The 72,089-nt window shown below is 40.2% G+C and overlaps 2 protein-coding genes across 2 annotated transcripts; both read left to right on the forward strand.

Annotated features, from left to right (window-relative positions):
* The first annotated feature begins 25,694 nt into the window (after nt 1-25,694).
* On the forward strand, nt 25,695-33,316 carry LOC131997209 (uncharacterized). The gene is made up of 2 exons (XM_059367783.1): nt 25,695-25,842; nt 32,131-33,316. Exon 2 carries the CDS (start codon nt 32,135-32,137, stop codon nt 33,179-33,181), a length of 1,047 nt encoding a protein of 348 aa, XP_059223766.1. The 5' UTR covers nt 25,695-25,842; nt 32,131-32,134; the 3' UTR covers nt 33,182-33,316.
* LOC131996981 (uncharacterized) lies at nt 26,893-32,109 on the forward strand. Its single transcript, XM_059367193.1, has one exon. The coding sequence runs from the start codon at nt 26,893-26,895 to the stop codon at nt 32,107-32,109; it is 5,217 nt and encodes a 1,738-aa protein (XP_059223176.1).
* Nucleotides 33,317-72,089: the final 38,773 nt, after the last annotated feature.

The raw sequence follows: 72,089 nt of genomic DNA on the forward strand, positions 1-72,089 counted from the left end.
GCGAACGTGATTTTTTTTTTTGCCAACAAATGGACAGGGCAAAGAGAAAACGTAGGGAAAATGAAATTGCACACTCTATAGGCTCTATGAAGTCTATGGCTTTTTTTGGTTGCACACACCTGCAAAAATTCACCTACCGTCACAAGTTTGAATTGCAGATGAAAAGAAATTCTAAGTGCATTTGTTGCCACCATGTGCCATACGAAATTATTCACTCAGCAACACAGTGAACAACTTCAATTCCCTCTCTCTCTCACATTGGTAGTTCATACATCGCCCTTTAAACTGATGTATGATGTATAAAGAAAATTCAAACAAAAATCTTCAGTGAAAATTTTCTTTTAGTTGTTGTCCTTTTGGATACAAACCGGGTACAGTGAATGCAATTAAAGAAATTTTAACAAGTAAAAACTTGCTAAATTCGGCCTGGTCGAATTTGAGGAAACTACCACCATAAAATCTGCTAAAATCGTGCGCAAGCTAAACTTACACAGAAAAAATTGCGAAAAATGTGAATTGAAAATAAAATCATTGTCAATTAAATAATTAATTGTTTCAATCAAAATCATTGAATATGATTTTTTTTACAATTACAGTCGCTATTGAATAAAGGGAAAGAGATTTCAAACACCCATACGTCCAACATTTCGACAAATCTGTAGCAATATTATGGCAGCCGGATCTACGTATCTGATTAACCTGATGGAGTCCTTCATTGGCCAAGGGCTGCCGCCTTTGTGTACAATACACTGCTACGACAACAACAACAAATCTGTGGAACACCCCTACCCTACACCGAAAATTTTTTGGAGAACCCTCGCTGAGGAGTTTTTTTTTTGTATATAGGTGTCCATGGATCTTTGCCCAAGGAACGCACCTCAGTTTCATGTTCCAGGTACACATCTGTGAACCAAACAAAAAAAAAAAAAAATTAATTGGAATTTTCAAAAAATTGCAATTATTGTTTATTTAAACCAATTAAAAAATTAATTGAAAAATTTCAATAATTCTTTTTAATTAAAAATTAAAAATTAATTGAAAGTTTCAATAACATTTTTTAATTGGATATGAAATTTTTTTAATTGAAAATTTCTTCAATTAATTTTTCAGAGGTTAGCATGTCCGCCTATGACGCTGAACGCCTGGGTTGGAATCCTAGCGAGACCATCAGAAAAGTTTTCAGCGGTGGTTTTCCCCTTCTAATGCTGGTAACATTTGTGAGGTACTATGCCATGTAAAACTTCTCTCCAAAGAGGTGTCGCACTGTGGCACGCCGTTCGGTCTCGGCTATAAAAAGGAGGCCCCTTACCATTGAGTTTAAACTTGAATCGGACTGCACTCAATGATATGTGAAAAGTTTGCCCTGTTCCTTAGTGGAATGTTCATGGGCAAAATTTGTATTTGTAATTTTTCAAAAATGTTGATTCATATTATCACTTTCGTGACTGAAGCAGTTTCAATTAATTGTATCAATTATTTTCGTGATTGATACCGATTTTTATTTTTTCCTGTTTCAATCACAATTAATCTGCACATTTTTTATACCCACCACCATAGCATGGGGGTATACTAACCTAGCCATTCCGTTTGTAACAAAATATTAGTCTAAGACCCAATAAAGTTGATATATATTGTTGATCGTCTCTATGCTCTTAGTCGATCTAGCCAAGTCCGTCCGTCCGTCTGTCGAAATCACGATAGCGCTCGAACGAGTAGAGCTTGAAATTTAAATTTTCCACAGATACTTTATTTTGATGTAGGTCGTTGGGGATTGCAAATGGGCTACATCGGTTCAGATTTGTATATAGCTTCCATGTAAACCGATCTCCCGATTTGAATCCTTGAGACTATGCGAGCCTCAATTTTTATCCGATTTGGCTGTAATTTTGCACATAGTGTTCTGTTATGACTTCAAATAGCTGTGCTAAGTACGGTCCGAATCGGTCTATAACCTGATATAGCTCCCATGTAAACCGATCTCCCGATTTGAATTCCTGAGCTCCTAGAAGCCCCAATTTTTATCGTTAAGTACGTCCAATTCGGTTTACATCAAGATATAGCTTCCAATTTTTAGCAGAGTCCATGGTGGTGAGCTCCCAAGATTTGGCCCGGCCGAACTTAGCACGCTTTTACTTGTTATCTTTGTACCCAATTTCTGCCAAACCAGGCAAAAATTAAAGATTCTAGGCGTGATTGTATGAGAACTTTTTTTGGTTTCAAGACATCATATCGGGATATCGGTACTCATGGACCTATATCGCCTGATTCGGATAAAACTTAGCACTAATGTTGTATTGTAGGTTAGGTTAGATTGAAAAGAGGGTGCTGATATTAATCCGCCCCATGCCTCTATGGCCATACACCTAAGCCAGTAATCGGCTTGTTTTGCGCTCTAAAAACTATAAAGTAAACTCTAAAAGGAAAATTTTAAGTTAGGAATTCCGTGCTACTTACAAAATCCTTAATTGTTTTCAATGCCACTCGCCTAAGTTGGTTTATATCTGATATTGTGTCTCCACCTAAGTACCGGTATCTGTTGGAAGCGAAAGCCGCGCAATGACAAAGGAAATGCTCCAACGACTCATCATCTTCTCCGGATGCCCTACATATACTATTACTTGCCGCACCGATTTTACATAAGTGAGCTCGTAGTCCTATGTGTCCCGTTATGATACCAATAGCTATACTGACCTCCTTCTTACTTCCTTTCAGTAATAGTCCCGTCTTCTTACGATCTGGATCCCCCATAGGATTTTCGCCGTCCTACCGACCGTTTCGCTGCTCCACAATGTATAATGCGCATTCGTCACACACTCTCTTAATTCGGACTGCGTCGACCCGAAAGGCTTCGGTTAACCAAGTTTATTGACGGCAGTCCTCTGGCCTTCACCGCCAAATCGTCTGCCCTTTCATTTCCCCTTATTCCGTTATGGCCCGGCACCCAAACGATGCAGATTTTCCCATCCTTAAGAATGCGTTAATCTCCTTCATACACTGCAAGACTGTTCGTGACCTTACCGTCCTGGTTGTTAGCACCACACCACTTCACGTATTCCGTGATCGCCCGGATCTCCGCCTGCAGGACCGTATTATGGCCAGGGAGTCTAAAACAGATGTCAGTCCCTGGGTTCTCAATGTAAACCCCCAGCCCACTCTGTCCTCTAGCTTTGATCCATCCGTGTAACATGATCTTCCAGATGTCAATACTAGGGTTCCGTCAACCCAAGACTGTGCCGATGGCAGCAGTGCCTCGCACCCGACTTCAAGGTTCACCTCAGGTATCCGATCGGAAACCTCTTCCCTTCCTTCCAGGTTTCCTATCGTCGCCTCGATTATACCGCGATGGTAAGAGCTGCTCCCATCCTCAATCCATTCTCCCAACGCCTTAAGTCTCATAGCCGTATTGGCTGCATCACACTTAATCTGTATGTCAATGGGTTGGTCGTATTCCGTGATCGCCCGGATCTCCGCCTGCAGGACCGTATTATGGCCAGGGAGTCTAAAACAGATCTCAGTCCCTGGGTTCTCAATGTAAACCCCCAGCCCACTCTGTCCTCTAGCTTTGATCCATCCGTGTAACATGATCTTCCAGATGTCAATACTAGGGTTCCGTCAACCCAAGACTGTGCCGATGGCAGCAGTGCCTCGCAGCCGACTTCAAGGTTCACCTCAGGTATCCGATCGGAAACCTCTTCCCTTCCTTCCAGGTTTCCTATCGTCGCCTCGATTATACCGCGATGGTAAGAGCTGCTCCCATCCTCAATCCATTCTCCCATCGCCTTAAGTCTCATAGCCGTATTGGCTGCCTCACACTTAATCTGTATGTCAATGGGTCGGATATCTAGAATAGTCTCCAGTGCCCTGTGGGCGTGGTCTCATTGCTCCGCCTATGCCAAGACAACATGTTCTCTGAACCTGTTGTATGGTCCTTATGTTGCACTTTTATACTATAGCAGTCCACCAAGCTACTGAGGCGTAAGTTAGTATTGGTCTATTCAGGCTCCTGTAGAGCCAGTGGACTATACTAAAGGGTGATTTTTTTGAGGTTAGGATTTTCATGCATTAGTATTTGACAGATCACGTGGGATTTCAGACATGGTGTCAAAGAGAAAGATGCTCATTATGCTTTGACATTTCATCATGAATAGACTTACTAACGAGCAACGCTTGCAAATCATTGAATTTTATTACCAAAATCAGTGTTCGGTTCGAAATGTGTTCAAATTTTGACAAATTTTGTTCAGCGATGAGGCTCATTTCTGGTTGAATGGCTACGTAAATAAGCAAAATTGCCGCATTTGGAGTGAAGAGCAACCAGAAGCCGTTCAAGAACTGCCCATGCATCCCGAAAAATGCACTGTTTGGTGTGGTTTGTACGCTGGTGGAATCATTGGACCGTATTTTTTCAAAGATGCTGTTGGACGCAACGTTACGGTGAATGAACACATTTCGAACCGAACACTGATTTTGGTAATAAAATTCAATGATTTGCAAGCGTTGCTCGTTAGTAAGTCTATTCATGATGAAATGTCAATGCATATTGAGCATCTTTCTCTTTGACACCATGTCTGAAATCCCACGTGATCTGTCAAATACTAATGCATGAAAATCCTAACCTCAAAAAAATCACCCTTTAGTATTCAGGCCCCATTTCGAAACTACGGCCCGTCTACATAGTGCCCAACATCTGTGAGCCTTCTCAGTACGCTCCTAAATGTGACACTTCCAATTCAGTTTCCTATCCAAGATCACACCTAAGTATGTGTTCTTGTCAGATATCGGAATCGTCTTATTGAGGAAACGTCGTGCGTTAAATTCGCCCACGCTCATCTTCCTCGCGAACAGGCATATTTCAGTCTTCTCTGGGTAAACATTGAGACCTCTGGGTCTAGCCCAGTCATATGCCATATGCAAGACCCTTTCGGCCCTTCTGCATAGCTCGTTCGGATCCTTACCTCTTAGAAGTATTATAACATCGTCAGCGTAGCAGACGGGTTCAAATCCCTCCTCAGTCAGTATCCGTAATAGGTCATTTATGATGGTCACCCATAGGAGTGGCGATAAAATGTCCCCCTGTGGCGTGCGGTGTGCTAGTAAAATTGGGGGATATATTCAAATTTGAACCAATATTGCCCATTTGCAATCGCCAAAGACCTACATCAATAAGAAATATTTGTGCAAAATTTCAAGCGGCTAGATTTTCGCGTTCGACCTCTATTATGATTTTGACAGACGGACGGATATATATAGCCATATCTCTCGACTCAGAATGTCTAGACGATCCAGAATATATATACTTAATGGGGTCACAGATCAATATTTCAACGTGCTACAAACGGAATGACTATATTTCTATACCCTCATCCGATAGATAAATATGTTATGGCAGCCATGTAAAAACTTCTCCACCTGAGGTGCCTCAATGCGGCCACCGATCGGACTTGGCTATAAAATGAAAATCCCTAATCATTGATCTTAAACTTCAATTGAACAGCATTCTTTAATATGTGAGAAGTTTGCCCCTGTTGCTTATCGAAATGTTCATGGACAAAATTAGCATTTAAGTTGTCGACGACAAAATCAATAATTTTATTAATATGAGATGAAACCCCGAATTTTTAAGTTAAATACCGAAGATAGATTTTAATTTTAGATCCATGGTTACTGGAGCAAAACTTCTCTGAATTTATCGTCAATCACAATTTTGACAACCGCATGGTGAATATTTCTTGGCCCTTACAGATTGACCCTCTCGAAAAGGTTTGGCTCTTAAGACGACCCAACTATTATGCTTAAACTTGGTATGTTTACTACACGTCAGCCCTTCATCGAAGTAACAAAAGGCGGATGGACGGCTCTAATTGCAAGAAATAATCCAAATACTCAACTTTAGTCAGCAGTTAATTTTGGAGCTTAGCATAGTGATTCTTATTTAAAAATTTTTCCGTTATTAAACCCAATTGAAATAATTCCCATATGGAAGGCAGACAGTGAATACTCCAAAATCTCATCTAAAAAATTGTTCAACTAGTCATAATAATATCCCAAAGTAGCAACTGAAGCATTTACTTAGCCAAACATAGAGCTGATAGTACACTGGCGGAAATATTTGTTTGTCAGCTGGAGTAGTGCTGCTACATTCGCTATCACCATGAGATTTCAATAGCTAAGGTAGCCCCCATGCATGGTGCAAACATGAATTCCAATCCCAGGGTATGCGTGCTTCAGTAGTCGTAGTAGAACCCTGACAACACGTTGCACGTTGTGGTAGTAGCAACATAGTAAATAGTAGTATTTATTAGCACACAGTTGCAGTTGCAGTTGCAGAAGGTAAGTGGCAGGATTCGCAGCGGCATAGTAAGAGTCGTAATAGTAGTACATGAGCATTAAGCACTCGCTCAGTTGCGCATTGCACGTAAGCAAGGATAAGGTAGAGTGGCATACTGCAACTTTATCAGCTTTGAGTAGCAACAGCAAAAATATTTGTTTGTGTTTTGTTGGAACAACAAGAGTGGTAGCAGCGCCAGCAACGATTTGAATGAAATTGCAATCATTTAAAGATTTTTACTGGATTTTAACTGAAACATTTTAAAGCTACCAAACGACATGGATGATGTTGCTGATGCTGATGTTCATCTCTTGCTGATGTTGCTGCTTCTGCAGATGACGATGATGATGGCAACGATGCCATCAACGTCGGATCTCTGGTAACAGCAAAGTTGTGGGGGCATGATTTTCTGATGGTGACGGCTAAAAACAGCCACTATGGAGGATTTACTTTGTCTGTCTGTCTGAGCGCAACTGCCTTCTTTTTTTGTTGGTCGTGTCGTCAGTGTTGGAGGGGGCCCAGTTAATTTCGCTGTATTTGGATATCGCATCACGTTTTTTCTCCATCTTCCACTATTTGCTGTTGGTACAGTGAACTTTCGACTTTTCAATGTTTCCCTCTGAGTGCACAACGTGGATGGATGACGTTGACTTTTTATTTTCATCCTTTGTACTTCTTCACCTTCCACCCACCGCTACAGGCTATTGGTTGTTTTTATTGTGACTTGTTGTTAGCGCGGTTTATTTTTTGCTGCTTCAGAAAATGCTAGGGAGGTAGGTAGCAGCATAGCAAAAAAAAATCCGCTCAGTGAAATTGTAACATTTGTTTTGGGAAACAATTTTAATTGAGTGTTAGAAGTGTCCTCTTTGGCCCCCCCCCACGGGTAGTTCAACAGCCGCTAGCCGGAAGTGATAGTCTTTATTTAGACATTAAATTAGATTCCCCATTCCCCAAAAAAAAAAAAATAATATTGCTTCGTGTTATCCTTTGGCACACAAGCAAGAGTAAAAAACTTAAACAACGGCTAGACAGACGTTGCTGGGAAAACTGGGTACTCGTATAATGACAAAAGTTCAGAGAAGATTATGACCATAGTTGCCTTACAAGCAGGATAAGTGCTAGTTATGACATTGGTGTCATTAAAGCTGTAATGGTCTTTATTTAGTTTAGCTGAAAGGCGACTACGCTTTGGCGTAATGGTAAATCACTAAGGTGTTATGATTTGCCATAAAACGTTAGGATAGGTAAGGTGAGAAGAGGGTGGCACCATGATTTATGTCTTAGTATCCGCGTAGGCCATCATGTGATCCATTGTCATTCCCCGTGAACTCTTCCTCTTCTCTGATCAGTAGCACCCGCCTGAATAAGACCTGTTCCAAAGAACTTCCTCGTACCGTTTTGCTGTTTTGATGAAGTCTGGGCTCACGCCTCTGAGTTCGTCTAGTACCTGAAAGAAAAAAGAACCAATTTCTACTTTGGGATGGGGCAGGGCATAGGCATAGGAAATGAAAACTGTCCTCTATACCGTCTACATCGTGACACCAGTGGCAAATACTATAATTTCTAACGCCTAAGCGAAACATACTTAACTTGTTGTATCCAGTTATTATCCCAATGACAGCATTTAAATGCATCTTAGCCATTGACAATTGGACATTTATGATCTGCCTCAAACATTTGCCTATATCAGCTGATCATAGTATTTGTTTGCATTACATCAATTAACCAAATTCCTTTGTAACGCTCTTTGAGACCATAAAAAATTGTGAGAGGCGAGGATACCCATCCGTTACCGACACAAGGGGAGGTTCACTCCAACTCCGGTACATCAGCCCTTTGATTTCCCTCTATGCCCTTGTGCCCCGGAACCAGCTTAAGGTCTGAATATGGTATACCTGTAGACGCGTCAGTAAGTCCCGAAAAAGGCCCAAGATCTTGGATCTGACACATATGAATTTCCTATCGTTGGATATCCATAAACAACATAAGCTCTGCTGCTACGTCTATCGCATACACCTCTGCTTTAAAAACGCTTCAAACATCCGCCATACGTAAGCAGACATTGCTACCAAGTTGACTGCAGTAGATACCACAACCTGCCCCATTCTCCATCTTCGGTGCATCTGCAAAAATGTTAATATCTGAAAATATAACCCGTGTATTCTGCCTCTTCGCCAGTATAGGTAACCTAACTTGTAGTCATTTATTCACTACGTCCATTCCTATCTGGAAGTCCGTCTGAGCGACCGCCATGGTACCTTTTAATATACGTGTGCCCCGCCGGTGACCCATGAATCAATCTAAGCTGCGGCATTCTAAGAATAGTCCTCCCCGCTGTCTAATTTAGAAGTAAGCGCATAGGCTGAATACTCAACATTATGACCCAGTCGCAGTAGTCCCCATAGCCCAAGTCACTATTCTTAAAGATACCACATTAAGGTCACGATCATGTGATGCGTCAACGGCCACCAAACGTTGCTGTCGTCGGCTAGGACTAGGCGTCAAGCCCCACTTGCTTCGCATGAGCTTCTGACACGAATACAATGCCGCGAAGGCCTTACTTATCCTTGACTCCATGTTCAGTCTCCAATCCAGTCCGCATTGACACGAACACAATGCAGCGAAGGACTTTTTAATCCTTGATTCCATGTTCAGTCTCCAATCCAGTCTGCTATCCAAAATCAGCCCCAAAAACTTTGCCGACTGCGATAACTGTAAAGTCACTCCCTGCAGAGTGGTTAACCTTAAGACCGGTATCTTCCGCCTACCCGTAAAGATAACCAATTCTGTCTCCCCAGCATTCACCAGTCGCTCATGTAGCAGCACTTGCAAGTGCACTATTCAAGACCCCCCGAAACCGTGGGCAAAAATTCCCCTGTGGCAAGAATAACTGGATCATCCGCTTACGCACAGACTCCTCCTCTCCAGTTTATGAAGAAGATCGTCCATCTCGAGGATCCAGAGCAGAGGCGATATTACCCCTCCTTGAGGTGTTCCCCTGGTGACATTTACCCTCACCGTCTCGGCACCAATACTGACCGCTATCTCTCTGCTCCATAGCATGTTCATTATCCAAGCAATCATACTATTCCCCAGACCCGCACCCCTCAGTGTCGCATCTATGGCAAAAGAGCTCACGTTGTTAAAAGCCCATTCAATATCCAAAAACGCCGCCGGTGTGTAGTCCTTAAAATCGATATGTCTGCCGACATGATGGAATGAAGAGTCCATGCATCTGCCCTTAATATAGGCATGCATAGTAGCGGAGAGCATAGCATGTCCGCCCATGACGCCCAACGCCTGGGATCGAATCCTGACGAGAAGATCAGAAAAAATTTTCAGCGGTGGTTATATGCAGCCAATGCTGGCGTCATGTGTGAGGAACTAAGTCATTTGAAACAAGTAAAAGCATGCTAAGTTCGGCCGGGTCGAATCTTATATACCCTCCACCAGGGATCGCATTTGTCAAGTTCTTTGAATTACTTTTTCAAATAGAAAAACCCCAGTCATAGAAAAACACCACCTGTAAAATTTCAGGCAAATGGAGTAATAATTGCGCCCTCCAGAGGCTCAAAAAGTTTAACTAGGAGAAAGAATTATATGTCAGCTAGGAACAGTTGTTGGAAGTCATGGCAACTGCGCCCTTTAGAAGCCCAAGAAGTCTAATAGGGAGATCTGTTTATTTGGCGGCTATATCATGGTATGGATTGATTTATACTATACTTGACACAGTTGATGGATTAGGCGACTACTTCTTCTTCCCTCCTATCTCGGAGATGTGTGGTGCGATTTAGTAAATAGGATCATTCTGAGCACGAATCTTCTAGATAAAAATCAATTTGTGTTTCTTTGTCGGTTTGTTTGTGTATGACTCAAAAACGGCAGAACCGATTTTCTTGAAATGGTCGCGTGGTGAAAATAAAAAATATTGGGTTGCCCAAAAAGTAATTGCGGATTTTTAAAAAAAAATTAAATGCATTTTTAATAAAACTTAGAATGAACTTTAATCAAATATATAATTGCCATTTTGTTCGATAACGTTTTGCCATCTTCCTGGCAAATTTAGTATTCCACGCTCATAGAACTTCTGGCCTTTATTTGCAAAAAACTGAACCAAGTGCGATTTTATAGCCTCATCATTGCCGAAAGTTTTACCATTTAAGGAGTTCTGCAAAGATCGAAATAAATGGTAGTCTGATGGTGCAAGGTCAGGGCTATATGGTGGATGCATCAAAAGTTCCCAGCCAAGCTCACTCAGTTTTTGGCGAGTGACCAAAGATGTGTGCGGTCTAGCGTTGTCCTAGTGGAATATGACACCTTTACGATTGACCAATTCTGGTCGCTTCTCCTTGATGGCTGTATTCAATTTGTCCAATTGTTGACAGTAAACATCCGAATTAATCGTTTGGTTCCTTGGAAGCAGCTCAAAATATACCACACCCTTCCAATCCCACCAAACAGACAGCATAACCTTCTTTTGGTGGATATCAGCCTTTGAAGTGGTTTGAGCTGGTTCACCATGCTTGGACCATGATCGTTTTCGACTAACGTTGTTATAAACAATCCATTTTTCACCTCCAGTTATGATTCGTTTTAAAAACGGATCGAATTCATTGCGTTTAAGGTGCATATCACAAGCGTTGATTCGGTTTGTTAAATGAATTTCTTTCAATACATGTGGTACCCATTTTAAAATTGACGCCAAACAAACAAATGTAAACAAAATTTCGCGTACTTTTTTTCTAAAGCAAGCTAAAAGTAACAGCTGATAACTGACAGAAGAAAGAATGCAATTGCAGAGTCACAAGCCGTTGAAAAAATTTGTCAACGCCGACTATATTACTACTATATTACCGACAATTACTTTTTGGGCAACCCAATAGTTGTTTTTTGATATCTTAAAGGGGGACGGACTCTCCCCCTTACCAAATTTTCAGAAACGTCAGATCTCGGAGTTGGGTGGTGCGATTTTAGCAAAATTTTGTATGTTCTCTAATATTAATCTAAAAACAACAATTAGGGGGCATCCCAAACACCCCGACCCCCAAACACCCCTAAATCTGGCATATTTGCCCACTTTTGCAATATGCCTACTATATCAATTGAAAGATATTTGGGAGTGGACTACGAAATTTTATGAGCTTAAAATGAAAGTTATTTTAGAGTAGACCACGAATCTGATATATATCTTCAGGGCCAAGTCACTGAGTGGCACCCCCCTTCCCAAAACACCCCCCAAACCGGAAATTTTAGCCAACTAAGAGAATTTGGGGCTCACATGAAAGCAATTAAGGAGTCGAGCTTGATTCTGATATAAACATTTGGAACCAAGTGTCGAGGCGCCGTCCCACCCCCATAACAACCCCCAAATAGGACGTTTTTGCAGACCATGACAATTTGGACTCAAAAAGAGTGGAGCACGGTGTTGGTAGTTTTTAAGGGCCCTCCCCCAATCCGGACATATTTTCCGTCTATGGGTATAGGAGTTCAAATAAAAGGTATTTGAGAGTAAAAAACGGATTTTGGGGGGACGCTTTATCCCATAAACTCCACCTAAACCAATGGAAATTGGAGCACAAATAGAAGGAATTTGAGAGTAGAGCACGATGCTGATATTTTTCAGGGCTAAGTGGGTGGGGTGGCCACTCCATTCTCTACATACCCCTCAAAATGCACATATTTGTTAACAAAAAGGGGCTCAAATCTGATATCTGTTGTATGTGTTTCAGGGACGTCTCACCTTGTATAATTCTCCTTAACCAGACATATGTGTATACCGACCATGGCAATATGTGGCTCAAATGTGGTTTGTGGGAGTAGGGTACGAATCTGATTTCCACTTTCGGGACGAAGGGTTTGGCAACTCCATGCCACTACCAAAACCAAGATAATGAAGTAGATCTTACATACAAACTTTAGTGGGAGGACGCTCCCTTTACCCTATTTTCAAAAACGCCAGATCTAGGAGATGGGTGGTGCGATTTAAGATAAACTTTATTTGTACTCTTATAGTAACTTAAAAACAGAAATTTGGTATCAAAGCCCACCAAATGAATAAATAGACCAATAATGACAATAACGGGATCAAATCAAAGGCATTTGATTTGTCTGATATCTGGGGGTCCGCATCACCCCCAAGATACCACCATACCGGATATATTTACCTAGCAAAATAAAGCTCACATTAGAGGTATTTGGGAGAAATCACTTATTTGATATCCACATTAGGAGCGAAATATGGTAAAGGCCGTACCACCTCAATGTAAGACTTCCTGACTGTACAAGTATAGGGCTTGAATAAAATAAGATAGGAAAAGATGGCGCAGCGGAGCGGGCCCTGTGCAGCTAGTAACATATACAATAAAATTAAAACTTTATCCAGTGGTTTATTCTTCGCCCTTAAAGGGTTAACCGATCACTGGAGAATTTCATAGAAATCGGTTAAGATTTGTTTCTGGCTCCCATATATGTATCGCTCGATTTTCTTTTCTAGAGCCTTTGCCACACGGCTACAACAACAACATACTAACTTTTCATAACTTTTCAAAACGTATTCGCCGGTGACTACTACAATATGTACGGATTTTCGTCGGAATCGACTCAGGTTTGGATATAGCTTTCATATACATTTTCGCCCAATTTCAACTAATACCGTAATAAAAAAAAAGGTGAAAGGTTCGGCAGAGCCCGGCCAGGATTCGAACCTGGGCACACGAAGCAACAGCGAGAGCCATTGCTGTTGTTATGGCGTTCGAAGCCATCAATACAACTTCCAACAGATGCAAAAAATCATGTGTAGTACGGAAGAAGTGTAAATTGTCACTGAAAGAATGCCCGTCATTACACAAAAATACATGCATTAGGAAAAGTACAGCTAATAGACAGGGTTATCGAGTGTGGTTAATATGGTAATTGTATCATAGATGCGTTTTCGCTATTAATACGATTCAAATACAACATACCAACGCACGGCCCTTGAAGTTATCACACATAATATCGTTGAAAAGTCTTCTAACCAAAGACGAAACGCGTCCCATAGTGGTTGGTGTGTGTTGCTATCTTTGGCTTTCCTTTTCCATTTGCATCTCCGATCATTGAGCTCGTCTGGAGAGAGAAACAAACAATAATACCGTAATAATTTGGTGATTTTTTAACTGAAGCTTATGAAATTTGGCACAAAGGTTTTTGTTTTGACCACACGTGAATTTCTGAGAAATCGGTTCCCATTTATAAGCACGTATCTCCCAATTTTCATTTTTAGATCCTTTGTAACCACATTTATCAAACGATTTTCCTTAAATTGTCACTGATTTTGTTCTAAATTCAACATTTAAAATTTCTGAGAAATCGGTTCCCATTTATAAGCACGTATCTCCCAATTTTCATTTTTAGATCCTTTGTAACCACATTTATCAAACGATTTTCCTTAAATTGTCACTGATTTTGTTCTAAATTCAACATTTAAAATTTAAGCACATTTTAGTTTCGACGATTTAGCCTGCATACATCGATATGTAAGTGTAGGGTATCAAAAGATTGACATAGCCCAACTTCAGCTCGTCCTTACTTATTTTTATACCCATCACCATAGGTATACGTATCTAGTCATTCCGTTTATGACACCTTGAAATATTCATCTAAGACCCCATAATGTATACATATTATTCATCGTCTCGATGTTCTGAGTCGATGCAGCCACGTCTATCTGTCTGTCAAAATCACGATAGCGGTCGAACGCGTAAAGATAGCCGATTTGGCTGTAATTTTGCGTGTAGTGTTTTGTTATGACTTTCAACAACTGTGCAAATACGGTCCAAATCGGTCTATGACCTGATATAGCTCTCATATAAACCGATTGCCCGATTTGACTTCTTGAGTCCTTACAAGCCGCAATTTTTGTCCGATTTGGCTGAAATTTTGCATACGATGTTCTGTTGCGACTTCCAACAACTGTACCAAATACGGTCCAAATCGGTCTAGGACCTAATGTAGCTCCCATGTAAACCGGTCTCTCGATCACCCTTGTTCGGTTCTTAGAAGCGTTAATTTTTGCTGGTTGGGCAGAAGTAAAGCCTTTTTCACTGGACTATGTCGAAAGTGGTTCAATATAGCCGAGGTGGTGGATATCCAAAGTTCGTCCCGACCGAGCTTAATGACTTTTTACTTATTTTTATACCCTTCACCATAGGATGGGGGGTATACTAAATTCGTCATTCTGTTTGTAACTATTCGAAATATTCGTCTGATACCCCATAAAGTATATATATTCTTGATCATCGCGACATTTTATGTCGATCTAGCCATGTTCGTTCGTTTGTCTGTCTAGGGATAGCACGCAATCTTTCGAAGGAGTAAAACTAGCGCCTTGAAATTTTGCACAAATACTTCTTATTAGTGTAGGTCGGTTGGTATTGTAAATGGGCCATATCGGTCCATGTTTTGATATAGCTGCCATATAAACCGATCTTGGGTCTTGACTTCTTGAGCCTCTAGAGTGCGCAATTCTTATCCGATTGGAATTAAACTTTGCACGTAGTATTTTGTTATAATATCCAAAAACTGTGCCAAGTATGGTTCAAATCGACTCATAACCTGATATAGCTGTCATATAAACAGATCTGGGGACTTGACTTCTTGAGCTTTTAGAGGGCACAATTCCTATCCGATTTGGCTGAAATTTTGCAAGACGTATTTTATTCTTACTTTCAACAACTGTGTCAAATAAGGTTCAAATCGGTTCATAACCTGATATAGCTGCCATATAAACCGATCTGGGATCTTGACTTCTTGAGCCCCTAGAGGTCGCAATTATTAACCGATTTGCCTGAAATTTTGTACGACGGATTCTCTCATGACCATCAACATACGTGTTTATTCTGGTCTGAATCGGTCTATAACCCGACACAGCTCCCATATAAATCGATGTCTCTATTTTACTTCTGGAGCCCCCAAAGGGCGCAATTCTTATTCGAATTGGCTGACATTTTACACAGGTCTTCAACATATAATTGAATTGTGGTCCAAACCGGACCATATCTTGATATCGTTCTAATAGCAGAGCAAATCTTTTCTTATATCCTGTTTTGCATAAGAAGAGATGCCGGGAAAAAAACTCGATAAATGCGATCCATGGTGGAGGGTATATAAGATTCGGCCCGGCCGAACTAAGCATGCTTTTACTTGTTTGGTTTTAATTTGGCCCCATCTTCAATATATGGATATTGCAAAATAAAGGGAGCTAAAAAGTTTGTCGTGATAACTTAAACCCCTTTGCGGTTTTACACTACCCCAACTAATACCAACAAACTTGGCAGTTCGCACCCCAGACCATTATCCTGAGATCGTTTCGCAGTGTTATTAAGCAATTCTCATAGGGGCATCGAAGTTTTATGGAACATGTTGTGTTTCAGTGTGGATACACTGACTTGGTTGGACACATGCCGCCATGACACACTGATAATAGTCTTGACCTTCATAACACTTGTGCTCAAATGATTGAAATGAGGCTTTGCTGGTGACTACGATTTGTATGATTGACCAGTTAAACAGTTAAAGTTTAAGGCATACCGAAGGACGATAGCTAAACTATCCCATGCTAATTTTTTTAAACTGCAATGGGGAAAGTATTGAAACAATGCTTGATTTTCTAGGCAACTTGGCCGAACTGTGCTAAGAACGCATAAAAAACCACAATGCCTCTAACTATGAACGATAGGCTTGTTACGATAATGTCACTTATTTTTCTAACAAATTAAACTTCCTATCGTCTTCTATTATTGCCGTAACACATTGTGCTACTTTTCAAACTAGATTTGAGCCAGAATTGGATTTCTTAATACTAATCTCTAATATAACAAAAAAACAAATGTACACTCCATAAGAACAATCTGCAAACTCTATCTGTATAGACCTTATTGAAATTACAACTATTTTTTGCTAGCCAAAAAATATTATTTTCATTTTGTAGTTCACATAAAATGGCAATTTTATCTGTATTTGTATATCTTCTTAAATGAAACATTTTTCTTGTGTCCAGCTTTCTTCATCTTCTTGCACTAAAATGTCTACAACTGAGGCAAATGAAAAAAAAGGATAAACAACAAATATTGGAGATTTTCTTGGGCATTTTCTTCGTTGAGGTCCATTGTGATAGTGCAGCCAATGAATTCATTGGGTGCCTCTTCTTACTCCCCTCTACGCCAAGAATAATGCGGCCAGTCAATGCAATACAAAACGCTTCTGTCTGTTATCAATTTCGTTCAATCTATTCTTTAATCCTCATCCCTATGGACCTCGGCACAAACTGCTGAGTCTCATCTTCTCTTTCGAGCGGCATGAAATGTGCAATTTCTGCATAAAATACAATATCCAAGATAGTGAAATATTTCTCCATCCTTTCGCGAAAGACTGCATCCGGAGTGCAATGCGAAAAGGGGGTCATAATGGTTTTATGTCTTTAATGAAAAGAAAAACTTTTCGTTATCAATTAAAAAAAAAAAAACAACCCAACATTGATGTAATGAGAAGGAATTTTCTCTTAATCCTTGTTGCTGCTGTGACCAGATTGGTTACTTTGTGCATCAGTGTGTGAGATGAATTGTGCCCGTGAGTGTGGTAAAGGATTGAAAGTTGAATGCATTCATGAGTTGTGGTTTGGTAATCTTTTAATTTAAATGTTATCCTCGAAATCTTAGCTGTGTTTTCTCAACTCCACTCATTATTTCAACAATCAACCACCTAGTATATATTTAGATGGGCGACTCTACAAGAGCAATATTTTGATTGTGAGATGCTAGTAGTCTCACTTGCATATATGTATTTAAAATTTTTCTGTACAGAAGATGAAGATGTAGTTAATCTGGTATAGGTACAGGTACAGAGAGTTTGCTGAGAATGTGGACCGAAAATTTTTCAAAACTAGATTGAATCGAGCCATATGGGAGTCAAACGTATGGAAGGCTTAGTTTCTCTTTTTTTCTATTTTCTTGATTTTAATCATTATTTAGAAGTTTCAATTGTCATAACATATGATTCTTAATATTTTTTTTAAAGTCGCTTAATTATTTTTAAAAATTGCTTATACGTTAAATATATTTGCTAACTAATCCTATCTCCCTTAAAAATACTTACAAAGAATACTCATCCTTTTCGAACTGTCCCCGGAGCTATCCTACGGTGTTAGAATAGTGGCAATTCGTCACCTCGAGCGATAAATCCTTATAAAAGTCATAGGTATTTTCCATGTAAGTGGACGAAAACAGGGACCGGTCGCTATCACCAGATCACCACTATTTGGGACCTGTCCCATTTCCCGCAGGGATATTATAGAATTTCCAACGACTTAGCAACTGTGTGGTTTTCGCAAATTCCATAGAAGTTTCATTCAGCTCAGACCACACAATAGGATGATCCTCGTTCCTTTCGATCTATTTAAGACTTTGAATGGGGTTAGCAATGTCACGCTTTGTGAAGTCATCGCCAGTTGTATGGGGAATTTAGGCATAAGAAGTCAAATCCTCATAGAGTGCTTAAGGGTGATCCCTAAGGTGGGGTGATATCTCCGGCACTGTTCAATCTCTCATTTAACGCTATCGAATCTCTTCCACAGCATTGTGGCCAATTGTGCGATTATGGCTACCGGCCTATATTTTGTCGCTTATTTGAAGGTAATCGCCGCGAAGAAATTTGAAAATATTAGTCACATAAGCCACGGCAAAAATATTTGGTATCACATTTGGCCGGTTTCCTTAAGACACTTGTCGGCAGAACTTGAGTTGCAAACAATGGAACGTTGTTGACTACATATAAGACAATTGGTCAGTCACCGGATAACCTTACGGCCCCCTGATGTAGCACTTGAAATTTCGAACAGATACTTTCTATTAGTGTAGATCGGTTGAGATTGTAAATGGGACATATCGGTCCATATTGAGTTATAGCTCCCATGTAAATCGATTTCCATATTTTACTTCTTGAGCCTCTAGAGGGCGCAATTCTTATCCGATTTTGCTGAAATTTGACACAGTCACTGTATCTATAATCTCTAAATAACGTGCCTAATATGGTCTGAATCGGGTATTAACCGGATATAGCTCCCATATATATCGATCTCCCGATTTTACTTATTGAGCTTCTAGAGGGCGAAATGCTTAACCGATTTGGCTAATATTTGGACTATGATGTCTTCAATGAAACTTAATGGATGTAACAATCATGGTTCAAATCGCTCTTAAACCTGATTAGCTTCCATACAAACCGATCTCGCGTTTTGACTTATTGAGCCCTTACAAGCCGCATTGAACTGTCTTAGGTTCCATATCCACTTCGAGCCTACGAGCCAACTACATAGTGCCCAAAATCTTTGAGGCATCTTAATGCGCCATGGATATGACACTTCGGGTCGGTTCACTAGCCAAAATCACCCACAACTACTTGACCTTATCCGATACCGAAATCGTTCTGAAATCTTCAAGACCCTTTCGACCTTTCTGCATAGCTGTTTCGGACTCCTACCACATCGTTTGCACATCAAAGGGTATTAGTATTAGTATTAGTATTAGTATTAGTATTAGTATTAGTATTAGTATTAGTATTAGTATTAGTATTAGTATTAGTATTAGTATTAGTATTAGTATTAGTATTAGTATTAGTATTAGTATTAGTATTAGTATTAGTATTAGTATTAGTATTAGTATTAGTATTAGTATTAGTATTAGTATTAGTATTAGTATTAGTATTAGTATTAGTATTAGTATTAGTATTAGTATTAGTATTAGTATTAGTATTAGTATTAGTATTAGTATTAGTATTAGTATTTGTATGAGTATTAGTATTAGTATTAGTATTAGTATTAGTATTAGTATTAGTATTAGTATTAGTATTAGTATTAGTATTAGTATTAGTATTAGTATTAGTATTAGTATTAGTATTAGTATTAGTATTAGTATTAGTATTAGTATTAGTATTAGTATTAGTATTAGTATTAGTATTAGTATTAGTATTAGTATTAGTATTAGTATTAGTATTAGTATTAGTATTAGTATTAGTATTAGTATTAGTATTAGTATTAGTATTAGTATTAGTATTAGTATTAGTATTAGTATTAGTATTAGTATTAGTATTAGTATTAGTATTAGTATTAGTATTAGTATTAGTATTAGTATTAGTATTAGTATTAGTATTAGTATTAGTATTAGTATTAGTATTAGTATTAGTATTAGTATTAGTATTAGTATTAGTATTAGTATTAGTATTAGTATTAGTATTAGTATTAGTATTAGTATTAGTATTAGTATTAGTATTAGTATTAGTATTAGTATTAGTATTAGTATTAGTATTAGTATTAGTATTAGTATTAGTATTAGTATTAGTATTAGTATTAGTATTAGTATTAGTATTAGTATTAGTATTAGTATTAGTATTAGTATTAGTATTAGTATTAGTATTAGTATTTTTTTTTTTTTTTTTTTTTTTTTTTTGCGGGTCAGGATGGGAAAATGCTTTACGCATGTGACGAGTACGTCTCTCGCCTTATGCCGGGCTCCGTAGTCAACGGTACCGGCTAAAAACCCACCCTGTGACACCCCTGGGAGTTAATTCCACCTCGGAACCGCTTTCGCATTACTTCGAGGTGGACCCCATATCTGGTGATTATCCATTTCGTCTTCATTGTGTCTGCGTCCAGACCTCCGCATTTATACTCTACGCCGCTGCGTCCAGGTCAGCTTTCTTCCTGCGCAGTACTTGTGCGGCATATCTCTTCACCGCCTCCCACTTTCTCTCGTCCTCCAGCATTTTTTGGACTATTGTCTCAGGCGTAACGTCGCCAATCGCTGCTTCCAACTCGCTGCGTCTTTCAACCCAGCGCTCGCAGTGGAAAAAAGTGTGCTCCACATCGTCTTCAACTTCAACCTCCTCATAAATACACTTGCTTGAGGAGCATTTGCCCATTTTATGCAGGTATTTCCGGAAGTAACCATGTCCTGTTAACATCTGTGTGACGTAATAGTTGACGTCGCCGTGCTTCCTTTCTTTCCATATCCGTACATCGGGTATTAATCGTCGCGTCCATCTGGCCCGATTTTCGCTAGTCCACCTTTGTTGCCATCTCTCGGTAGTCTCCTCTCGTATGGCCTGTGTATGATCCATTTGGGCCCCGTCCTGTATTCTTTGAGTGTTGGACCTCTCGGTGTAGAGCCTGGCGCGCTGCATGGCCTGCAGGTCTATCGGAACCATTCCGGCTATTACAAGGGCTGCGGGCTCCGACACTGTCCGGTAGGATGATATGACTCTAAGTGCCGCCGTCCTCTGTACCGAGAGCAGGGATTTCGCTCGGTATGCCGTCTGCAGTGTCTGGCCCCATATTTCGCTTCCATGGAGGAGGATGCTATTGCATGTCTCCATTAAGAGTCTGCGCCTGCTTGGGAGAGGCCCACCTATGTTTGCCATCAGTCGACTAAGTTGCGCCGTTATCTTTGAGGCTTTTGTTGTCGCGTGCCGTATTTGCTCTGCGTAGGTCAGCTTTGTATCTAGTCGGATTCCTAGATATTTGATCGATCTCTTGGTCTTCACCAGTATATCGTCTATACGCATATCCACTTCCACTGGGATATTTTTTCTCGTTAGGAGAAGTAGTTCCGTTTTCTGCATCGCAAGTTGTAGGCCATGGGAATCTAGCCAGTCCCTTGCCCTTAGCATCACCTGCCGTAATTTGCGCTCAGCGCCTTCCGTGTCTCTTGCCGTGATGACTGCAGCAATGTCATCAGCATATCCTACTAGAAAGGTTCCGTCTGGCATTTCCATTCGCAGTATTCCATCATAACTGGCATTCCAGAGGTCCGGTCCGAGTATGGAGCCCTGCGCCGCTCCTGATGTGACCTCATATTCACTCGTTCCATCTTGAGAATTATAGATAAGTACCCTGTCACTCAAGTAACTTCTCATTATTCTCATCAGGTACGCCGGGATATTAAAGTCCTCTCTGAGCGATTTGAGGACGTCAGACCATCTAAGGCTGTTGAAAGCGTTCTTCACATCCAGTGTGGCCAAAAGGACAATTGGCCTGGAGTAGTGGTTCCTTTGCCTAGCCACCTCTACTATCTCCACCACATCTCTGAGGGCTCCGATCGTGGACATTCCTGCCCGGAAGCCATGTTGTCTCATTGAGAGTCCACCTCCCTCGATGATGGCGTCCTGGAGCCGTGGCTTCAGTAGTCTCTCCAAAAGCTTGCCGGCCGTATCCAGCATACATAGTGGTCTGTATGTGGATGGGGATATTGGATCACCTTTGCCTTTGCTTATGAGCACCAGCTTTTGTCGCTTCCATACTTCCGGAAAAACACCTGCCATTAGACACCGATTAAACATTTCAAGAAGAAATTCGGGTCTATTCTCGGCTATCAGCCTGATTACCTCGGACGGTATTCCGTCGGGGCCGGGGGCTTTTCTGCTCTGGAGGCTGCGGGCTGCATTCTTTAGCTCCTCTATCGTGAACGGGTTTATGTTTTCCGTTGGCTCTTCATTAACTTCGTCTTCTATACGGTCGTGTCGGGGAAAGAGTGTATGGACTATATTTTCCATTGTTCTCCCGTCCATCACCGCTGTTGGGCTCCGTGTGCCGAGCTTCTCCATCACAATTTTGTATCCGAGGCCCCAAGGATTTCGGTTAATATCTTCTCTTAGTTCCTCCCACTTTTCTTTCTTGCTCCTTTCTATTTCGGCAGCGAGTATCTTTTTTGCCTCCTTGTAAAGAGCGTGTTCTGTCTCAGCCGTGCCCCTGCGACGAGCTCTCGTGTATCTGCGTCTTAGTTTGATGCAGTTGCTTCGTTTCTCAGCTATGGCATCATTCCACCAGTGCACTGCGGTTTTATTTCCCCTGGCCTTTTGAGTTTTGGCATGGATTTCTTACATCCGTACTCTATGATTTCCATCACCCGTTCCACTGTCGACGGAACGTCTAGTTCATCCAGCTCTGACCACACGGCTTGCCGGTCGATTTCCGCCAGGAGTTTTGAGGAGTCGAGCTTGCTCACGTTCCACTTTCGTGTACTGGTGCTCCTTTCCTCGTTAACTGTGTTCCCTCCAGTATTGAAGGAGAACATAATGTACTGGTGATCGCTTGCCGTGTAAGTTTCCAGTACGCTCCACTCTGTTATTTTTCCGATGATTTCCTCGGACGCAAGGGTGATGTCCGGTATAGTGCCTTCGCAGCCGGGTCGCCTAAAGGTTGGCACGTCTCCAGTGTTTACAACGAGTAAACCGGTTCTTGCGGCCATGTCTAGAACTCGTCTCCCTCTTGGGTTGGTTGTTGGCATGCCCCATTCCACCGCTCGAGAGTTGAAATCGCCAGCTACTACGTGATGGCCGTCTAATCCACGCATTGTGTCCTCGATCTCATCGAGTTTTGCCTCGTAGGCGTCGATGCTGTCACTAGGAGTGAGGTAGCAGCTAAACAGCGTAAAGTGGTTTAACTGCACCCAGACGTAACCGTCTCCACTTCCGCTCTTTACTGGTGAGATGCCATTGCGGTATGGGATCCAGATAGCAGCTGTTTTTGTGGGATCCTCCAGCCAGGACCCTTGATCTCTCCTTCCATATTGCTCGCTTATAATCACGATGTCAGCACGTTGTTCTGCGACTATCTGTGATAGGAGATCATGTGCGACTTTACACCTGTGCATGTTGGCCTGCAGTATTCTCAGCATGCCTGCTGTTTGCCTCCTTTACATCTCTCTGACCCAGGAAGATGATCCGTCGGGCCTTTTCCCCTCTGCGAGCAAATACAGCATTTCCGAGGGTTATGGCACTCCTTCATCTTGTGCCCACTCTCGCCGCATCTAATGCATAGTCCCATTCCTTTCCTGTCGGGTCCCTTGCACTCCCACTGTAGGTGGCCGGCTCCAAAACATCTGAAGCAGCGCTTTCTTTCATCCCGATAGTTTAGCCGACAATTCGTCATTCCTATCAGGAGCCTGCTGGTCTTCAACAAAATATTGACGCAGCTAGTTGGCAGAGAAACGAAGGCCCTCCTCTGCTCCTTCGAATTAAGTGCTGTCAGCTGCACAGTCACTTCTCCAGCTGTCGTTCCCGTTGCCTTGATCACTGCTTCAGTGATCTCGTCGGCGGTCGAGAGGGAGTCCAAGTCACGGATCTCAATTGTCGCCTTCGGTTTCATGTCCTGCACGACTGCAGCCTCCTTAAGGACGCCTTTGAGGGACTCGCAGAACACCTCCTTGTTTCCTCCTCTGCCCATCACGAGAAGAACTGCACCCGTTCTCGTTTTCTGGACGGAGCGGATGGCGACCTCGGCTTCCTCCGGTTTCGCGTTTCGCCTGAGGTCCCTGAGCACGTCCGCGTAACTATGCCCCTCCTTCGGCTTGATTAACACGGCCTCTGGTCGCTGCCTGGGTTTCCGTGGTCTCCGAGCGCGCGGTTTTCGCCGCGGGTTCCTCCTTGACGTTCTTGCCTCTTCTTCGGGCTTCTTCTTCTCAGCCTCTTTGTCGGGCTTCCTCTTTCCGGCTGTTTTCGCCGGTGGTCTCACCTCTACAGCTTTATCCTTCTTCTTTTTGCCAGGATTTTCTTCGACTGGACTCGGCGCGCTCCTCTTGTTTTGCGCCGTAGAAGGCGTCGACATGTTGGTTAATGTCGTGGGAGTCTCCGCTATTATTGGCCTGCTTTGCTGTTTCTGCTTCTCCGCGGCCTTCCAGTTTTTGCGGTAGCTCCCAATAATGTCCAAGATTTCCTCTATCTCAGACACACCATTTTGGACATCCCTGCTAATGTTCTTCTGCCTACCTATAGCTAGTCGCATCTGGCGAAGGACTTTCTTGCACTTTCCAAGCGCCTCCTCCTCCGAAAGTCGCATCTTCAAGATGAACTCTTGTCTAGGAGAACTGGTGCTGTTCTCGCATGTCTCCGCGTTGTTCTCCGCTGGGGTACAGTCTAACGCTATACTTCTTACCTCCTTCTCTTTCTCGGCACTGGGCCCGGAGGCTAGTGGAGAATTTACCGGTGATCGATGTACTTTCGATCTTCTTCCAAAGATCGATTCCATCTCCTCTGCTGCTATGTTAATGGGTGTTTCCATTTTAATCGGGTCCCCACTTAGAGCCGTTGTCTGTGTCCGATAATGTAGTCGCCCTTTCGCAGAGCGATGACCCCGAGGGTCCCTTTGCAAGCAGTGAGGTCCTCGCGAGGGTTGACGCAAGACCTTATGAGTACTTGCGTTCAGAGCCAGGTCGGGCATTAATCTGGATATCGTATCAACAGAACCTACATTACCAACTTAATGGTTACGAGGCACAGATCGTTCCCTAAGGCCTGCCAGGGGTTTAACGGGACGGAGGCAGCGGTGGCATTAGCCTGAAAGCCATTTCGAAAGGGATGTCACTCCCTCCTACTCAGGTAACAGAATACCACAGCCGTCAGCTCGTAGCATCAATCCAAATCGGTTATCAAAATCATGTTCCAGTGTACGCGCCAGGGTCAAAGTCCCCTTGATTGGGGAATCCACGGGGGCATCACTCCCCAGACTGCATCTATCTGTAGAGCACCCCTGTGGGTGGATACTTAGTCAACTGGCGGCATCCACTCGCCATGTCGCGAAGACGTCGTTGGCTATAAATGCCTTTTTGTAGCATGTCCTCGGTCTTCACCGCTCGTGGTCGGGGGCTGCTTATTTTTCACAGCTAACCTTTAGGTCGTTCAGCCATCCGCCACCTGCTGACCCCGATAGTAGCCTGAGCTCGGCCCTACCTTAGTATTAGTATTAGTATTAGTATTAGTATTAGTATTAGTATTAGTATTAGTATTAGTATTAGTATTAGTATTAGTATTAGTATTAGTATTAGTATTAGTATTAGTATTAGTATTAGTATTAGTATTAGTATTAGTATTAGTATTAGTATTAGTATTAGTATTAGTATTAGTATTAGTATTAGTATTAGTATTAGTATTAGTATTAGTATTAGTATTAGTATTAGTATTTGTTCACGTTCGTGCTGTGGCGTGGTTTGGTCTGCTCTGTGATTTTGATAGCAACTCCGATTTTGGTTTTGAAGTGGCCACTATGTCTTCAGGCGTGGGATATTTCTTCTAATCGTTGCTTACATGGCGCACTCGCTGGATTAGTTTAAGGAAATTATGAATGTTTTGTAATTAAATAGTTACTAGTTGCTATGATCGTTGAAGTGGACGGACGTATATTCTTCAAATAAACAAATTTGTTAATTTCGCTGAATTTGAAACCGCTGCTTGTTATTTCCGACGCGAAAAAGTGAAACACGTTTAAGTTTCCTGGTTTTGGCACGCGCACTAAATAACCGTGTATTATTAAAAGAACTTTTTTTTTGCCTGGTTTGCCTTTGTTGGTTCCAGTGGTGTTCCACCAGTGTTTGGTTTAATTGTTGTTGGGATTTTGCCCTTTTGTTTTGCCGCGTAACATAGGTCCTTCGAGCCGGATACGTTGGAATACGAGGATCACTTTTAATCTCTCCCACAGATTTTGGCCAAATCAGGTAATATTATCGGTTTATTGGTGCGTACTAACCTTTTTATTAACAAAAGTAAAGTTGTTAATAAAATTTATTTGTTGTTGAGTACCCCATTTTTTAATCCTAAAAGGTGTGGATCTGGCAACGACGTCACAGCTGATCGACGTATTGATACAAAATACCAACAAATAACATTAAATTACTCGTTGGTCTTCTTCTTGTTATTCTGCTTTATTTTGGTTTTTCGCTTTGGAGCAAAATTTCTTTGTTGAATGTTTAATTAAAACAAAGACATACCGCAAAATAAAGGAGAAATGTAAAAAAAAAAAAAATATTAATAATAACAAATCTAATTGGTGCCTGTGCAAGATAAATGGTTGTGTTTTTATTTTTCATTTATCTTTGTTGACAGCTGTTGACATTTTGTACTGTTGGTAAAGGAGACTTCTAATAACAAGTTGCTTCGTCCATTACTTTTGGTTTTGGTTTGCATTGAATTTGTTATAATTAAATTGCTATTTTAGTAAAATTTCGCTGTTTTTGGTTGGAAGTGCTACAATTGCAACCAGTGTTTTTAATTCTTGTATGGAAAAGAGTTATTTTTTATATTTTTATCTAGCCGAAGAATTTTCGTTTGTCCACATTCTTTTTAGCAAGCTGTCTAAGTAAAGTGGAGACGTATAATCAGAAGTTGATTCGTCCTTCTCATATATTTCACTTGTATTTCGTGGACAATTATTTAATTTGCTATTTTCCACAAGTTTCGCTATACTTGGATAATTTAGCAAGGCCTTGGTGAGCGTTTTGGGAAAAGTGCTTCAGTGAAAATAGCATACCCCTATATATTATTGTGGAAATTTTTTTTCTTTTTCTTTGCTAACAATCGGTCTTCGTTTTACATACCTGACATTCTCTGTAGTAAGAGACTTATCATAAGAAGTTGATTCGTCCCGCAATTTTATTTAATTGGTAATTATTTTTATTTGTGGCTTCCTTGCTAGTTTTCACCAAATTTCGTTGCCCTCGGACATTTATCGGGATTCGGTGATCAGGTTGGTCTTGTTTAGGTGAAACATGGCAGAGTCGAAATTTTTCATTAAATTTAGGAAACTTGTGGCAGTATTCCTCGATTTCGAGAATGAATACAATGCTATGAACAACGACGATCATACCATGTTTACTGTGGAACTGCGGAAGGCAGAACTTAACAGGCTTTGGAATAGGATAAACACAGCTTATGAGAGTTTCAGTGTTGAATGCGATGGGTCGGAGAATGAAGAAGAGGCTTCACGTTTATATAGGCAGTGTAGAGAAGCCTACATCAGTTGTGCAGCACAAATGGGTGAGTTGTCCCAGTCATTCGCTAACCATTCCACTTTGTCGTCAACAATGGCTAGTCCTCACCAAGTCCAACGGAGAGAACCTTTGGAAAATAGATTTTTGGACCATCGTTTGCGTTTGCCACCCTGCACCACTGAAGTTTTTCACGGTGACTACTTGTCATGGCCTTCGTTTAGAGATATGTTTACAGCCGTATACATTGATTGTAAATCCATTACACCTGTTGAGAAGCTGTTCTATTTGCGTCAAAGTACTCAGGGGGAGGCTTTGGAAATAGTTAAAAAATCCCCTTTGACGAATGATGGGTTTGAGAACGCATGGTCCAATCTTAAAAGTCGATATGAGAACAAGAGAATATTGGTCAATAGTCAGTTGAAGATTCTTTTTAATCTTGGATCGGTTAAATCCGAGTCAGCAGGGGAGATAAATCGCCTTCAGCGGGACATCAATAATTGTATTACCGCTTTGAAATTGCATGAAATCGATATACACAGTTGGGATCCAATTTTTGTATTTTTGTGCTCAACCAAGTTACCAACTAATACTTTATCGCTTTGGGAGCAGACTGTTAGAAATAAGACGGAGATTTCAAAGTGGTCGGATCTGGACGATTTTCTGACAGCTAGATTCCAGTCTTTGGAAACAGTGTATGACCTGACACATTCCCATGAGGTTAAACCGACGGATACAAAGGATTCTCACGAAGCTTCCCGGTCCAGCAGCAAGGTAAAGTCGTACCAGACTAATATGGATAAAAGATTGTGTTTTGTGTGTTCACAAGATCATGTTGTGAAGTCCTGCCCAAGGTTTTTAGAAATGAATCAAGAGCAAAGGTTTATTACTGTGAAAAGGAATAATCTTTGTTTGAATTGCTTCAGCAGTAATCATAAGCTAAATCAGTGTACAAGCAAATTTAGTTGCTCGAAATGCAAATTGAGGCATCACACTCTCTTGCATAAAGAATCTAGACAGCTGGATACTGAAGACATGGTGAATTTGGAGGCTCAGCCTGGTACGAGTCGGTTTGCGGCCCAGAACGCTGCGAGTGATGAATCCAGGGTACAAAATTGTTTCGTATCTACTCGGAAGCAGGTGCTTTTGGGGACGGCCATTGTTCACATTGAGGTTAATGGAACTGTTTTCTCGGCAAGGGCGTTGATTGATTCTGGCTCTCAGGCTACATTTATTTCCGAGAAACTACAACGACGACTTAATCTCCCTGTAAGAAAGGTCAATGCCAGGGTGTCAGGTTTAAATAATGCATTAGCGGGATCAGCGGAGAAACAATGTGAATTTTCTTTGAAGTCTCCTCATAATGTGGGTTTTGAGGTGCAAGTTTCTAGTTTAGTTCTGCCACGATTAACGGGACGTCTGCCTGGTCACACTCTTGACATTCCAGATTCCTTTTCGTTGGGCGATCTTCCTTTGGCCGACCCGAAATTCGGTAGGAGTGATCAAGTGGACATATTAATTGGCGGTGATATCTATCCTCAGATCTTGCTGGGTGGTGTTCGGCAAAACGTACTCGGGTCTCTTGTGGCCCAGGAAACTATTTTTGGCTGGATACTTACAGGGCCGATTTCTGACTCAAGTCCTGGGACATTTACTACCTGTGTCTCATTTTGCACTGCGGTCGAGCTAGACAGGCTTTTGGAGAGATTTTGGTTATTAGAGGAACCACCCAAGGTTTTCAAATACAGTCCAGATGATGAATATTGTGAAGACGTCTACAAAAGTACTACTACAAGGTTGCCGGATGGTCGATATGTTGTATCGCTACCTTTTAGACCTCAATTTGCAAATGGGAAGGGTCTTGGTCTTTCCAGGACGAAGGCGTATCGCCAGTTTTTGAGAAATGAGGTGTCATTGTGTAATAAACCGGAATTTAAGTCCACATATGACGGTGTCCTTGATGAATATGTGCTATTAGGCCATATGACGGAGATCCCTAAAATTCAAGAGGATTTGAATTCTTTTTATCTTCCCCATCATGCAGTAATTAAACCTGAGAGCACTTCCACAAAGGTAAGGGTAGTCTTTAATGCCTCTTGTAAAACTTCCACCGGCTTGAGTTTAAACGACACTTTGTACCCTGGTCCCATTCTGCAAAATGACCTAATGTTGTTGATAATACGATGGCGTTTTTATCGGTTTGTTTTTAATGGGGACATCGAGAAGATGTACCGTCAAATTTGGCTACATAAGGAACATACAAGATTCCAGAGAATAGTTTTTCGCAAGGATCCCAAGGCTGTTTTAAAAGATTTTGAGTTAAAAACTGTAACATTTGGTGTTAATTGTGCACCATTTTTGGCCATTAGAACCCTGTTACAGTTGGCCTCAGATGTTGAGAAGGAGCTGCCTTTGGCAGCTAAGATATTGCGTCATATGATGTATGTGGATGATGCTCTCGCGGGAGCACACGAAGTGACACTGGCTATAGCGGCTAGGGACCAATTGATTCAAGCCTTGTCCTCTGCTGGGTTTTCTATGAGGAAGTGGACCGCGAATGATGAAAAAATTCTGCAGGGATTACCATCTGGCCACCGTCTTAGTGAGAATTTTTTGGAAATCGAAGACAAGAGTAACGCCAAGACGTTGGGTATAAGGTGGAACGCCAAGGGTGACTTCTTCTATTTTTCAGTCAAGCCAATTCAAATGAAGCTGAATTTTACGAAAAGAGAAGTTTTATCTATAATTGCCAGCTTATTTGATCCTGCTGGTTGGCTTGGTCCCGTTATTGTTGTTGCCAAGATCTTGATGCAGCAGATTTGGGGTGAAGGAATTGGTTGGGATCAGGAATTGACTGAGAGGAGCCACAATATGTGGAATCAGTTTATTTGTGACTATGTGTCATTGAATCACATTAGGATTCCAAGGTGGGTGGGGTTTCACCCTAGCGCTCAAGTAGAACTTCATGGATTTTCGGACGCTTCAGAAAAGGCTTATGGAGCTTGCATTTATGTACGAGTTGTGGATGGTGGATCCGTACAGGCTCATTTATTACTGGCTAAATCGAGGGTAGCCCCTCTGAAGATTGTTTCGCTGCCGAGGTTAGAACTTTGCGGAGCTCTTTTGTTGGCAGATTTAATGGGAGTCGTTAGAACCGATTTGTGTTTAGATGAGAAGAACACTAAATTTTATTGTTGGTCCGACTCTATGATTGTTCTTGCTTGGCTCCAAAAACCACCTAGCTCATGGACGACCTTTGTTGCAAATAGGGTGTCGAAAATTCTTGATAAGGTTGGAAAGGACAACTGGAGACATGTCCGATCAGAGTGTAATCCTGCTGACCTGATTAGCAGGGGTGTTCGCCCTCAAGATCTTATAGATGAGACCCTATGGTGGCAGGGACCGTCTTGGCTACAATCTCCTAATAGCCAGTGGGACAAGAGCAACGTTGACTTTGCTACAGAGGAGGAGGAACGGAAGGTGAAACTCTTCTCAACTTTCATTAAGGATTATGAGGAAATTCTTGACAGGTTCTCATCCTATGCCAGGGCATTGCGTGTAATGGCTTATGTTTTTCGGTTCATTGACTGTTTAAATGGCCGGAGGAATTTTTCGCAGACATCAGTGAGTTCGGAGGAGCTCCAGCTTTCGAAAGAACGTCTGGTTGTTGTTGCCCAAAAGGTTTATTTCACTGACGATTACTATAGATTGTTGAATAATCAATCGATTTCAAATAGAAGTCATTTACTTTGCTTAAACCCATTTATTGATCCGAAGGGCCTGATGCGCGTTGGCGGCCGGCTGGATAATGCCACTTCTCTGTCGTATAGTGAAAAGCATCCTTTGATTTTGCCCTATAACTGTAGAATATCGAGGCTTCTGATAGTCTTCGTACATCAAATGACGCTGCATGGTGGTAATCAATTGATGCTTAGAGTTTTGAGAACGGAATTTTGGATACCCCGGGTTAAGAATTTGATTCGATGGACCATAAATCGTTGTAGAATTTGTTCAATAATGGCAAAAAAGACACGTTGTCAGTTAATGGCGTCTTTGCCAGTCTCTAGAACAATACTTGACAGGGCCTTTACTCGAACTGGTGTGGATTTCGCAGGGCCATATGATATAAAGAACTATACAGGTCGAGCATGTTTGATAACGAAAGGATACGTGTGTCTTTTTATATGTTTTGCCACAAGGGCTGTCCATTTAGAAGCAGTTAGTGACTTATCGTCAACAACCTTCTTGGCAGCTTTCTCCCGTTTTGTTTCCCGCCGGGGTTGCCCCAAGGAAATGTATTCGGACAACGGCACTAATTTCGTTGGAGCTTCGAAGACTTTGAAATCCGAGTTTCGGGAATTTCTTAAGGTGATTGGCCCTCAACTAACGGGATCATATGCGACACAGGGCATCAGTTGGCATTTTAATCCAGCAAGCGCACCACATATGGGCGGTTTGTGGGAGGCTGGAGTGAAATCGTTCAAGCATCACTTTAGAAGAATAGCGGGTAGTCTTAAATACACCTTCGAAGAATTTTCAACACTCTTGGCCCGTATTGAGGCTTGCCTAAATTCGCGGCCACTTTGTCCTATATCTGATGATGTATCTTGTTTGGACGCGCTGACACCAGGACATTTTTTGATAGGTGGGCCCATTTTAGCTCCCCCCGAACCAGACATTCGAGAGACACCTGAATCAATTGTCAACCGTTGGCAAAGGGTTAAGGCTTTAAATCAGCTCTTGTGTCTCCGGTGGAAGAATGAATACTTGAAGGAACTAACGAGAAGAAATAAGTGGAAAAATCCTGACGACAATGTGAAAGTGGAGGATATGGTAGTTATTAAGGAGGACAACATCCCACCGAATGAATGGAGATTAGGTCGTGTCACTAAGGTGTTACCAGGCGTCGATCAGCTGGTGCGTGTTGTAGAGGTCAAGACCGAACGTGGCCCGATAGTGAGGCCAGTAGTAAAACTGGTCGTCCTACCCTCTAATTAGAACTTATTTACTTTATTTTAGAATCATGGTTAAAGCAAAAAAATACAATGTCGACAATCGGGCCGGCAAAAAACGCATAGTTTGCCGTGTTTGCCTTAAGGACCACCCTCTGCGATTCTGTCGTAAGTTTTTGGATATGGATTATGCGGAACGAATGAAAATTATTTCGATATATCAGCATTGCGCTGGATGCCTAGCACATGATCATACATGGCGCACATGTGAAAGTACTGGCAAGTGTCGCAAATGTGGCGATATGCATCACACGCTTCTACACAAACCTGGACCTCGTTCGTCCACTGTGATGGCGTATCATGATGGTGCTAGGCAAGGACCACAACCTTCGTCCAAGACCCCGTCGAAGAAGGGACCTCGTCCGTCCCAATCTTCACATCAGCATGATGGACCTAGTTCGTCCAGACGTGCAACCAATAGGGGACCTAGTTCGTCCCGCGGTAATCGGCACAAGAGACCTAGTTCGTCTCAACATGCCCCCAAGGACAAACCTTCGAAGGAGGTAGTACCTTTCGATGAACGGAGGCGTAAGCCGTACAAAGGTAAAAATGAGATGTCAACAGAGGTAATTCCGGCATACTGCCTACGAGAGACCATACTGCTGAAAGCGACCGCTGTAATAAAGATAGTTTGTGGGGATCGCTACATACATGAACGAGCCGTAATTGACCCAAGCATTGAGAGTTCTATTGTAGCTGAGTCTTTGGTAAGTCGAATGGGTCAAAGGGTGGTCCGAGTCGGAAACAAGACAAGATGTCTTCTTCAAATTCGAGGCAATCACGGGATGTCGGCAACAGTCGAAACATATGCTGAAGTGCGTCGTAATCACACAGTTGTGACTCCAAAGAAGTCCATTGATGTACGAATTGTTGATGAGTTTCCTGGTTTGCAATTGGCAGACGAGCATTTTTATACCTCAGCACCTGTGAGTATCACGTTGGGAGGAGATTTGTACCCAAAAATAATGCGGAATGGGGTCTTTGGTGGTGCACTGGGAAAACCTCTGGCACAATTCACAATTTTTGGATATGTGATATCAGGTTCTTACACTCCCTAGTTTCCTGTAAGACATCATGTATATGCTTTAACCATGGTACGATATAATACAATATTTTAAACCATTGCAGCCTACTTCAATTGGATTTTTTTCTCACTTCGGAACTTGGTGATTTGTTGGATTTTGAATTTTGATTTTTTTTTCACATGAATGAATTTTGAAAATGCTGTTTTTTGTGTAATATAGTTGAATTGCCTCATGAATTAAATATGAAATCAATGTGCTTTTTCTAGTTGGCACTGATGTGAACAACGCATTAATTCTTTTTTTTCTTTTTGCTGTTTTATTTTCCTTGCTTTTCGAGTTATTTTCAGAGCTTTCGGATACCGCAAGACTGAAAGGTGGCCGGGATGTTCACGTTCGTGCTGTGGCGTGGTTTGGTCTGCTCTGTGATTTTGATAGCAACCCCGATTTTGGTTTTGAAGTGGCCACTATGTCTTCAGGCGTGGGATATTTCTTCTAATCGTTGCTTACATGGCGCACTCGCTGGATTAGTTTAAGGAAATTATGAATGTTTTGTAATTAAATAGTTACTAGTTGCTATGATCGTTGAAGTGGACGGACGTATATTCTTCAAATAAACAAATTTGTTAATTTCGCTGAATTTGAAACCGCTGCTTGTTATTTCCGACGCGAAAAAGTGAAACACGTTTAAGTTTCCTGGTTTTGGCACGCGCACTAAATAACCGTGTATTATTAAAAGAACTTTTTTTTTGCCTGGTTTGCCTTTGTTGGTTCCAGTGGTGTTCCACCAGTGTTTGGTTTAATTGTTGTTGGGATTTTGCCCTTTTGTTTTGCCGCGTAACAGTATTAGTATTAGTATTAGTATTAGTATTAGTATTAGTATTAGTATTAGTATTAGTATTAGTATTAGTATTAGTATTAGTATTAGTATTAGTATTAGTATTAGTATTAGTATTAGTATTAGTATTAGTATTAGTATTAGTATTAGTATTAGTATTAGTATTAGTATTAGTATTAGTATTAGTATTAGTATTAGTATTAGTATTAGTATTAGTATTAGTATTAGTATTAGTATTAGTATTAGTATTAGTATTAGTATTAGTATTAGTATTAGTATTAGTATTAGTATTAGTATTAGTATTAGTATTAGTATTAGTATTAGTATTAGTATTAGTATTAGTATTAGTATTAGTATTAGTATTAGTATTAGTATTAGTATTAGTATTAGTATTAGTATTAGTATTAGTATTAGTATTAGTATTAGTATTAGTATTAGTATTAGTATTAGTATTAGTATTAGTATTAGTATTAGTATTAGTATTAGTATTAGTATTAGTATTAGTATTAGTATTAGTATTAGTATTAGTATTAGTATTAGTATTAGTATTAGTATTAGTATTAGTATTAGTATTAGTATTAGTATTAGAATTAGTATTAGTATTAGTATTAGTATTAGTATTAGTATTAGTATTAGTATTAGTATTAGTATTAGTACTAGTATTAGTATTAGTATTAGTATTAGTATTAGTATTAGTATTAGTATTAGTATTAGTATTAGTATTAGTATTAGTATTAGTATTAGTATTAGTATTAGTATTAGTATTAGTATTAGTATTAGTATTAGTATTAGTATTAGTATTAGTATTAGTATTAGTATTAGTATTAGTATTAGTATTAGTATTAGTATTAGTATTAGTATTAGTATTAGTATTAGTATTAGTATTAGTATTAGTATTAGTATTAGTATTAGTATTAGTATTAGTATTAGTATTAGTATTAGTATTAGTATTAGTATTAGTATTAGTATTAGTATTAGTATTAGTATTAGTATTAGTATTAGTATTAGTATTAGTATTAGTATTAGTATTAGTATTAGTATTAGTATTAGTATTAGTATTAGTATTAGTATTAGTATTAGTATTAGTATTAGTATTAGTATTAGTATTAGTATTAGTATTAGTATTAGTATTAGTATTAGTATTAGTATTAGTATTAGTATTAGTATTAGTATTAGTATTAGTATTAGTATTAGTATTAGTATTAGTATTAGTATTAGTATTTATTATTATTTATTACATTCTATTAGTATTTATTACATTCTATTAGTATTTATTACATTCTATGTAAAAAACAACAACTATATAATTTAATTTAATACTTTCTCTCCCAATCTTAAATCCCAGCTGACCACAATGAAACCAAGCCACGAACCTCTACAATCACCCGATAACAACCTACTGCTCTTAATAAATAACATCAGAACAATATGATGTCTTCGATTCGATAACATCAAACCAATTTTTAAATTTCAATTCGTACTGGTATTAAATATCATATGATTTTTACAATTTCGTTTAATGGTTTTTAAATACAAGTTTCTCCTTATTTAAGTTAAAATAACACCATCTTCTTTCGACTATTCCCTTTATAGTTGGCAATAGTGATTTTCGCATTAAAATGATTCTTACTATCTTCACTTTTGGCCCTGACATTCACTTTTCGTTGTTATGTGAACAGCGACTTTGATGGCTGCAAAATGTTGGATGTGGTAGGGGTGATGTTGGTGGTGGCGTTGGTGGCGGTATTGTGGATGGTGACTTTGGAAGAGTAATTTTAAAAAATTGCAGTTTGCTTTTTTAATACATCACTCTGGTTAAATGAAGTTTTCCCTACGATGGCTTCGTTGATTATGCCCATAAAATAGTGGTAGTGTTGTTTCTGCACCATCTCACTCCATGCTTTTGGCCATTTACACAATAGTACACTTTGCTTCTCCCCCTCCTTCTCGTTGATGCGATGCATGCATGTGTGTTGTTGAAGCCAGTATGGCATTTATGCACTGTTGCTTGTGCATTGCCACTCTTACTTCCGCTTCCGGTTTATGTTGAGTTTCTGTTACTGCTGTTGCTGTGGCTGTGGCTGGTGTCCTCGCTGAACTTCAGTCCTTTCGTTTTTTCTTTGTTATTTTTTCACTTTTTTGTTGTCATTGTTTATTTTCAACTTAATATGGACTTTTTACACTCCTCAGTGTTTTTCCGTCCCATAATGAAAACATAACATCATAATTTGCATGATATTCCATGAAACCACCACTGAAAAAGCGCCACATGCAATCCTTGCTGCTTAAACCTTACGAGAACAGTAAATTCTCATTCGGCTAAGTTAGTCTATGATGCACCATGGGTTGGGAATAACTAAGACAATATCAAAAAATTGCGGCTTGTAAAGGCTTAAAAAGTCTAATCGGAGATCGGTTTAAATGGGAGCTATACCAGGTTATAGACCGATTTGGACAGTACTTTGTACAGTTGTTGAGAGTTATAAAAGAACACTATGTTCAAAATTCAGCCAAATCGGCCATTGGGGCTTCCAGGGTCTCAAGAAGTCAACTCGGGAGATCGGTTTATATAGGAGCTATATCAGGTTATTGACCGATTCCGACCGTACTTGACACAATTGTTGTAAGTCATAAAAAAATACCACATGCAAAATTTAATCAAAATCGGAGAAAAATTGCGGTTTGTAAGGGCTCTAGAACTAAAATCGGGAGATCGGTTTATATGGGAGCTATATCAGGTTATAGACCGATTTGGACCGTACTTAGCTGTTAAAAATCATTACAGAACACTACATGCTAAATTTAAGTCAAATTGGACAATAAATGCGGCTTCCAGGGTTTCAAGAAGTAAAATCGGGAGATCGATTTATATGGGAGCTATATCCATATCTGAACCGATATAGCCCATTTGCAATCCCCTACGACCTACATCAATATTAAGTATCTGTGCGAAATTTCTAGCGGCTAACTGTACGCTTATGCCGTGTCCGAACGACGTGCCGCATAGCGACACCACTTGGTACCGATGTTTTAACACGGCAGGAAACCTCACAACTGTAGCCACCAATAGTATGGGGATTACCACCGCTAAAAAATTCCCTGATGATTTGATTCCAGGCATTCGGCGCCACCTCGGCAATAGGGTAGCCTCCTCGCTGTGATAACTGACCTTAATACCCGCCTTAAGGACAAATTTTCTTCCCACAGTGAATTTGGTTGTCCTACACTCCCTGCCAGGCAAATAAAGTACACGAAAGAAAAATATTTGTCCCTCGAATGATATTCGCCTGTTGGAGGCACTTTACCTCTTTAATGTCAACCCCATTCAGTTTGTTGCCGTTATTCAGCAATCATTTCATTACTCATACCACCCAAATCCAACTAAACAACGAATTGTTATTTCCCATCGCCTAAAGCAGAGTAGCACTGAACTTTCCTCTTCGGATTTAGTTTCATTTTTAACTTTTTGTTTTATTGTTTTTTTTTTCATTTTCTCGAGAGATTTGGGGTTGTCTGCCTGGAAATCTATACATGGACTGGTTATTGATCTCATGCTCATTTAGCATTTTCATAATTATTTCTTATTGCTTCACTAACAATAATTTAAGTCCAATTCTGAGTTGTTTTTTAATGGTATTTTTAGTTAAGCAGTGTTAACAAACTTCAAAAGTCATCAGATATTTCTATTGAAATTACAACATTTTGTTAAATTGCATTACCGACAATACCTTGTATCGGATAGTAGGGTATGCATTTGATTAAAAGTTGAAGAGACGAGAATGTTTCTACAAGAGCATGCTCTTATAGAGCATGCCAATTATTTTTCACTTAGACTGGTAACAATCAATGGAATTCGAGCATTAAAAGTCGATAGATTTAAAGGAAAATATATCTGACAGATAAATAACACCATTCAACAAAGTCTTAGCACACAATTACTAGGAGCAGAGCAAGATTAGGTCAGATATTAGTGTCAGTCTGCAAACAGGCTCACTTAGACATTTTCGTCCCTTGTGATATCACAGAGAAGGTAGATGCCGTCTAGTTTCCACCATTGAAGCATCCTTCTTAAAAAGTAATGGATATTCAGACAAGTCATTAAAGAAATGAGAACATAAAGTGGAAATGAGAACAAAAGAAGTGGAAGCGGGACACACAGCTTCTGCAAAAGTTATAACCTATAACCTTCAGCCTATCAAAATGTTTTTCGATCAGGCATTGACCTGTGATAAGGGATGCAATGATTGAAACTTCTGTTCTAGCCAGCGACAGGTATGAGATAAACCTTTTCGAGTCTAGAGTAGGCCACACAATCTTGCAGCGTTCACATCCATCACTTTGTGACCATCTGCCATTTGATGCCCTTCGGGCCTTAACCTGAAGATAAAGGTTACATGTCGCTAGATGCATACCCAAAGATGCCATTTCCCCTAGACTGTGTAAAGTAGTTCCGTGGCCCGGCACTCAGAACAGGTGAATTTTGAACTTTTCAGAGATCTCGTATAGATCTCCGACAGTCGATGTCGGTTTTAGCATGCCTTAATAACTCTAAGAAATATTCAACTACCAAATTTGTATGTAAATGCAAATTTGCCCATGAACATTCCATTAAGGACCAGGGGCAAACTTCTCACAAATCAATGAGTGCTGTCCGATTCATTTTTAAGCTCAATGATAAGAGACTTCCTTTTTTTTATAAGTAAGTCCGAATTTCGCCAGTATTAGGAGGGGATATCCACCGGTGAAAATTTTTCTGTTACTCCTGCCAGGAATCGAACCCAGGCGATCGGCGTAGTAGGCGTACAATCGCATTGAATATAAAACATTGAAAGCCTAATTCACAAACATTTAAAAACCTCTGTAAACCGACAATCGGTAAAATGTCCTTTTTTATACCCACAACCATAGGATGGGGGTGTACTTATCTAATCATTCCATTTGTAACACCTCGAAATAAAGTATATATATATTCTTGATCGTCTCGACATTCTATGTCAATCTAGCCATGTCCGTTCGCCCGTCTGTCGAAATCACGATTGCGGTCGAACGCATAAAGCTAACCGCTTAAAATTTTGTACAGATACTCAATATTGATGTAGGTCATTGGGGATTGCAAATGGGCCATATCGGTTCCTGATTTGACTTATTGAGCCTCTGGAAGCCGCAATGTTTGTCCGATTTGGCTGAATTTTGCACTTAGTGTTCCGTTATGACTTTCAACAACTGCGCCAAGTACGGTACAAATCAGTCAAGAACGTGATATAGCTCCCATATAAACCGATCTCCCGATTTGGCTTTTTTAGCCCTTACAGGCCGCGATTTTTATCCGATTTGGCTGAAATTTTTCATATTGTGTCCTGTTATAACTTTTAACAACTGTACCAAGTACCGTCCAGGTCGGTCTGTAACCAGATAAAGCCCCAATTTTTAACTTTTGCTTGTTTGTATTCATAATCATATAATAGTCAATTACTTCTTTAAGACCCAACAGCTGCGGTGGTTGTATCAGACCATAGCATGTTGTCTGCTACTGAGACCTCGACTTGTGGAGCGGCTGCGCCAGGCTGCACTAGCCGACAGATGTCTGTTCAGCAGGGCCTGTTAAAGAAGACACCCGGTTCGAGTCTTAGGGACAATGATATTTTATCTCCGCATAGCTATAATTTGCCAAGACCATTGACCTTCTTCGGTAAGTCAATACGCTCTTTAAGAGGTTAGAGTTATAAAAGGTGCATACCTCTTAGGTTTATTGAGAGACTGGTACGAATGATCCTAAAACTCTCACCGATAAGGAGAGAGGCTCCCTTAATTGGGCTCGTAGATTCGCTGCACAGGCTAACCCAAAGACTACACGTTTAGATTTGGAAATGGCAACGCAGTCATCCAAAAGGCTGTGGCCACCTAGAGGACTTCCCATGCCTAAAAGAACTAGGGCGAACAATAGTAAGATGGGTCCAAGAACTTTGCTAATGTCGCTAGGGACAGTTTGGTGATGGCAGTTGTCGACAAGGGAAGAAAACAGTGCTGCATACCTACGAATAATTGGGGTGGGATAGTCAATGGACTGTCATCTGTGTATTCTGATGTACTTGCGAAATTGCCTGGACCTCCTCAAATTTGTGGCGATGAAGGCTGGTATCGGGGCCTTTACTAACTAATTGCTTTGGGGGATCAATGCTCAATTGAAATGTATTGTTGGCCTGGAAGGAAGAATTGTTGGTTCAAGAAGGAAGTAATTCCTTCTCGAACAATGGCACAGGCCTGGATACCAATAATTCCCTCAGATCCTGAGTCCATACTTGGGAGACTAAGAGACTTTAATCCCAATCTTTCAACCACTGACTGAAAGATTATTGGATGGGATAAGAAAACGTTCAGTATAGTCTGCCATTTCATCATGGATAAATTTACTATCAAAAGTCGAGCTCTGAGACAACAGCTAATTAAAAAATCACCCTTTTATCGTAGAATTGTGTTCAAAGATGAGACTCTTTTGTGGTTAAATGGAAACGTAAACAACTCATAGGAGTAACCGATACATTCCACAAAAAAAAAACACAGTTTGGTGTGGTTTATGGGCCGTTGGGATCATCGGTCCATTTTTCTTCAAATACGACCGTCAAAGAAACGATACCGTTAACTGCAAGATACAGTGAACTGGAGTGAACTGGAGCCTTCGGCAAAATTTATATAATTTTATTTTTACAAAGTAAATGTGGATTCTATTAAAAATGTTTAAAGTATTATTCAAACTTGAGTGTTCAAGATTTAAACAAAAATTACTGTTAAAAAGTCACTCCCTATGACTCTAAGAGTTCGGGGAAGCTTTCCCCTAACCACGTTAGTCATCAGCGAACGCAATCACATTTACACCGTTTTCTTCCAGAAACTATTGTCTCTGTTAATGGCTATATTTCAAAGAAGTGAAAGTTTAAGAATGCAGGCTCCTATGTCTTCTATTTCACGAATCATCAACAACTTGAAATTCAGGAATTTTAAATCTGCGAACCACGCCTCCGCTCACCCATGGTTTCTGCATAAAAACGACATAAAATCCCTTTCGCAGAAGGATCTTTGGCTATACAATGATGGATCATGGTGAGGGTTCCTGTTGCCAACAGGAACAATTAAAAACGGCCGGGCCGAATCTTTGAAACCCATCACCATGGATTCTTCGTAAAATTGACACAAAATAAAATTAGTTGAAAGGCATAATTTTACTCTACGTACCAAATTTCCTCCAAATCCAAAAAATGAAAGCTTCTAGGAAACTAACACGGATAATCGAGAGATCGTAAGTTACATTAGTTTAAAGACCGTACTTAGCACAGTTGTTGGAAGTCGTAATAGAACACCACGTGAAAAATTTTAGCAAAATCGGACAAAAATAACGAACTGCAGGGGCTCAAGATATCAAATCGGGAGATCGTTTTATATGGGAGCTATGTCAGGTTACAGACAGATTTTAACCGTACTTGGCACGGTGTTTGGACTTCGTACGCAAAATTTCAGGCCTATCGGTTAACAATTGTGACTTTAAGGGGCAAAATAGGTCAAATCGGGAGATCGGTTTAGATCCGAGCTATATTCAAATACATCATTGAGATCGCAGATCAATATTTCAAGGTTTTACAAACGGAAGCGAAACTCTCTCTCAAGGATTCGTTCACACACGCGGTGTGGATTTTATATGCTTCCGCTGCTACCTTATGAGTTATCTTTTATACTGCTAACGCATACCTTAAACATAGTCCAACCAAATGACAAAATACAAATGCAAATTTTGCACTAAGGCACAGGGGCAAACATATCAATGAGTGCAGTCCGATTCAAGTTTAAGCTCAACGATAAGGGGCCTCCTTTTTATAGCCGAGTCCGTACGGCGTGCCGCAGTGCTACACCTTTTTGGAAAGAAGTTTTACATGGAATAGTACCTCTAGTACCAAATCTTACCAGCATTAGGAGGGGAAACCCATTGCTGAAAAATTTTCTGATGGTCTCGCCAGTATTCAAACTCAGGCGTTAAGCGTCATAGGCGGACATGCTAACCTCTGAGCTACTGTGGTCTCAACCAAATGACCGACTCACATGGATATTTTTGGATACCTTCTCAACGCCTTCACCATCCCTTTTGATCGAGGAAGGAGAATTTCCCATTTTCATCGAACCGTCAAACCTAAGCGATGTTGGTAACATTTCATTATACAATCCTTCAGCACCAACTGGATTGGTGCTGTAGGATTACAGACGGATACTGCTAGATCATCTTTGAAAGCCAAGACATTCAAGCGTTTATGGGGTTGCAGATAATTTTGAGGTGTATACATTTTTTGGTGGCGGTGGGTATAATTATCGTCTCAAACATGAACAGTTAGAATTGAATCGTTTTGGGAACGCCTTATGACCAATATCAGAAAATTTTACAAAATTCTGAATATTTGCTTGTGATCTTTAATGAGTGTTAAGCGATAGACTTGTTTGTTAATTGTTTACTGCCATAAAATCAATGTCCTTCCAAAGGGCGGAAGAAGCGGAATAGTAAGCTCTGAAGGTAATGTTGTCTAGTGTCACGAGTATTTGATGCGCCAGCTGGCAATTACCATTAAATGACCAAAGCACACCAATTACACCAAACGGAAGAACATGCAATTTAGGGTGGTACAGTGATCTAAGGGCAAGGGAAATTGCGCAAATGTTACAATACGACATGCCAGATAGTAATTTAAATGTTCATTTCTGCAGCAACATCAACAACAACAAAAAGAGTATTGCGATGTCAATGCATTTGCTATCAAGGAAGAGGAAAAACAAATGCAAACACCTTTAATGAATATTGAAAAAGCAATTTTCCAATAAAAATTGTAGAAAATCTCCACAAATTGGAACACAGTTGTTTACACGATAATTGGCGAATGTCTTTGCAAAGAGCAAAGTGATAGTTAACATTTAATTGCAGTTTTAATTGTTGGGATAGCAGTTAAAGGCGATACTTTACTAACAGATACAGAACAACTGTTTTTTTTTTATTAAACTTAAAGATACATATTGGCTACGGTAAATCTTAAAGGGCCGAAAGGGTCCTGCAGATGGCATACGACTGGGCTAGACCCAGGGGTTTCAAAGTTAAAGCAGAAAAGACCGAAATCTGATTGTTCACTGGGCCAAGTAAACGTATCACGATTCCTCAATAGAACGATTTCGATATCTGACAAGGTCAAATACTTAGGAGTGATCTTAGATAGGAAACTCAATGAGAAGATTCACAGATGTTGGACACTATGTAGACAGGCCGTAGACCCGAAATGGGTCCTGAATTCGAGGATAGTTCACTGGATCTACAGAAGCTTGATTAGACCAATAGCTTAAGCGATGAGGACCACGCCCACTAGGGCTCTGGTGTCTATTCAAAATATCCGCCTCATTGGCATACAGATTACATGTGAGGCATCCACTGCGGCTATGAGACTTAAGGGAATGGGAGAATGGGTTGAGGATGGGAGCTGCTCATAGCATCGCGGTATTATCGAGGCGACGATAGGAAACCTGGATGGAATGGAAATGTTTCCGATCGGATACCTGAGACGACACTTGAGATCGAGTGCGAGGCTCTAATGCCTGCGTCACAGTCTTGAATTGACAGAACCATAATATTGCCATCTGAAATACCGTATTACACGGATGGATCAAACGTAGAGAACAGAGTGGGTCTGGGGGTCTACATTGAGAATTCAGGGTCTGAGATTTGTTTTCAACTGTCTGACCATAATACGATCCTGCAGGCAGAGATCCGGGCGATCACGGAATGCCTGAGGTGGTTGTGGTGTTAACGCGAAGAAAGAGTGTAAACATCTTTACACAGAAAAAATAACTCTAAGAAAAAACCAACTACCAAATTTGTAAGTGAAACTTTAAATTTTCTCGAATTTTTGCATTCAATCGAAGACATTATTTGTTGAAGTACGTAAGTAGGTCTCTACAAGAGGCTTGACAGACTAAATTATTGAAATTTTGTTGACTATCAATAAATTCTTTAGTTGAGGTAGTTAAGTTTGAGACCCCCGGTCGGTCAATAAAAAAAAAATATTTTTTTTTCATTAAACTTATTTTAAAAACTTCGGCATAAAAAATATGCATTTCGTATTCATAAAAGAATTTTTTAGAGTGGTTTTTAGCTTTTTTAATTTAATTAATTGAGACACTGATTATTGTGCAGCAGTACTTATTGATTTATTTCATCATAAAGAATATGATGTCAGTAGGCTAGAGGATGCGTGCATGACTACCAAACATGAGATCATAAGTTCAATACTCTGCGGCACCAAAATTTTAAGGATAATAGTGGAGAGATAGTAACAAAGAAAACCCCGAGAGCTGCATTAAAACGAACGAGACAAAGCAGCGCGAGTCGAACAAAGAAAATAAAAACACCACCACCCGAAGCAAAACACATGTGTTGGCTGGTTGGATGTTTTTTGTCTTGCTTATGTTATTATATGTTGGCTTGCAAAGAGTGCCTTTCAACAACAAATTTGTACTTTGGGTCATTGAGATTCAAAACAAATTGTTGCAGGAAAATTAACAACTTTCGTAATTGATTTTCGACTAAAGTTGTTGTTGTTTTTCAAAATTATTTTTATCTGTGTACGGACAGTAAACTGACCATCAGGGCAACAACAATCAGGATGGTAAGGTGATGAACAATCTCGTTATGTTAGAAGGAAATTAACGCCCGGTGCTGGGCCATAGCGGAGTAAAGGGGAATGCAATAGCAGACGAGTTGGCAGTGAAATTTGGTTAACCAGAAACCTTTCGGGTAAAGGCTGTCCATGTTAAGAGCGTGGGCTACGAATGACATGCATCACTGTGGAACAGCGAAACGGTCGGCAGGACGACAAAAATCCTATTGAGAGATTCGGGTTGATAGAAGACGAGGCTATTACTGAAAGGAGGCAAGCAGGAGGTCAGTTCTCGCTTCTGCAAAATCGGTGCGGCAAGTAAAAGCATGTGTAGGGCATTAGGAGAAAATGATGAGACATTGGAGCATTTCCTATGTGATTGCCCGGCTTTCGTGGCTAACAGGCACCAGCACTTAAGTGGGGACAGACACAGTACCAGACATAAACCTACTAAGTGTCGTGGTATAGAAAACAATTAGAGATTTTTTACGCAGCACGAAATTCCTGACGTAAATTTTCTTTTTCGAGTTTACTTTTTTTAAGTATTTAGAGCGCACGACAAGCCGATTACTAATTACGTATTGATATCCCGACACTCTTCTCAAACTTAACCTAACCTAACCCAAGTCAAAAATAGCATAGGGTCCCCTTGCTAAAGAGAAACCAAAGTTCTTGGAAGAAAAATTATGTTAAGGTCTACAAAAGATCAAATGGCATACAGGAGGCGTACAAAACTTTAGGGAAATCTATACATGAACTTTCAAATAGATCACCCATTTTGTTATATATTTTTATACCATACTAGCTGGACAGGGCTCGCTCCGCTGCGCCTTCTTTTACTGTATATGGAACAAAATTATCATTTGAATATGTATTTTTGTCAATTGAAGAGCTTTGAGTGAAATACCATGTAACGAAAATATTGTAGTATGTGTATATAGCTTAAGAAACAGTATAACATTTATCTGAATTCCATATGATCATTATTCTTCTATGAATTCGCTCGGAGGGTTTATGGTCATTTAAGTTTGGATGTTAAAGTCTTATTTTAGCTTAAAAGACTTTATTGGAGCCCGATATTCTCATATGGATTTTGGTAGTGGTACCGTAAGTGGGTATGAATTTCGTGCTCTACTCCCAAATACCTTTTATTTGAGCCCCAATTTAGGGATGTTTTGTGGGGAGAGGTGGTCCACCAGACACTTAGCCCTGAAAAAATATTAGCATCGTGCTCTACCTTAAATAACATTTTTTAAACCCCCTATTGCCATTGGTTTAATGGGAGTTTATGCGATGAGGCGTCCCCCAAACACTTAGCCCTAAAATTGTTTATTAAATTAGTTTTTAAATCTCATATACCTTTCATGAGCCATATATTACCATGGTCGGTAAATTTTTACTATTTGAGGAGTGTTTTAGGGGAAGGGGTGGTGCCTCAAATACATGGTCCCACTTTTTGATATCAGATTCGTATAATACTCTCAAATACCTTTATTTGAGCCACATATTGCGTCGGTCAGTAAATAATTGCTGTTTGTGGGTTGTTTTGGGGGAAATGGTTGACACACAGAAAATTGGTTCCGAAAGTGGGTATTAATTTCGTGCTCTACTCCCCAATACCTTTCACTTGAGCGCCACATTGACAGGGTCGGTAAATATGTCCGATTTAGGGCTGTTTTGGGGAGTGAGGTGGTCGCCCAAATACTTTGCCCTGGAAATACCTTTTATTTAAACCCCTTACTGCAAAGGTCAGCAAATATGTCCAGTTTGGGGATATGGGCCCTAAAAACTATCAATATCGAGCTCTAATCTCTTTAAGACACAAATTGTCATGGGGAGCAAATACGTCCTATTTGCGGGTGGGACATGGGTTAGACAGTTGGTTCCGAATATTGATAACACATTCGTAGTCTTATCCCAATTACCTTTCATTTGAGCCCCATATTTGCATAGTCGAGAAACATGACCGTTTCAGGAGCAGTTTTGAGGTATGAGGGGGCGACCACTCATTGACCTGGCTCTGAAAATATATATCAAATACTTGTTCTATTCTAAAATATCTCTAATTTGAGCCCTATATTGCAATGGTCAGCAAATACGTCCTATTTGGGTTGTTTTATGGGGTTATCCATTATGGGGTGGTCCATAAACACTTTTTCCCGAATATTGATATCAGATTCGTGCTTTACTCCCAAAGACTTTTCATTTGAGCCCCATATTGCTATGGTCGTAAATTTGTCCCCTTTGGGGGGTGTTTTGGGGAAGGGTTGGACCTTCAGAAACTTGGTCCCAAATTTGCATATCAAATTCGTAATCTACTCTCAAATACCATTCATTTGAGTCCCATATTGTCATTGTCAGTAAATATGGCCGATTTATGGGGGTTTTGGGGATTTGTGTGGTCCCTCAAATTCTTGGTCCGACAATTGGATATCAGCTACGTTTTCTACTCTTATATACCTTTCATTTAAGTCCCATATTGTCGTGATTGAACTATATATATATTTGGTAGATTTTGGGAGTGGGGCGGCCCCCTAGGTACCCCATCTGAAATTTTGATACCAAATTTTTGTTTGTAGGTTACTATAAGAGAGCACACAAAATTTCGGTTAATCGCACCACCAAATCTCCGAGATCTGGCGTTTCTGAAAATTAGGGTAAGGGGAGGGTCCGCCCCCCTTCAGATATCAGAAAATGTAGTACTCTATTTCCACCACGGTATCATTATGCACCATCTGTGAAAATTTCAAGAAAATCGGTTCAGTCGTTTCTGAGCCTAAAAGGAACGCACAAACAAACAAACACAAATTGATTTTTATATATAAGAAGATTAGTTCTCACGGTATGTGATTGAGATTAACAATACATACAGTGGTGGTAAATATAAATGTACATAACACTGCGGCATACACGGTCGAACATGGCGCGAAAAGTATTTAGAGGGATGACATTATATACATGTATACATATATATATGGTTTAGCCTTCACCTCCCTGACTATAGTAACGGCGAAATCCTCTTCTATCTATAACCCTTCCACATTATCTGGGTGAAAGTATTTAAATTCAAACTTCTATTATCTCTTGCGCAATAACCAGACTCTTAAGAATTGCGCATATCACCAAGAATCAGCGAAAATATAATTTGAACAAAAAAAAAAAATTGCAACCATAAAATATTCACTTCATTTCGAGTGTTCTTTATTCATTCAATTCGTGGGAAGAACAAGCCCTACAATGCTCCTTTCCCATTTCGATGGAGTTTTTGCCAATATGGTGCTTCAAGGATGCATCAACAAACTATTGTAAGTTGCATAACTAAGATGAGAGCAAAGTATGAAAAAAAACACGTTCTTATATAGCCAATGTATCGTTGAAGCCAACAATTGAGAGCTCTCAAGTACTACTGCAATGTCGTGTGCTTTTCTCCCTCTATGCCAAGCCATACTTCCATGCTAAGGATAAATGCCAGAAATTGATGAGGACATTGTTGTTGCCCATGAGTACTCCTGGTACGAGGATGACATGGCTGATATTTTGGTTTGCGTAAGTAAGTGCCACAGGATGATGGTGGCTGATGACGGCGAAAAAGAAAACAGCCAAATGAAAATCTCTTCTTGATTAAATTGGCGCTATTGCCGCTGGATAAGAGGAGTTTTTACGCTTTTCTGCTGCTCAAGAGTTTATTTTGGGATTTTGTGATTTTAGCTCATATTGTCATGAAGTTGGACGCTGAATCAGGAATCATGCCCATGAACAACAGGTTCATTGTCAATGCCTTGAGAGGATGATATTGAGATTTTTCTAGGGGATAGTTTTTCTTTTGAGTTTAAAGTGCATTATTGGCGTTTTTCGTTGCTACATTCATGAAAGAAGTGGGGAACTTAGCATGAAGTGGACTATGGATATAAAGAATGAAGCTTACAGATCAGTTAGAGTAGTTAATAAATACTGAAATTTATATTTTTTATTAAAAATTATCTTTTTAGAATTTGTTTATGGCATCAGCAAAGTTTTTCCTTTAAGATGCAAATCATTAAGATGTGCGTACTATACTAAGCACTCTTAAAACTTAAGAGCTACTTGTCTATTTGCGTGGAAAAAAGTGGAAAATCTTTAACTTTAGCTCAGCCGAAGGGTTGTCTTTATTTGCACTTTTCTGACAACTCCTAACTAAAATTATTCTTAAACACTACTTCTTGTATTACTCATAGTTTGCCACTCATACAGTTTGCCATTCTCATTGAAAATCATTTGTGGTGATTATGCACAAATTAACGTTTATTAATTTTATGATTTCTTAAATGGCTTTCTGCTATCAACTGTGAACATGACCTGCTGAAAGAATTTGAAGTTCTAAATACGAGCGGTAGTATGAAAAGTTTGGGAATTTATACACAATAGCTTTTAAAGCATAGAAAGACATAGAAACGAATTTTTCATGAGTATTGATGAAATAGTTAAAAACTCAGGTGGTTCTCGTAAGTTTACTAAAACTAATTTCTTAGGAATAAGCTAGCAATTTACTAAACACAGGTACAAGTATATTATCGTCGACGATAACTCTTCTGAAACTTATAACTGAATGAAATATTCAAAGCAATGTGGAATGTTAGTTCAATATTTGTAGTTAAAATGTTGACAATTCTTCTTTCTTGAGTTCACAATAACATACTCGGAAGTAAGCACAATGTAATAACTGGCAGTTTTGAACTAAAATTGAAGTTGCTGACTGTGACATAGTGAACTCCAAAAATATATTTTATAATTTTTTTTGACTCCCAACAAACGCGCGGTATAATGTGGGACATACTTTTAAAGTATAAAATAATTAAAAATAATTTTGTTGGTTCGAAACTCGAACCCGGACCTGAAACTAGAACCTTTTTATTGAGAAGCAGAATCATATGCTCTGTGCCACAAAGGCTTCTACATATCTTATGGCTAAATGTCCCTTCCACTGGCGATAAAATTGTGTCTATAAAAAGAAAACCTAAAGAAAAAAACATTGAAAGGGGAAAATAGCCGAGGACTCAAAGAATAGTGATGTGGATGAATACGTAGAGAGTCTGCTTTGTACACAGAAGTTTTTTGGTTCAACTCTCGGCTGCGACAAAAGATAAAGTTTTATTTAATTTATAATTGCAATGTTTCATATTAAATTTCTATGCTTCAAAACAGCTATGCCGTTGAGTGTTAGGGGGTGCGAGACAAGCGGAACTAAATAGGATGTGTAATTAAGGTGTGTCCGCCAATCTCTAATTTTAAGCTCCAAAAAGCTGGAAAATATCGATTTTTTCAATAATTTTACGTTTCAGTTTCAATGCTCGTTAGTTCATATTTTAGCAGTGGGAAGTTTAAAGTGAACTAATAGTAAGTGAAAACAATTTCGTAGCTGTTATGAAATAATTTAACTCGTAACGAGTATACATTTCTTTAGCGCCATAGGAAGTTCAACTTTTCCCAAATTTAGTTAATTTTTACTAGTGTTGATGTTCAAAATTTTTTGAGTGTGAGAAGTTCGGGAGTTTGGGGAAAAATCCGAGACTTCTATTTAAATATTGAACACCAAACCCATGGCTTACGCATTGCGTGATCGTCCGTTCTCTCGATATTTGTATGTCTATAGGTCGGTCATCAGTGATAATTTCCATTCTCCTATTACGTGTTGTTCTGAAGGCAACACTACCTCTGAAACTGTAGTAATGTCCTTATATGGCACTCCAGCGGTGTCCCGTGCAAGATATTCTATATCGAAAACCTTTTATCTATTTGTTTTTTAGGGTCAGGATGGTAAAATGGGTAACGCATCTGATGTATACATCATTCGCAGTATGCCGGTCTCCTATGTTATCATTGGTACGGGATAAAAACTCACACCGTGCCATGCCGGGAAATAAATTCCACCTCAGAACCGCTTTCAAATTACTTCGCTGCACCCCCTTTCTGACTTGTTCGACGTATCTCATCACCGCCACCCAGCTCTTCTCGTTCTTCAGTATCTTCTGGACTGTTGTCCGGGGCGAAACATCGCCAATCGCTGTTTCCAGTTCCCTGCGTCATCAAACCAGCGAATCGTCTGCAACGTATAGTCACTTATAAATGCACTTGCTAGAAGAGCATTTGCCTGTTCAATGTAGGTATTTCCGGAAGTAACCATGGCCTGACAATACCTATGTGACGTAATAGTTGACGTCACGGTGCTACCTGTCTTTCCACTTCCGAATATTGGGGATTAATCATCGCGTCCACCTGCCACGACTTTCATTCGCCCACCTTTGTTACTATCTCTCGATAGCCTCCTCTGAAATGACCCGTGTATAATCCTTTAGAATCTTTCCCCTTTATCTCTGGATTCTCGTATCCAGTTACACTGGGATATTTTTCCTCGTTAGGAGTAGCAACTCCGCCTTCTGCATCACAAGTTGCAAGCCCTGGAAGTCCAACCAGTCTTTTGCCCTTAGAATCACCTGACATAGTTTGAGCTCTGCACCTTCCGTGTCTCTTGCCGTGATGACTGGAAGCCGCAATTTTTGTCCAATTATGACTCCTAACAACTGTGCCAAGTACGGTTAAAATCGGTCTATAACATAATATAGCTCCCACATAAACCGATATCCCGATTTGACTTCTTGAAACCCTGGAAGTCGCAATTTTTGCCCGACTTGACAGAAATTTTTCCCAGAGTATTCTTTACGACTTTCAATAACTGTGCCAAGTAAGGTCTAAATCGGTCTATAACCTGATATTGCTCCCATATAAATCGGTCTCTCGATTATCCTTGTTCGGTTCTTAGAAGCTTTAATTTTTTCTGGATTAAATTTTGCCCTTCAACTAAATTTATTTTGTAAAAATTTTTAGCGGAATCCATGGTGGTGTTTTTCCAAGATTCAGCCCGGCCGAACTTAGCAGGTTTTTACTTGTGTTTTCTCTTAATTCTTCCCATTTTTTTCTTTCTGCTTTCTATTCTTTCAGTATGTTTTGACGCACTCTTGTGGCGAGCGCTTGGTTGCTTAGCTATGGCTTCGTTCCATCAGTGTGCTGCGGTTTTTATTGCACCCGCCCTCTGTGATGCCCAATATTCGCCCTTTGAAGGGTTATAGGTTAGTGTGAGGCGATTTGAATTTTTTAAAGGGAGCTTCGCATTTCTGAATCATGGGATTGTACTGAGCAAAAAAGTCCACTTGACCGTACGTCTTGCGTGAATATCGAGCTCCTAGATTTTGAATTGTAGTATTTGCTCAGACTTTAGTTTGTGAGCGTAAAAATTTGAACCTACAGCCCTCAGTGATATATTACAAGTTTGCCCCAGTCCCTTAGTGGAATGTTCATGGGCAAATTTTCATTTGCATTTTTGAACAGATGGGGCGCAAGTAGACCGTCTTCTTCTATAGAAATGCCTGAAGATTTCATAAAGTCTTGTTAAACGGTTGGACAGTAAACTGGACATCAGGGCAATAACAACCAAGACGGAAAGGTCACGAACAGTCTTGGAGCGTAAGAAGGAGAGCATCACCTTCTCTGAGAATGGCACTTACCGCATCGGTTGGGTGCCGGGTAATAGCGGAGTTAGGGGGAATGAAAGAGATGACGATTTGGCAGTGAAGGTCAATAAACTTGGTAAACCCGAAGACTTTCGAAAGAAAGGAGGTCAGTATAGCTTTCGGTATAAATAGGGGACACATAGAACTACGAGCTTAATAGTGCTGAAAAGTAAATTAAATATGAACCTGTAGTGGCAGAGAATTTCGATGCAACATTTTTATTTTTGTCATCGCACCAGAAGTGTTATTGTAATTAAACTATTGATGCAGTTATTTGTTAAACCATTAAATAAAATGCTTAAAAACATTTTGAGTGCATAAAACCCTGTTCAAATATTCGAAATCGGTGAAAATGGAAATAGTACAAATTCTAAGGACATTCTATAACACAAAACATGATAGTGTCTTATGTTGGTGTATTCATATGAAAACCACTTCTGAGAATCAATGCATCTGAAATCAATTGCTGAATACAAATAATTGAAGTTGGTCACGGTGTAACATTATTTTTTGTAATTATTAACTTATCAAAATAAAATTAGATTAAATTTATTTTCAGTTGCTTTTTTTGGATCATTAAGGGGTAGAACAATCAATAATGGATTGAAACTAAAACCAATAATGGTCTGGTGCTAAAACCTATAACAGATTGGTATTAAAACCAATACCAGTTCGGTAATAAGGCTAGTACCAAACGGTACTAATCATTTTATGTTTCATCCATGCCATCCGGTATTGTTTTTATACCATACGATGTTGCTTTACTATCAATACCGTATGGTACTGAAAAAAGCACGTTTAGTATATAATTTTCTCTGGGTGTAATGGACTTCTTTCTCAACCAATTAGACGGGGGCAAAATAATAGAAATTGTGTTTTAACCGCTTCTATCAAATTATTGAGATTAGTTGAGAGACGTTGAGGCGTTTGTTTGGAACCAATCCAAGGTCTTCAAAGCTATCGAAAACTTCAAGTTTATTGGAAACAAAAAAATAGTTAGTGTTTAGAGAGGTATTCTCTACAATAATATTTGTTTGCATTTGAATGTATTACGTTTCAAAAAGTTCATACTGAACTATTCATAGAGAATATCAAGGTCAGACTTAAGATGACACTATTCATCAGGATCACTCATCAATCTTAACTTACACATCATCTGCACATATTAGAATATTTGAATTTAGAGAAATGTGGAGATCGTTAATGAACAAACGAAAAAACACAAGGCCAAAATGATTACCCCACTATTTTAAAATTATTCCAAGAAAAATTCTTCTTTTTCTTAAAATCCTGTCATGAAGAATATTTTGCATGCCTTTCAAACTTCTCTCGTAAAGCTAAGGAAAACATTAGCATAATGCAAAGCAGTAAATGTTGCACTTTGTACGATGCAACATAAACAGCAGTGGCACCATGCAAAACAGCAGAAACACGACCAAGTGCAAGGGTAAGCCATTGCATGGATTAGCTACAAAGCATTCGGAGTCGTAACAGCGGAAGTTATACATTGAGAAATATTTTCCAAAATCGTTTTTATAGTTTGTGGAAGTAAAATAATCTAGTATTGGAATACCTTCGTGATCTCTCGCGATAATTGCTTCTATCAATATCGGTTTAATAGTACTTTGTACAAAGCATATATCTTTTGAGAGTTGTTCCTTCTCTTACCTTCAATAATTGGTAAATATGGTATTTCTATTTGAATCTGTATTACTGTTTGTTATTACTGAAAATTTGATATTTTTGGGGATATCAGAAAGCAGTATCTATAAACATCCGTTGCAAACATAATAATGCCATGTATTTCAGAGATAGTGAATGATCTAAAACAGTGTTGGGCACATGTGCTAGTGTGTGGAATATTTTCAAGCCCATGGGCTTATGTTCCTGTATTGATAATTTTTATTGATATTCTCCAAGTGTAGTACTGAAGTACTAGCACCAACAACTGCAAGTGGATAACTATGCGTATAATAATCGTAATCGTAATGAGTTTTGATAGCAGAACAACAATGGGAAAGGCAATTTGCATTTATTCGAATGTGTATAACACAATTTAGGAGAAACAAAAGATACAAATGAAGCCTTAAAGGTGTTGGAAATATGCAAAAGTATAAACCATTTTGTGAATCGAGTGTGTTTGGCAAAACAGTTGTAGAAAGTGGTTGCCTTTAAACCAGGTGGTTATGTTGTATAGTTAAAATTTGCCAATGAATATTCCATTAAGGAACAGGGGCCAACTTCTCAGATATCAATGAGTACTGATCGATTTAAGTTGAAGTTTTTAACAATGTGCGAACCGACACACTTATCCAATCCTTCGACCAGTACCAGGTGGACCGAGTCCTTAGAGACTTAATAAACCATACGTTAAGTAACAGGTGGGTCCCATGACATAAAAAGGGAGAGAGTGGCACAGGGCACGCCACAGGGGGCATTTTCTCATCACTCCTATGAGTGACCACCATAAATAACCTTTTACGGATGCTGACTGAGGAGGGATTTGAACCCCGTCCTGAGGGCTAAAGATCCAAATCAGCTATGCATAAAGGCCGAAAGGGTCTTGGAGATGGGCTAGTTCAGCGGTCTTAATGTTAAGCAAACTGAAATTTTTCAGGAGGAAGATGAAGGTGGGCCAATTTGACGCATCACGTTTCCTCAACAAAACGATTTTGATATCTAACCAGGCCAAATATTTAGGAGTGATCTTGGACAGAAAACTGAATTCGAAGTGTCACATTCAGGATCGTACCTAGAAAGGTCACAGATGTTGGACACTACGTAGGATCTACAGTAGTGTGAGGCAGCCACTGCGACTTTAAGACTTAAGTCCATGGGAGAATGGATACAGGATAGGAGTAGGTCCCCTTATCATTGAGGCCCTTATTATTGAGCTTAAATTTTAATCGGACTGCACTCATTAAAATGCGAGAATTATTCCCTGTTCCTTGGTGAAATGTTCATGGGAAATGTAGTAGTTAGTTTTAGTAGCCTGTCATCATGATCCAATCCTGCCAGGGCCAAGTGTGACTACAATGCGTCTACCAACGCCCCTACATGTAGTAACCTACACCTGAGTACCAATTTGATTCCAACTGAGTACCAATTTGATTCCTCCTTGGTTAGGAACTGAACACTACCTAAAACCCCTTCCGATCTATGGGTCACGGCACTCGGTTGAAAACGTAACTCCACGCCGAGCTAATGCTCTACTCGCGATTTGCGTCCAAACCACAGGCACCACGTTACTCCCCACTGGGGCTTAACCATTGGCAGGCTGGAACCGTATTTCCAAGGGCTCCTGATACCCTTGGTACTAGATTAAAGTCTACGTAGCCTTCAAAGACTACTAGGTGACCAGTCGGAAATCCAAACAGTTTCGGACTGGTCACCTAGGAAGAGGAAACGCCCTAACCCAACATATAGCCAGCGTAAATGAGTATGCACAAAACAAAAATATACACCAAAACGATATACACAAACAGGACACGGCATCCCCCACGGGATATGTCACACATATCAACTCCAACATAGGATTCAACAATCAATGCTACAACCCTCACGGATGACCGATCACAACCACAAATGCTACGGAAAACAACGATGGACACTACAGCATTAACATGGGCAAGACAGCTGCCAGGCCATGTCATGCGCTGCACCAAATCATTCGGTCGCACATGTATACCAGCGTGTATTCATGCCTTCACTAAGTTTTGTCCGACTCCTAATAATTTCCTCTCGGGAAAAGGTCAATAGCTTTGCAACAGTCATCTTGTCATCAAAGGCCCTACTGAAATCCCACAGCACCTCGCTAATCCCCATCGCACCAAAATCTCTAATGTCTGCATAGTACGTGCATTTCGTCAGTACATGCCTCCAGTCCTCAGGTCTCCCACAGTCGCACAGATCTCCGCGGACATGCAGGCATACAGACATTAGAGATTTAGGCGTTCCTCTGATGCAAAAATGCATGTCCCATCAGTATGAAGCCCAGACTTAGGCCAAAGCCATAGTCCGGGCGGTCTCGTACGAACGAAGAAATTCAAAGTCACCCGACCATTATCAATGTTCGCCCATCTAGTTTTCCACCTATCATCCAGACGCTCCAAAAGAAGTGCCTTGAGCTCCTAACATTCCCATCTGCCAGCTCAAAAGCAGTGAGCCAATCCGCACGCACTAATGGAACTCCCTTGATCACACTATACAGAACAGCCATGTAATTCACGAGTGAATCAAGCGAGAGCGCGTCAAGCAATACCTGTAGTGCATCTGTCGAAACAGTCCTACACACAGGCAAGCAATCCAGCATTGCCACCCTCTGACATGAGAGGATCTTCTTCACTCCAAGGATAGTCTCAGAAATTCCGTGCCATACAGGTGCTCCACTATTTGCGCAAGCAAAAAATAGACCACCATAAATGGATCGAAAAGCTCGACGGCTAAGACCCCAATCACTTCTCAGAACAAGCTTAACCATTCTGGCTACTTCAATCATCTTCTCCTTTGCCAGATCCAAATGGATATTTTGCAAACGCAAAGTTCCTGATCGAATCATGGTTAGAAGATTCCGCGACAAGATGCTTTTGAGCAACATTGTCACGGTTTTGTCCTCCGCGACGTCACCATCAACACGATCGCTCTAGAAATCTGGAAGGACTGGAACAGGTTTCCGATCAGATACCTGACCTGGCGGTCATGGAATGCGTGAGGTGGTGTCGTGCAAACGCGAGGACGTCGAGTGTGAACATCTTTTCGTACAGTAAAAGACGGACGACAACTTGGAAGACGAAAATGAGGAGATACGGATCGTGATATCTGGAATGTGGGAGCATGATGCTACTACTGAGAGGAAATAACAGGACATACAGGACTACGGGCTTTATTAAGCGGAAAAGGGCGGCAAGGGGGATTTTTTAAGAGCTATAGGAAAGTTTTTCAAAAAAAAAAAAACAAAAACCTTTTGAAAAATACAAGAAATCTTTATTTGAATCGACAGCACGGTCCATATAATTTAATCGTTGAAGATTATTTCATGCAAATGTTAACCGTGACTGCGCCTCAAATTGTCCATTTGCTTAGTTCAATTTGCTTCAATGTTGTCTTCCAATGCGTCAATTAAAGCGGGCTTGTCTGTACAGACATGAGCTTTAACATAGCCCCACAAAAAATAGTATAAAGACGTTACATCGCACGATCTAGGCGGCCAATAGACCTGTCCCGAATGTGAGATAAAATGTTTACCGAACTCTCCTCTTCATAAGTCCATTCTTATGAGTGCTGTGTGGCACCGTCTTGTTGAAACCACATGTCTTGCATTTTGGGCAAAAAAAATGTTGGATATCATCTCACGGTAGCGCTCACTATTCACAGTTACGTTACGATTCGAATCGTCTTCGAAAGAGTACGGTCCAATGATGCCACCAGCCCATAAACCGCACCAAAATGTGACTTTTTCTGGACGCATTGGTAGCTCTTGCAACGCTTCTGGCTGATCTTCACTTCAAAATCGACAATTTTTCTTAATTACGTACCCATTGAGCCAAAAATTGGCTCCATCGCTGAACACAATTTGAATTCGATGAACTTTCTTAACAGAGCACGTATTTTGATCCCCAGGTTGCGGATAGTGGAATGCTCCATACGGAGTTGCTGCAACGGCAGTCGCAGACAATCAGCGGTATCGAGCGGAGAGTCTCAGTGGGAGGCCGCGCGGCATCGGCTCTTGCATAAATTCGGAATGCCTATGATGCTCGATATGGCAAGGTGGGTTTTTGGCGCCTTTAAATAACCAATGGCCACCTTGTTCCGCGGGGATCAGTCCTTTGGACCGGAACGAGCTTGCCCACAGGAGCTTGACGAGGATCGCCACCTCCACATGAAAATGTGGCTACAACAACGAAAAGTGCGTGAGTTGTTGAAACCAGTGTTGCCAAAAAAATCAACCTTTATATGTAAGGCATGTGGGGAAGATGATGAGACGTTGAAGCAATTCCTATGTCATTGTTCGCCTTTTGCGGGTAACACAAACACTGTAACTTAGGTGGGGACACTTTACCAGACATGAACCGGCAAACAATTAGACATTTTGTTAAAAGCACAGAGTTCCTGACTTAGATTTGCTTTTTCGAAGTTACTTTTTGTACCCACAACCATAGAATGGGGGTATAACAATGACGTCGTTCGATTTGTAACACCTCGAAATATTGATCTGAAACTCTTTACATTATATATTTTCTTGATCGTCTTGACAATTTCCACGGAGACTTCTTTTTGATGTACGTCGTCGCGGATTGCAAATGGGCTTGGTTAGGTTAGGTTGAAAAGAGGGTGCAGATATTAATCCCCCCATGCCACTATGGGCATACACCTACCCCAGTAATCGGCTTGTTGTGCGCTCTAAAAACTATAAAGTAACCTCTAAAAAGAAAATTTTAAGTTAGGAATTCCGTGCTGCTTACAAAATCCTTAATTGTTTTCAACACCACTCTCCCAAGTTGGTTCATGTCTGGTATTATGTCTCCACCTAAGTGCGGGTATCTGTTAGACGCGAAAGCCGGGCAATGACAAAGGAAATGCTCCGTCTCATCATCTTCCCCGTATGCCCTACACATGCTATCACTTGCCGCACCGATTTCACATAAGTGAGCTCGCAGTCCTATGTGTCCCGTTATGATACCAATAACTATACTGACTTCTTTCTTGCTTCCTTTCAGTAATAGCCTTGTCTTCTCACGATCTGGATCCCCCATAGGATTTTCGCAGTCCTACCGACCGTTTCGCTGGTCCACAATGTTTCACGCGCATTCGTCGCCCACTCCCTTAACTCGGACTGCGTCGACCCGAAAGGCTTCGGGTTAACCATGTATATTGACGGCAGTCCTCTGGCCTTCACCGCCAAATCGTTTGCGCTTTCATTTCCCCTTACTCCGTTATGGCTCGGCACCCAAACGATGCGGATTTTGCCATCCTCAGATAAGGCGTTAATATCGGGTATTCTGAACTTTCGCCCGACTACGCTGCCGGTACATACTCCTCTGTCTCCTTCGTCGTGCACCGGATCGCTTTCTCTGTCTGCTTGTGAGCCATCGCTCATTTCTGCCGTCATTCCGATGCCCTCATCTTTCGCTTCGGCTGCGATGACTGTTTCATTGACACAGTCGCTGTCTGAATCCGAGTTAGAAACACCAAATTTACATAAAGGCTGGGGACGAACTGTGCATGCATCTGGTTTATCCATCTCTTCCTCATTATTAACTCTGACGACTAGTTGGGCACTTGAATCTTTTTTCTCGACTACAGGTGCCACAGTCGCTGTCTGAATCCGTGTCAGAAACACCACCTTTACTTAAAGGCTGGGGACGAACTGTGCATCCCTCTGGTTTATCCGTCTCTTCCTCATTAATAACTCTGACGACTAGTTGTGCGCTTGAAGCATTACTCTAGACTACAGGTGCCAAGGACCCACACCTATAGGAGGGGAAGGCAACACGACGTCACCACCGCAGATGTTGAGTCTTTGGAGTCCATTTCTAGCCTACTACAAAAGGCATAACACGTCCGCTTCACTCAACGGCTACAATACGTAGGCTATATCGGTTTCGATTTAGATATAGCTCTTATACAAACCGATCTCCTGATTAGACTGCTTGAGCCATTACAAGCCGCAATTTTTGGCCGATTTGGCTCAATTTTTGCACATAGTGTTCTGTTATGACTTCCAACAGCAGTGCCACGTACGGTTCAAATCGGTTCATAACCTGATATAGTTCCCATATAAACCGATTTCCTGATTAGACTTATTGATCCTCTAAAAGCCGAAATTGTTATCCAATAGCGCTGACATTTTTTCATGGAGTTTTTTTAATGACTTCCAAAAACTGTGCCGACTACGGCCTAAATCGGGTTTTTATCTGATATAGCTCCTATATAAACCGATCTCTCGATTATTTTGGCTGGTTTGGCAGAAATTTGGCACAAAGTAAAATTGTGCCCTTCAACAGAATGGTGGTGGGGTCCCAGATTCGGTCCGGCCGAACATGGTAAAGGGTGATTTTTTTGAGGTTAGGATTTTCATGCATTAGTATTTGACAGATCACGTGGGATTTCAGACATGGTGTCAAAGAGAAAGATGCTCAGTATGCTTGTACATTTCATCATGAATAGACTTACTAACGAGCAACGCTTGCAAATCATTGAATTTTATTACCAAAATCAGTGTTCGGTTCGAAATGTGTTCAAATTTTGACAAATTTTGTTCAGCGATGAGGCTCAATTCTGGTTGAATGGCTACGTAAATAAGCAAAATTGCCGCATTTGGAGTGAAGAGCAACCAGAAGCCGTTCAAGAACTGCCCATGCATCCCGAAAAATGCACTGTTTGGTGTGGTTTGTACGCTGGTGGAATCATTGGACCGTATTTTTTCAAAGATGCTGTTGGACGCAACGTTACGGTGAATGAACACATTTCGAACCGAACACTGATTTTGGTAATAAAATTCAATGATTTGCAAGCGTTGCTCGTTAGTAAGTCTATTCATAATGAAATGTCAAAGCATACTGAGCATCTTTCTCTTTGACACCATGTCTGAAATCCCACGTGATCTGTCAAATACTAAGGCATGAAAATCCTAACCTCAAAAAAATCACCCTTTATATTTTTACTTCTTAGTATTTAGAGCGGACAAAAAGCCGATTACTTGCTTAGGTGTATTTGGCATGGGGTGGTTTAATATCCGCATCCTCTTTTCAACCTTACCTAACCTAGTAGAAAAAACAGTGTTTACGCCCACCTGGTGGAAGTTTTGAATTATTTTGATTATCGTGCATAAAAACGAATGAAGCTTTAATTCTTTGAGGTAATTGTAAATAGAAACTAATGCCCATATTCACAAAAATTAAAGTAGCTTTCCATTTTTGAATAACGGTGAAAATTTTTAAAAATTAGTACCCTTTGAGGCATACAAATGATAATTTCAAAACTTCATGTTAACAATTGTTTTTATTCACTCAAAATTGTTTATACAGATAATAGAAAGCTTTAGATAGAATTAATGAAATCTATAAACATTGAATCTTAAGTTGTCCCACCACCAACCAGTCCATGAGATACCCTTGCCTTCAAACAATTCAATAAAAGAGCAAATGCATAGTATATGGAGTTCGTGGAACATTGAGGATAGCAAATTGTTGCTATTGATGCTATTGTGGCATTCAGCACATAGCAGATGCAAGCAATGTGCCTCCACTCACTCCATGAATGACGACGTTAAAACCGCAATGCAATTTTGTTGCTTAACTTAATTGTTGGTGTTTTCATTCTTGTTTTCGTTTTCATTTAAATTGCATTGCAACATTCGCTGCAATGTGCATGTTTGCACCATTCCAATGACGATTGGGAGAATACGCATTTTTATTTGCATGTGCACTATGTCTTCGACAATAATGCTTACTTCCTTCCTTCCGTCCGTCCGTCCGTCTTTCCTTCCTACTAACGTGCATCCTTTACATTCCTTGGCAATTGTTGTGAGTTTGGTGTTGTCGTTTTCTCTCCCTTTTGTTACAACCATCTGGTAGTTGTTGTTATTGTTAATGCCAAAGTTTTTTGTGTTTAACATTTATGTAAAACTTGCCGGGATATTTGGTTCAACTTAATGTATGAATGAATAGAGAAGGATAGCCAACTACCATATATAAACTATTTTTTTTTTTTTTCAATTTTCAATTTCATCTTTATTGGTTCATTATTATGTTCATATTTACAAAGCAGAGTTATGAGATCTTATCTTTTGGATATTACTGCATATAAGACTTAGGATCAAAGATATTAAATTACAATAGCACAGTTAAGATAATGAGTTAAAAGGAAAAATAAAGGGGTAAAACCTTTCTAACCATACACAAATTAGATTCTTATATACAATAGAACATTTTGTCGAAAATATTTTTTTACAAAAAAATGTTCTATAGAATATATAGGATTGCCCAAAAAGTAATTGCGGATTTTTTAAAAGAAAGTAAACGCATTTTTAATAAAACTTAGAATGAACTTTAATCAAATATACTTTTTTTACACTTTTTTTCTAAAGCAAGCTAAAAGTAACAGCTGATAACTGACAGAAGAAAGAATGCAATTACAGAGTCACAAGCTGTGAAAAAATTTGTCAACGCCGACTATATGAAAAATCTTTTTGGGCAACCCAATATAATCGGAGACGAGAGAGTAGATTTAGCTCAGCAAATTCTAGGCCAACCTTGATTCTTGAAGTCAATTGTAGCCACTAGATTCCCTATGGTTTCACCTGGGACTGCTGCCTTTAACAATCCTCAAAAGATGGTGAGGTAACATATGCCGCAGAAGGGGAGCTGGGATAGTAGTTCGTCCTTGTAGAAAAGTGATGAATACTTAAACAACGAAGAAAGAGAAAATCGGACTGGTCTAGTATTGACGTTCCGGCAAACGCATTCATGACCATGATTTACGAATTCGGACCTGAAATGTGCAGTATACGCATTGGCGGATGTAATAGAAAAGTACACTAAAAAGGCGATAACGTAAACGACTTCTCCAAGATGAAGAAGTTTCTCTCAAAAACCCTGAGACAATAGAGGACATGTTGAGGCTTTTGATGAAAACCAATTTTCCACAGGATACGACGGGATTCACGGAGACACCGAAATCCTAGAATAATGATGTTGATCGAAGGCATTATTGAATTTATGGGCAAGGAAGTCTTGGGGAGCTTCAAACCATTTAAGTCACTCGGACCTGATGGAATATATCCGTCGTTACTACAGAAGGAGGCAGACTATCTGGCGCTCCACCTGGCAAATATTTTCACAGCGTGCCTGGGACTTTCATATACTCCGAAGGGCTGGCAGCATGTAAGGGTGGTAATTATACCCTAGCCCTGCAAGGCAAGTTATAAGACACCAAAGGCCACCGATCTTCCCTTGACATAGGCATGCTGTTCGCATTTGAGCAGTTTGTATTTGAGAGCTTATAGGTCTGTAGGCCTTACATCCTTTCTATTCAAAACCATGGAATGTATTGTGGACACCATGATAAAGGGTATGACATCCAGCGAACTGCTCAAATACAAATATCATGCCTATGTCAAGGGAAGGTCGGTGGAGTTTGCCCTGCACGAGGTTGAGCATAAAATTAAAGAATCCTTGGATGGCAAAACGTACACACTGGCGGTATGCATTAACATCAAGGGGGCTTTTTACAATGAGCGGACAGATACACTGATCCAATCCTTAGACCAGTATTGGGTGGATCCGGTCCTTAGAGAATAGATAAACCATATGATAAGGAACAGGTGGATAAATTGTGTGTCCCATGACATAAATATAAAGGAGAAAGTGGCACAAGGAGAAAGGGGCATTTTATCGCCACTCCTATGGGTGACCACTATAAATAAACGGTTACGGATGCTGACTGAGGAGGGATTTGAACCGGATGCTGACTGAGGAGGGATTTGAAGCAGATGATGTTATAATACTTCTAAGGGGTAAGTATCTGGACCAGCTATGCAGAAGAGCCGAAATGGTCTTGCAGATGGCAAACGACTGGGCTACACCTAGGGTTCTGAATGTTAACCCAGAGAAGACTGAAATCTGCCTTTTCAGCAGGAAGACGAACGTGGGCCAATTTGACGCATCACTTTTCCTCAATTAGACATTTCGATACCGACAAGGTCAAATACTTGGGAGTAATCTTGTAAGGAAACTGAATTGGAAGTTTTAATTTCAGGAGGGTACTGAGAAGGTCCATAGATGTTGGGCACGTTGTAGACGTCCCGTAAGCACGAAATGGGGTCTGAATCCGAGGATAGTCCATTGACTCTACAGGAGCGTGATACGACCAATAATTATATGCGCCGCAGTAGTTTGGTGGACTGCGATGGAAAAAAAGGTGCAATGTAGGGATAATACAACAGGTTCAGAGAATATGTTGTCTTGGCATAGGCGGATCGATGAGGACCACGCCTATTAGGGCACTGGAAACTATTCTAGATATCCGACCCATAGACATATAGATTAAGTACGAGGCAGCGTGGAAGAATGGATAGGAGGAATGGATAGGAGCAGGTCATACCATCGCAATACAATCGAGGCGACGATAGGAAACCTGGCAGGATTAGAAGAGGTTTCCGTTCGGATATCTAAGACGACGCTTAAGGTCGACTGCGCGGCACTGCTGCCAGCGGCACAGTCTTGGATTGACGAAACACTAGTACTTTCATCTGGAAGATCATGTTACACGGATGGATCAAAGTTGGGGGACAGAGTGGGCCTGGGCCTTTTGAGAACTCAGAGACTGAGAACTGCTTTAGATTGTCTGGACAAAATACGATCCTGCGGACGGAGATCCGGGCGATCACGGAATTCGAAAGGTTGTGTGGTGTTAAAGCGAGGACGTCAAGTGTGAACATCTTTACGGACAATAAAATTGCCATAAGGGCAATAACAACCAGGGCGGTAAGAACGCGAACAGTCTTGGAATGTAAGAAGGAAATTAAAGCCTTCTCTGAGGATGTCACGATATGCATCGTTTGTGTGCCAGGCCATAGGGCAGTAACTTGGAAAGTGAAAGCAGACGATTAGGCAGTGAAGGCCACAGGAATGCCGTTAATAAACTAGGTTAACCCAATGCTTTTCTGGTCGCCGCAGTCCGATTTAAGGGCCTGGGCAACAAATGGGCATGTAACGTTCTGAAACAGCGAAACAGAGGCGAAAATCCTATGAGGATGTCCAGATTGTGAGAAGACGAGGCTATTACTGAAAGCAAGTGAGAAGGAGATCAGTATAGCTTTCGGTATCATAACGGAGAACATAGGAATACTAGCTCACTTATGTAAAAATCGGTGCGGCACGTGACAGCATGTGTAGGGCATGCGGGGAAGATGATGATGCGTTGGAGCATTTCCTATGTCATTGCCCTTCTTTCGCGTCTAACAGATATCAGCACTTAGGTGTAGACACAATACCAGACATGAACCAACATAGGAGTGTAGCATGAAAAACAGTTAAGGATTTTGTAAGCAGCACGGAATTCGTAACTTAAAGTGTCTTTTTCGAGGTTACTTTTTAGTCTAAGAGCGCACAACTACCCGTTATTGGCTTAGGTGTATGTCTATAGTAACATGGGGCAGATTAATATCTGCACCCTCTTTCCAACCTAACCTAAGCTCAATTTCCAGTGCAGCAAAACACTCAGGTATTTTGCGCTATCAGTAAATGGATAATTCTCTCCTCCCAAGGAGATAGGTGCCACTGTAAGTAGCTTGTATCTCCTACTGAAAAGAACTTCTTCTGGCTTGCACGGATTTACACCTAGACCACTTTCGGTAGCCTGTTGGTTCGCTGTTGCACCTAGAGCTTCTTGACGTATATCTCTTAGAGTTCTGGGAAGCTTTCTTCTAACCACAATAGCCACGTGAACACTTGTTCACCGTTTTCTTCCAGAGACAAGAATATATTGTTAATGGCTTTAGAATATATAAGTAGAGGAGACAGTACACCTCTTTGAGGAGTTCCTCTTTTTAGATCCATCTTTTTTGACCCACAGATGACAAGCCTGCCTGGTTCTTTTAATAAGTAACTTATTAATAAACTTCCTTACGGTAGGGTTGATGCCTAGTAACTCCAACTCCTTCATGATTGACATCGGTTGTATTTATATTCCCTGACAGCGAGAGAACCCTCTATGTAGCCCATTAGGTCGTGCAGGGCTGGTTCAGTGGATTTGCCTTTACTATATGAATGCTGATGTTGAGACAGGCGATCTCCAGGAATCTTTGCCCTAAGATATGTTTCTATCAACCTCTCAAGAGTCTTTAGTATAAAGGATGACGGGCTAATAGGACGAAAATATATCGCTTTCGTGTGGTAGGGTTTTTCTACTTTCGGAATGAAAATGATCTTTGTGTCCATTCATCACATAGGTCTATATCATATGCTGATACAAGCAGAGTACATCTCCCTAAGAAACCAGTCTATCAGACACAGCTAGTAATTCAACCGGTGATACATCATCAGGGCCTGGCGACTTAAAGGAGTCGAAACTTCTTATCGCCCAAAGGATTTTCGGCTCAGATAGAATTTCCTTAAAAACCTCCGACGAATGCATACTAGTGACAACCTCTTCAGGCGCCACGTTGTCCGTTGGAGAGTTTTCCGGGAAATTTTTATCATTGAGGAGTTTAATTGTTTCCTCACTAGACATTGTCATTCTATGACTTCTGAATGTATCTCACCATAATAGGTCTTGAGGATAGGATCTTCCTTAGCATATGGGCTTCAGATGTATCCTCCACGGAGCTGCAGAATTCCATTCAGAATTTGTTCTGAGCCTTTTTTCAACTCGCTCTTTCATTTTCTTAGCTCAGCCTTATAGATGTCCCAACCGGGTGGTACTCTTGTGGCTTTCGCTCTAATGAAGAGTTTTTTGCAGTCAATCCTTAGACCAACCAGCTCTGGGGTCTATCATGGCGGTCTCTGTTTGCCCCATGGTTTGGTACTAGAACATGCTGACACAAGCGAGTCATTCAGGGTATTTTTAATCCGCTGGTCCTCCAAACACTTGGTCCGATAATTCGATATCAGATACGTTTTCTTATCTTAAATACCTTTCACTTGAGTCCCATATTGTCGTGATAGGTCAAGATATATTTGGTAGATTTTTTTGGTGGGCCCCTAGGTACACTATCCGAAATTTGGACATAAAATTTTTGTTTTTAAGTTACTATAAGAGAGCACACAAAAATTTCGCTAAAATCGCACCACCCATCTCTGAAATCTGGCATTTCTGAAAATTAGGGTAAGGGGAAGGGTCCCCCCCCCCTTCGGATATCACCACGGATTCATCTGTGAAAATTTCAAGAAAATCGGTTCAGCCGTTTTTGAGACTATACGGAACATACATACAAACTAACGCAAATTCATTTTTATACCCACCACCGAAGGATGGGGGTATATTAATTTTGTCATTCCGTTTGCAACACATCGAAACATCCATTTTCGGCTCTATAAAGTATATATATTCTTGATCAGCGTAGAAATCTAAGACGATCTTGTCATGTCCGTCCGTCTGTTTGTTGAAATCACGCTACAGTCTTTAAAAAAGACAGATATATTATCTTTTGTCCATAAGCAGGTTAAATTCGAAGATGGGCCACATTGGACTATATCTTGATATAGCCCACATATAGACCGATCCGCCGATTTAGGATCTTAGGCCCATAAAAGCCACATTTATTATCCGATTTTGCTGAAATTTGGGACAGTGAGTTGTGTTAGGCTCTTCGACATCCTTCTTCAATTTGGTCCAGATCGGTCCAGATTTGGATATAGCTGCCATATAGACCGATCTCTCGATTTAAGGTCTTGGTCCTTTAAAAGGCGCATTTATTGTCCGATTTTCCCAAAATTTGGGACAGTGTGTTGTGTTAGGCCTTTCGACATCCTTCTTCAATTGGGTTCAGATCGGTTCAGATTTGGATATAGCTGTCATATAGACCGATCTCTCGATTTAAGGGTTTGGGCCCATAAAAGGCGCATTTATTGTCCGATGTCGCCAATATTTCGGACAGTGAGTTAAGTTAGGCCCACAGATCGGTCCAGATTTGGATATAGCTGCCATATAGACCGATCTCTCGACTTAAGGTCTTGGGCAGTGAGTTGTGTTCGGCCCTTCGACAGCCTTCTGCAATTTGGTCCAGATCGGTTAAGATTTGGATATAGCTGCCATATAGACCGATATCTCGATTTAAAGTCTTGACCCCATAAAAAGCACACCCATAATCCGATTCCGCCGAAATTTGACACAGTGACTTATGTTACGCTTTCCGACATCCGTGTCGTATATGGTTCAGATCGGTCTGTATTTGGATATGGCTATCAAAAACACCAATAGTTTGTTCTACAAAATTGAACAATGACTTGTACTTTTTGGACCTCTCAATGTCCATGTAGATTTTGGTCCAAATCGGACCATAGGTCGAAAAAGATGCTATGGGGGCATAAACTATGCATTTTCCACCAGATTATGACGAAAGGTGGTTTACATATATACCAGAGGTGGTGAGTATCCAAAGTTCGGCGCGGCCGAACTTAACGCCTTTTACTTGTTGTATATAAGATTTGCCAGATAAAAAAAATCTAAGAATTCTTAAAACATTCAATAGTTATTCGACTGTTATTATATATAGGTGAATACCAATGAGCCCATTAAAGTTCAACACACTATACCACCGAAGTAAATGATGCTACAGTTGGGCAACCTTCCTCGACTATTGACTTTTGCTCCACAGCCATTGTAAACTTATGTTTATTGTTATGTTTATGTTGTTTTCATTTGTTGCTTGTTTCTTACTGGAATATGTTGGACTATTTATTTTTTTCTGATATTTTTTTTTCTTGGGATCTGGATGAATATTTTCATTTCCTTAACGAAGGGATGTAGTAAACAAGTGAGGTGGTGGACCTATGTTTGCATGGAAGTGAATAGTGAGTGTGCTAGGTTGAATGCATGTAGAGATCTAGGCAACATTGGAGTACAAGTGTTGTTGTTGCTGCACAACCATAAACGTGGCAATGCCATCCAAGTTAGTGTCGCTATTGTCCGTCCTCTGCTTCGCGCCATAGCAGTTTTCTTATTGTTGAAACAACTATTTGGCAGTTGTAAGTACTTCAATTTGTATTTAAATCTTTGCAGCGATTTTTTTTTTTGTTGTTGGCATTTTATTTGTTTCCTCTTGCAAAGTTGACTTTCCCTCATTCACCATCCCACCAACAGGGATTAAAAAAGCAAATAGTCTTTGAATTTTTGACTTAATTCCTAGCTTTTTGTTTTGTGAGGAGGGGAAGGGAAGGGAGAGGGTTACGTGCATTACTTTCCGCCATCAACATTTAAATTTTTTTTTCGCTCAACTGCTTTTTCACACTGCAAGATTTACTTTATTAATTTTTTACACGTTAAGTAGAACGTGCATGGGTAGCTTAAGCTAAATGTAAAGATTTACACGCTTCCATTTGGAAAAGTAAAAGAATCGAAAAAAATATTTCTTGATACTTCAGCTGTAACAGATTTTAATCGTGTGTTGAGAACTTAAGTGGAGTTACAACATGCCTTTAAAGACTTTTAGACAAAATTTCGTAAAAATTATTTATAAATTCCATCTAAGATGTCGGGTCTCGTAACAATACCTTTTAGAAGTTTTACATAAAATTCCTCTCAAATTTCGCCAAACATTACAGAAAGTTTTATCTGATATTCTCGCCAGGATTCGAACTCATGTGTTCTGCGTTTTAGTCAGATATGTAAACCTCTGCGGCATGAAGGTCTGCAGTTCTCAATAAATAAAGTTAGAATGGCAATCTAAACAAACAGACTCACTTAGACCAACGACCCCTGTACTGGTAATCCGAGCACACTACCAACTATCGACTAACCAATTATTCCATTTACGTAGCGTAGGGTATCAAACCATAGAATTTGATGGCATCTGCGACAGATTTATATTTAAAGCTACAAATTGCTTAAAAAAATAAAACGAAGAACGAAAGAAAAATAAAACAACAGCGCTAATTAAAACTTATGCTGCTCATTAATATTAAATGAGTATAAAAAACGGAACATAAAACACGTTTACAAACAACATCATCTTATTAAGCTATGTGAAGCATTAAAAGAGCACATTTGAGTTGTAAACTATCAAGAGGTTGTGGGCGAGGGGAAATTTGTAGATTTGTTAATTTGATTATAACATAGACACAAAGAAAAAATTCCTTACAAAGGAACGCGATTTTGGCATTTTTATTTACGACCATGGAAAATTAGTACATTCATTTTTAAGTTCGGCGGGGTAACCAGTATCTTGGTTATCAACCAACACAGATTCTGCTAAAAGTTTGCATTAATTAATTCAGTTTATATTTGAATAATTTTGAAGATTTCAAATCGGACAATTATGGTGGCTTCAAGGATCTTAAGAAGTAATATCGAATGATTGAGTTATATATGTGGTTGTTAAAGTGCATAAGTGTACTTCACGTTCAAAATTTTAGTCAAATCTGGTAAAAATTAAGAGATATGGGGGCTCAAAAAGCCAGGGGGTGGTCTTAATATGTGATATTCTGTTTATGGACTTAACTTGACGAATTTTGTTGTAATTGTGTGAATGCATAAGTGTATGTTACTTCACGTACCCATTTTCAACCAAATTAGCAAATATTGAGGAATTGATGGGCTCATAAAGCCATGCCAGACGGTCAGCTTTTATAGGAGCTAAATCTATTTTTTATCCACTCCAGAATGGGGTAAACTAATTTCGTCATTTCGTATGCAACAACCGGAAATATTAACCCATAAAGCATATACAATCTTGATGGCCATGACAATTTAGACCGATCTTGCCATGTCCGTCTATCTTTGCGTCCGACTGTCGAAAGTACACTAACATTCGAAGGAGTTAAGCAAAGCAAATTGCAAAGTTACCAATGAACTTTCCATTAAGGAACAGGGGCAAATTTGTCAATGAGTGCTGTCCAATTGGAGTTTTAAGCTTAATGATAAAAGGAAGAGCGTGCCGCAGTGCGACACCTCTTTTGGGAGAAGTTTTTACATGGCACAGTAGCTCACAAATGACGTCAGCATTAGAAGGGGATAGCCACCGCCAGGATTCGAAGCCAGGCTTTCAGCGTCATATGCGGACATGCTAACCTCTGCACCACAGTGTCCTCGGAGTACACAATTCTTGTCCGATTTGGTTGAAATTTTGTACGATGACTTTTCCCATGACCTTTAATAAATGCGCTAAGTATCTTCCACTCGACTTGAAAATGTATATGCATGGCTTTGCCAAAAAAAATCAACTAAAAGCGTGCTAAGTTCGGCCGGGTCGAATCTTATATACCCTCCACCATGGATCGCATTTCTCGAGTTCTTTTTCCGGTTTTCCTTTTTTAGGCAAACATATGATGAAAGGAAAGAATTGCTATGATATTGGTGCTATATCAAGTTATGGACCGATCCAGACCATAATTGAATTGACTTTTGGAGACCACAGTAGAAGTCGTTGTATAAAATTTCACCCAATTCGAATAACAATTGCGACCTTTAGGGGCTCAAGAAGTAAAATAGGGATTATGGTTTATATGGGAGCTGTATCAGGCTATAAATCGATTCTGACCATAATTGACACGTATATTGAAGGTCATGAGAGAAATCGTTGTACAGAATTTCAGCCAAATAGGATAATAATTGCGACCTCTAAAGCTCAAGAAGTCAATATCCCAGATCGGTTTATATGGTAGCTATATCAGGTTATGGACCAATTAAACCCGTATTTGGCACAGTTGTTGGAAGTCAAAACCAAACACTTCTTGCAATTTTCAGCCAAATTAGATAAGAATTGCACTCTCTTGTGGCTCAAGAAGTCAAAATTCAAGATCGGATTATATGGCAGCTATATCAGGTTATGGACCGATTTGAACCATACAAAGCATAGTTTTTGGGAAGTCACAGCTAAACACCTCATGCAAAATTTTGGCTAAATCGGTCAGGAATTGCGCCCTCTAGAGGCTGAAGAAATCAAAACCCAAGATCGGTTTATATGACATCTATGTCAAGTTATGGACCGATTTGAACCACACTTAAAACAGTTGTTGGAAATTATAACAAAACACCTCCCTCTAGTGAATCAAAAAGTCAAGATCCAAGATCGGTTTATATGGCAGCTATATCAAAACAGGGACCGATATGGCTCATTTACAATCCCAACGAACATACACTAATTAGAAGTATTTTTGCAAATTTTAAGCGGCTAGCTTTACTGCTTCGAAAGTTAGCGTGCTTTCGACAGACAGACGGACTGACGG

This window comes from Stomoxys calcitrans, chromosome 4 (assembly GCF_963082655.1).
Source record: "Stomoxys calcitrans chromosome 4, idStoCalc2.1, whole genome shotgun sequence".
In the NCBI taxonomy this organism is placed as follows: domain Eukaryota; kingdom Metazoa; phylum Arthropoda; class Insecta; order Diptera; family Muscidae; genus Stomoxys; species Stomoxys calcitrans.

Coding starts and splice junctions, on each gene's coding strand:
- LOC131996981 (XM_059367193.1), top strand. CDS start 26,893: ATGGCAGAGTCGAAATTTTTCATTAAATTTAGGAAACTTGTGGCAGTA.
- LOC131997209 (XM_059367783.1), top strand. CDS start 32,135: ATGGTTAAAGCAAAAAAATACAATGTCGACAATCGGGCCGGCAAAAAA.